This window comes from Arachis stenosperma, chromosome 4 (assembly GCF_014773155.1).
Source record: "Arachis stenosperma cultivar V10309 chromosome 4, arast.V10309.gnm1.PFL2, whole genome shotgun sequence".
Taxonomy (NCBI): Eukaryota; Viridiplantae; Streptophyta; class Magnoliopsida; order Fabales; family Fabaceae; genus Arachis; species Arachis stenosperma.
In genome coordinates, this window is record NC_080380.1 from 135,115,398 (window position 1) to 135,176,400 (window position 61,003).

Below are 61,003 nucleotides of genomic sequence, written 5' to 3' on the forward strand. Positions count from 1 at the left end.
TTGACCATTACATCATCAATATATACTTCCATAAAATTTCCAATAAATTCATGAAAATGGCATTCATTGCCCGTTGATATGTTGCTCCAGTATTTTTCAAACCAAAAGGCATAACCACCCATTCATAGGTACCTAACACTCCATGACAACGGAAGGCAGTTTTAGCCACGTCATCTTCCATAATAAAAATTTGATTATATCCAGAATAACCGTCCATGAAACTAAGGACTTCATTTTCTGCTGCAGAATCGATCAACATATCCGCAATTGGCATGAAATATTCATCTTTTGGTGTGGCGTTATTCAAATCTCGGAAATCAATGCATACCCTTAATTTTCCACTTTTCTTCATCACTGGAACTATATTCGACACCCATTCCATATAACGAGCAGTTCGAATAAATTTAGCTTTGATCAAGCATTCTATCTCTTCCTTGATTTTCACATTAATTTCGGGAGCAAAGCGTCTAGGGGTTTGTTTCACAGGTCGAGCATTGGATTTGGCCAAGAGGTTGATATTGAAATATCGAATCAACTTATTGGCCTTATAATATACCTTAGTATGGAGGACGAGAACAAAGATTTGTATCTGTTTATAAATTCTCCGGGTGGATGGGTAATACCCGGAATAGCAATTTATGATACTATGCAATTTGTACGACCCGCTGTACAGACAGTATGCATGGGATTAGCTGCTTCAATGGGATCTTTTCTTTTGGCAGGAGGAGAAATTACCAAACGTCTAGCATTCCCTCACGCTTGGCGCCAATGAGTCCTTTAAAAAAAAAGAAGACTATGCCTCCGCCAAATAAATATTAAGTAATAATAGCATGGCAATTCGAGTTCGATATTAATTTTTTCTCAAAAACCATTCGATTCTGTATCGAAAGAGTAGTATGAAAAAACCCGTAGTTACCATTTCATATGATCTATCGGAAGCCTATTTCAGTGTCACAAACTATTTAGTTTTCGATTTTTACACTGAAAAGGTTTAAACAATATTTATGTTATGCAAGAATATATATATATATATATATATATTCTAACTAGTTGAAAAAAAAAGACACTTTGGGATTGCTGAAGAACAGACGAAATAATAAAGCAACGGAACCATCATAGTATTTTATAAATACTTCAAACAAAAAAGGAAGGATGGTTATTGGATCATTTACTGATGCTGATCTGGGTCTGATAGACCTAGTATATGTTCTATTTCTTTGATGGAAGGTCTAAATTAATTCCATAGTAGAGCCGTATGCAATCCGCAAAAGATGCTTGTACGATTGTTCGGTTCTATCTTTTTCCTCTCTCTCGCTTTATCGTGCGGCATAGAGAAAACCAGTATTTTGTTATATCATTAGGGTAATGATCCATCAACCCGCTAGTTCTTTTTATGAAGCACAAATGGGAGAATTTATCCTGGAAGTAGAAGAACTACTAAAGATGCGCGAAACTATCACAAGAGTTTATGTACAAAAAACGGGCAAACCTGTATGGCTTGTATCCGAAGACATGGAAAGGGATGCTTTTATGTCAGCAGCAGAAGCTCAAGCCCACAGAATTGTTGATCTTGTCGCGGTTGCGAATTAGCGGCAATGATTCCGCGCAAATGCACGATTTTCTATTTTTTTATTCATCTAATCTTCTTATTATCTTATCGGATTTCTTATAACTTATAATATTTATATAAAAAATTTCTATTAATTAATTTATAACTGATTTTTAAACATCGGGTTAAGATTGATCTAAACCAACTCAGTATGTATACGACTCACCATGCCAACTATGAAATAACTTATTAGAAACACAAGACAGCCAATCCGAAATGTCACAAAATTTTCCGCTCTTCGGGGATGTCCTCGGTGCCGAGGAACCTGTACTAGGGTATATGTGCGACTCGTTCAGATCATAAACTAAGACAAAAAAAAGGAAAAAAGATTTTCCAGTATCGATGTATCGGTTAAGATAGTGAATGGAGCTCTTCCCTTCACTATTTTAACTGAAAAAAATCTATAAAATTTAGAAATGGATAATAAAAAAATGATATCTATATATATTCTTCTATTGTGTATCAAATTTATGGTTTTTTGGTTGGTAGAAATCCAATCACCTCAATTTAGAATTTAAGATGAGACAAATTTCCCCATTGGTAGCAAATGCTTACCTATTAAGTGGGGAAAATCCTTTATTTTCAATAAATAGCGGAAAAATTATGCTCTTATTTTGCTTTTTGAAAGAACGGACTACGAGGGTCAGCTACCCAGTTAATATGCATACTTAAATACCATTACTTTATAGCTAGATTTCGTTGTGAAAGACCTATTTTACTGGATATTTCATAGGTAGAGCCAAAGAGTGTGAACTATACAAGTTAATAATATGAATGAAATCCGGGAAGGGGCTCCAGTGTATAGAGAGGATCTCGCCGTTTAAAAAGTAATCATAGAAACGATGGAACCCACCATTTCTTTATCTAAGTTACTCCAAAGTCGAGCATTGGATTTCAATGCTAATCGATGTTCTACTAATGATCGATCAAGACCAGGCATTTCATGGTAGTCCCATGCAAAATAATCTTTAAACTCATGTAGCAAATTGATAAGATTAGTTCGAAAAGGATCAATAAGATCTTTACAAATATATGTAATTCGAACATCATCATGAGTTCTCAAATTGACTTCTTCTAAAGGATCTTGAGACTCGAACCCCTTATAATGATCGTCTTCGATTGAATATTTTTCAAACCCCAAAGGCTCCAAATCATAAATACAATCGAAGGTAAAATCGATAGAATCATTAAGTCTAGTAGAAACTTGATCTTTTATTAAATCATTACTACTATGATTTTCCACACAATGAGCCTCTGCTATTAAATTGGCAGTTCGACTCACATCATTTATTGCATTACAAATAACAGAAAAGTCATAATTACATTCGACTGGAGTTGTCGAATCATACATACTACAACTAGTAGATTTACTAATATTATCTGATTCAACCTTATCGGAAGAATCATTTTTATTTTCTAAAACTTGGAAATTAATTAAATAATTACGCAAAGTTAACAGGTAATCGGAAACCTCCTCAACCTGGTCCATGGTTTAGTCTTCGAAGTCTTCAAGAAGAATAATCCCAATCTGTCGGCTCGAAGGGCAAATTTGGATAACACAGCTTCACCGAAAGTCCCTCCGAAGTCAAATAACAACCTTCACAATTGTAAGGATTCAAAGATCGATCAACATTTAAAGGCTTCAGCTTACGATTATATATCCTAAATTTGACATGTATTTGTTCGACATATAAATTCGAATATGCTTTAACAATTTCAGGTTTGCCTTCTTTAGTCCACAGAAGCACGCTCTGATGCATTGTAGACGGTACAGCACCTACTCCATGAATCCAATCTCTCCCAAGTAAAGCGTTATAACTAGCCTTCGATGGCACCACCACAAACACTGAGCGTCTCTCCGAAGACCCCACATTCACAGTTAAGGTAACCAACCCTCTCGCTGGTGTGGAATTCCCACTAAAATCAGTTACAGCAATATTTGTAGGGACCAACTCATCAACATGTTTTCCTATTTTTTCCAGTATCCTTTCTGGTAGGAGACTAATTGCGGCCCCACCATCAATCAGTACCTTGTTTATTTTGAACCCGTTCACAATAGCAACAATGTGAAGGGGACGCAGATGAGACATTTGTCTCTCAGTAGGACGAGAGAAGGAACCTGGCTCATCTTCTATGCGAATAAAAGAGAAAGCCTCTTTATCCTCTTGATCATAATCCTCCTCCGGATTACTTTCACTTTCTCCAAGGTACTCGGTAGGAATTATAGAAATTGTTTCTACCATGTCATCATCTCCTTCGTCGAAGTATTCCTCATCGATATCAACATCTTTATATTTATCTATCCCAGAGGACTGAGCAACTGCCTTCCCTTTTTTCATCTTTGCTGGCGATGGAATCTCTTTGGGATAAGTCTCCCCATCAGAAGGAAAGACAATTCAGGAATGAACAGAAGGAGTTTCCCCCTTGCTTGTTTCTTTTCCTGCATCGATCTGAAGTTTCTTATTCTGATTGAAACTTCTTCTTCCACCTCTCCCTCTTGGGTATACTCTAACTCGCCCTCGATAAGAGGCATATTGATTTCGAGCAGTGCTCGATGCCCCCACTGAGGATTGCGTCGATACAAGTGATCACGCCTTTGGAACTCTTGGCAATTCTGGATCCACTGAACACTAATAGCTTGAGATTGGCTCAAAGGTGTAGTCACATCATGTGGAGGAATTTTTGAACCAAAACCTTCTACACGTCGAATTGGTTGCCTCGGACGTGCTTGTTCTTCCCTGTCGGCCAGTTCTTTCTTCATTCTCTCCTTCTCAAAAATTGCTGCTGCTTCAGCGTCAAAAACAGCATTACACCTTGGACACAGATATACATCCCGGTCTTTAATCTTTTGTTGAACCAAGAAGTCTAACAAACCATCCCCTGTTCTAGGGTACAGAGATCTTACTTGTGACTCGAAATCATCGAGAGCCACATCAAAATCATAAGACATCCCAACCATATTCACACCAAAGCAAGGTTCCAGATAACTAGCATCAGTTTCAAAGGGATCCACATCAACCTTCATTTCCTTCTTACCATCATTAAATTTCAAACGTCCTTCCATGATTGCCTCTTGAATCAAATCCCTGAAACGAACACAACTGTTAGTTGAATGACTTGTTGCTTGATAAATTTGCAATAAGATTTTCCTTTCAAATCTTTTAAGGAAAGTAATGTTCTACCCTCAGGTAAAACCAATTGTTTATCTTTAAGCAACACATCAAAAATCTGATAAGATTTCGAGATATCAAAACTACATTTCTTTTCACTTTTAATTTTTGAATCATTCGACTTTTCACTAACAGGGAGTTTTTTCAATAAAGAACAAACATATAGAGGGGCTTTCTTAAGTTCAGCTAAATCGACTTCTGTTTCAAAATCGATTTCTTCCTCTGAGGATTCCATCGTTACATAAGCAACATTCTCTTTTTAAGTAAATGGTTTACTTTTCGACCTCTGCTTAGTTCTATGTTTTTCTTTCTCCTTTTTCATAAGTTCAGTCTGCCGAACCTTTTCAGCCAGATGAGCCAAATCGGGAATATGCACATTAAGTAATTTCCTACACATAGAATCCCAAACCCATGGTTGCTATTATCACTATCTCATTTCAGGTAATGTCATATAGCACCTACTTCTAGCATTTTTGAAACGTATTAAATAATCATCAATAGTTTCACCATCTTCACGTTTCAAATCTACTAAATCGGTAACTGCTACGTTCATTTTCCCTCGATAAAACTGAGCATGAAAAGCATTTTCTAACTGATTCCATGTTGTAATTGAATTTGGTCTAAGATTCGAGAACCATGTAAATGCATTCTTCATCAATGACGAAGGAAAAATTTTTTTTTTCAAATTTTCATCATTGGCTAGGTTCCCAATCTCGACCAAATAACGAGCAACATGTTTAGTTGTCGATCCATCAACTTCCCCAGCAAACTTTGTGGTTATTTTTAGAATTTTTACCCCTCTTGGCACTTCAGCCATTTGAACTACTTGAGAAAAAGCAGACACAAAATGTGGCTGATTCATAAAGCCAACATTCAATCCAACCCGATTTAAAACCTCCTCTACAATTCGAGTGACCTGATAACGATCACCACGTAATCCATGTAAAACGTTATCAGCATTTTCATTTCGATGAACCAGGTGATGATTTTCTCGATTTGGAATATGATTTTCATTTTGGAAAATATTTTCCATCCCCTCATTATTCCCTCGAGCATTATGCCTCTCACCTTCATCATAATCGACGATTCGAGCAATCCTTTCAACTTGTCTGGCCAGATGCTCGAATCTCGATTCATGATCAGCCATCATGGGATTCAGAATTGTAGTCATTTGTTGGGTCAATAAATTGACCAAGTCATGATGACTTTCCTCCACTTGTTGTCAATACACTGCCATTGAATTGGTAGCATTCGAAGTAGAGCCCACATGATATTCACGAGAATACTCAGAGTATTGCTGTGGATTTAGCATATTATTCACTCCATTAGTACTCCCAAAGCGGATAGGCGGCATAAATCCACCTACCGGTGGGGTATAACCAGCAGGAAGACTATAAGGTGGTCAACCAGCGGTTAATGGAGGTTGATACAGTGGCGTAGGGCCACGTGAACGAGTATTGCGTCCAATATTTCCAGTTTGAATAGTCATGACGGCTATACTTTTAGTTCCGATTGCGCCTTCCGAACGTGAAGACACGTCGGCTTGTTGCATGGATACTGTATGCTATTATTGGTGGACGAACCACCATTCACATTTGATAATTCATCAGCCATGTGAATGATCTTCCCACTTCGTAATCGTATACACTAAGAAATTACTGGAAAGTAATTATTTGACACACTTCGACTTAAAACTGTCCCACCGGACTTGCCAATCAGCCATGTGAATGATCTTCGCACTTCGTATTCGCATACACTAAGAAATTACTGGAAATTAATTATTTGACACACTTCGACTTAAAACTGTCCCACCGGGCGTGCCAATTTGTTTTGTCGATTTTTAGCAAATCGATGGTGGTTCGATTTTAATAGTCTGGGAGCGAAACCAACTCCTTTGTGTGAGTACCAGTTTTCTAGAAGTGTATCAAAGTGTCTTTGATTAGACAAGTTTCGACAATGACAAAATAAAATAAATTTGTAAAGATTGATAAGTATAATTCAGAAATTAAAGTTTTTAAAACAGAATAACCAAATAAATGATGAAAAGGAAAAATTGCTTGAAAAATTAAAGGAAAAGTAATAACAATAATTCAAATTAGGTACAAAGAGATAAAATGAACAAGAAAAAATAAAGAACACTTAAGAATAAACTTAATTTGAAATGTTAAATTTTACAGAAGAGAAAATGAATTGAAGAAGAAAGTGGAAGGAACCCTACAGAAAATCTAACTCGATCGCAAACTCAGGAAATCGCTGATATGTGAGAATGTTTAGAGTGTTTTTTTGAATGAAAGTTTCAACCCCTATTAACTAAGATTTTCTAGTATTTATAGGCTAACCTTACATAACTGATCACTAATTCATAATTATAATTTAATTTTGGTATTTTCAAATTTGAGGCACCTTCTCTCTTAGTAACCGTTCTCGCCGCATAATTGTTGGCATTTCCCATAATTTTCTCGTGCAATAAAAGCTATTAACTTTCCACTTCTGCAACTAATTCATCAGCGCTTTTTGAAGGCCTTACTCAACTCTTCGAATCGAAACCTTCCATTCGATTTAGCTCACTCGATAACAACACTATTGAAATCCACATCAGCACCAATTATCTCCAACTTCGGACTTATAAACTTATCTTTTCGAGAACCCATACTCACTTTATTTCGATTCAACTTACTATTATCGAAAAATATTTTTCCGATCAACACCATGGAAGAAAAAAAAATAATGGTAGAAATTTTTTTTTTGTAAGTTGAGAGAAGTTGATTGTTTCTAAGAAGACTGGTGAATTGGATATTAGAGATGCTGGTTTGGTGAATTTATCTCTTTTTGGCAAATTAGTTTGGTAGTTTTTTAAATATCCAGATAAAGTTTGGGTTCAAATAATTCTTGTTAAATATTTTAAGATTTGTCATGGCTTTCAGATGCATCATCATCGTGGCGAATCCTATTTCTAGAAAGGTATTGTTGAGACTCAATCATATTAAAAATGACTTTTCTTGGTGCATGAAAAATATGGATCAATCTATCTTATATGATTCTTGGATTGCCTTATATCCATATCTCTGATAAAGAATTAACTATTAATCAAATTTGGGAAAATGGAAGATAGCTTTTTGAGAGATTGGTGACTCCTCTCTCTCATGCTCTTTTAAATTTGTTGAATAATCTCAACTCTCAGCTTCAAGCTGGACAGTATTTAGGTTGGAAAACAAAATTAATTGGAATCCACGGACAAATTAAAATTGGTTTTGGAGAAGCAAACTTTCTGAAAAAATAAATTTTTTTTATCTAGTTGAGTTATCTTGATATCCTTCTCCCTGCTTCCATGAGATTCAAAAGGAGTTTAGCTTTCTTGGGGAGTTGCTCCCGCTGTAAAAAGCATGCTAAATCATTGATCCACTGTTCATGAGATTGCATTAGGTCGAGAGAGGTATGGACGCTTGTTGATCCATCTCTTTTTCATTATGTTCGGAGTTCGACATCTTCTTTTTAGATCCAAGTTGCAGTTCGCAAAGGAGAATTATGTTTTGTGCATTGCTTGGTGGATATGGCATCATAAAAACTATTCAACCTTCTTGATTCATGGTCCCTAATGAAGATTGCTCTTAATATTTAGAACACTGTTCGCGAGTTTCATCTTTGTCTTTCGCACAAAATATTTTTGTGAGGATCAAATTAACAAAACTCGTTGGGAGCCTCCTCTGTTAGATATGGCAAAGGTTACCAGTGATGCAAGCATTTTCGCTGATCTAAGGCGAGCTAGATTTGGTTGTGTTGTGCGAGACTCTGCTGGAGTTTAGATAAAGGATTGCTCTGGTTCTTTATCAGTGTGAAAAATTCAGAGGTCCATTGCTTGCTTAATTGTGAATGTGGGATCAAGTCGATTATCTGTGAGCTTAATTTTCTAGATGTTTTTTTGGACGTTAAAAATTGTTTCTCTGCTCATGTCGGCAATGATGGTGATTTAATCTTAAAGACCCGAGATATGCTTCTTCTTAATTGGGAGGTAGATTTTAGTTTTATTTTGTGAGAAGATAATGAAGTTATAGATAATTTTGATGAAATTAAGTGGCGTGAGATGCCATGATTACATGACATTCTTATCTTTAATGTTTGAGATTGTATATGTTTTTCAACAGGATCTGTAAAAAAAAAGGAACAACAATAATGTTTAAAGAGACATTAGTATTATTTTATATGAACATCATAATTATCTCTCCTTTTTGGTATCCTGTTGTCATATTTTATCCTTTTTTTATTCCTATAACATATTAAATAAGTAAATTATTAAATTAGTCTCTAAAAGATTACTTATTCTTTAAATTAATTTCTGAAATTTTTTTTATCAAATTCATTTTTTAAAGATTTTAAACTACTCATGTTAGTCTTTCCGTCATTTTGTTTATTCATGGTGTCAAAATTTGTTAATATAACACGTTAAGTGACACTCCAACACACACGTAAAAGTCTTAGTTGACTATTAACATGATTAGTTTATAAAATTATATCAAATCAACTCCAAAGTAAGGGATTCTAATATCTCAAGTTCTCCTCACAATTAGATTTTGGTTTGATCTAATTTTATAAATTTATTATGTTGATAGTCAATTAAGACTCTTGTGTGTATTAAGTTGTCACTTAACGTATTACATTAACAAATTTTGACACCACGAACAAATAAAATGACGAAAGGACTAATATGACTAATGTAAAATCAGGACGAATTTAATTAAAAAATTCTTTCGAAAACCAATTTAGAGAACAAATAATCTTTAAGAGACTAATTTGACCATTTACTCCACATTAAATACACTATATTTTCTTTCGAAATCAAAGATACCACTAATTAAATTTGGTCAAGATTTTGATCCAATTAAAAAAAATAAATTGAATTAAATCATATATATATTTTTACATTCAAATTTGATCTAAAAATTTTTAGATCAACTCAGGTATGAAAATATAAAATATTTTAAAATTAAAAAATAACAAAAAATTATACTTATAGATATTTTTATAAAAATGCTATTTATTTCTTTGTTTATTTGTTTTATTTTATAAATATTATTTAATATCTTTTTTTAAATAATAGAAATAAGATGACAAATAAAAAAAGATAACTTAGCAAATAATATATTTTTTAATTGTTTAAAATAAGTAATAATAAAAATAAAAAATCAATTAATTATATGAATATATTTTTTTTTACCAAAAATAGAAAAACTCGAATTTGTGATCTTTTAGATGAATATGAGGAAATTATATGCCATTTAAGCTATAATTTATTGGCAAATTGTATCAATATTTGTATGGTACTAATATATTGAATGATGCATTAAAATGGTGAATAATGCCCTATATAATCAAAGTTTAATTATTCTGTGAATCTTTATGGTTTTATTAAATTTTTAATTAAGTTCTTATATTTTTTTAATTGAATTCATTCATTATTTTTAATTTTATAATTAAATCTTTTGTAGTATAAAAAATATTAAAATTAATTGAATATTTTTTTATAAATTGAAGATTAAATATCTATAATTAAGATTAGATCTTTGATCACAAGTTGTTTAGGAGAAATATTATATTAATTTTAATATTTTTGATATAAAAATAACCAAATTACAAAATTAAAAATAGTTTAAAGATTCAATTAAAAAGAATATATATAAAGACCTAATTGTAAAATATTATTTTTTAAAATAATAAAAATAACATGACCAATAAAAAAATAAGCTAAGATAACTTAGCAAATAATATATTTTTTAGTTGTTTAAAATAAATAATAATAAAAATAAAAAATCAATGAATTGTATCAATATTTATATGATACTAATATTGAATGATGCATTAAAGCGGTGAATAATACACTATATAATTAATATTTAATTATTCTGTTAATTTTTGTTAATTTATTAAAATTTTAATTAAATTTTTATTTTTTTAACTTGAATTTTACACTACTTTTAATTTTATAATTAAATCTTTTATAATATAACAAAATTAGAACTAACTGAATATTTATTCGTAAATTGAAGATCATATATCTATAATTAAGATTAGATCTTTGATTACAAAGTTTTTAGGAGAAATATTCTATTAATTTTAATATTATTGATATAAAAATGACATAATTATAAAATTTAAAATAGTTTAAGAATCCAAATGAAAAAATATATATATAGAAACCTAATTATAAATTTGATAAAATTATAAAGACCAACAAAATAATTAAACTTATAATTAACCGGTGTAAATTCACTTTTGTTTAGCAAAAAAAAATGAAAATAAAGGGAATATTTTAAACTAAAAATATTATTTATACACTACAAATAAATTATTAAATTAATTATTATATATTTATATATAAATATATATTTTTTATTCTATTTTAATATATAATATTTAAAGTTATTTTATAAAAGTGACTAATTTAATGATAAATTTTTTGTATATAAATATCATAGTAACTTCAAATGATAACTACTAATTGATTGTAATTAAATTCTCAAGGCCTTCTTAATTCTTAATCGAGCTAAAGAAAATTAAGGTTCATTTGTTTCTATATTATAAATAAACTTGTGATATGCATTGATATTTTTATAACATTGTGTATTATTCTGCTATTGGATTTGATCTATTCTTTTTGAAAAGAACAAAATGTGGATGACGTTTTGGCACTTAATAATAATTTTTAATTAAATAATAACAAAACGGCATTGACGTTTTGTGTTTGTGTTAAAAGAATTTTATAAATTTTTTATATATAAAACGGTAACGACGTTTTGTATATTTTTTATTTTTTTAATTGATGAAAAAAAAACGTCAGTGACATTTTGTGCAAAACGTCAATAACGTTTTGTTGAAGATAATAGTAACGGAAATGAAAAAACGGTGATGACGTTTTATTATAACCATTAAAAATGTTCACAACTACGTCAAACACAATTTTTGAGACATTTTGGTAGATTACACCAATATAAACCCAATATTAAAAATAAAAATCTCGAAAATTGATTGTGCTGAACTCTGATAAAGTAATAATCTCCGTCAAATATGGCGGTGCAATCACAATCACGTAGCTGAACAAGTTTGACCTGCAATTTGTAAATTGCTCCTTTTTGAGTGGATAATGCTGAACGAAGTACTCTAATAATAAGGGGAAGCTAGCAAACTCTCTCTCCTTGAAACTTGTATATTCCAATCTAAAAGATTTTTTATAAGCAACAATGGCATCAAAAACAACAGAAAGTGCAACAAGGTTGCATCTCTATTCAATTCTCATAATCTATTCATGATTCACGTGTGTATAACTACCATATTATTGAACTGATCTGCTTTATGTTCATGTTTATAGGTATGCAGTGGTGACAGGAGCAAACAAAGGAATAGGATTTGGGATATGTAAGCAATTGGCTTCTAATGGGATCACAGTGATCTTAACAGCAAGAGATGAAAAAAGCGGTCATGAAGCTCTTCAGAATCTCAAAGATTTAGGTTTATCTGGCCATATTCTTTTTCATCAGCTTGATGTCACTGATGCTAACAGCATAGCATCCCTTGTAAATTTCATCAAAATCCACTTCGGAAAACTTGATATCCTGGTATGTTTAAAAATTTTAGGATCTGTTTTTTTTTTTTTAACTTTTCTTATTTTAAAATTTTGCCAAAATAATAAAATAATAAATCTTATTTTTTTATTCTGCTGTATATTTTTATTTTTTCATAAAATTCTAAAACATAAATTTTTAAAAATAAAATGACAAATAAGTCTTGGAAAATTTTGATTTTTAATAATTAATTTTTGAAAAGAAAAATACTAATTAAAATTTTTATAACAATAAACAGTAAATATCTGGTGTCCTTTTATCAATAGATATTCGAGTATGTTTAAATTTTTTAAGTTCTGGTTTATTTTTTAAATTTGCTTATTTTAAGATTTGAACAAAAATAGAGAATACTAAGAACTTTTTATTCCACTTTATTTTTTTATTATTTTTCTCACAAAAATTTAAAAATAAAAAAAATTAAAAAGTAAAAAGTAAACACCACAACCGAAACAGACCTTCAACTTCTTGCTATATATGAACGATTTTAGAATAGCTGTTTTATATATATATATATATATATATATATTACAAGGTATATAATAATGTATTATATTAAGTGTCACGTGACATACTGACGTGGTAGGTTAATGCTACGTCATCATCTAATTAACCTACCACGTCATCATCTAATTAACGAAATGATTAATTTGATTTACGTTTTATTTTTTAAAAACTAATATGATTAAAATTTTTTTTTGAGAATTAATTTAAAAAATAGGTGATTTTATCATAAACAAATTTAATATTAATCTTTTTTTATTAGACGGAACAATAGTCCAAGCGAAAGCTTAATTTGATAATTTTTTTGAAATGGTCATAAGCATTTCATTTTACATTTAGTACTACAAAAAGATTATTTGCTTATATTTTTATAATTTTGAAAAATTAAAGTGCTTTTACTAATTTTGGTGGTTTTTAAAGTTAATTTTTTCATAAAAATTTTAAAAAATAATACTACATATATTAATAATTATTCAAAATTTATTCGCAATTAAATTATTTTTTGTCAAAATTAATTCACAATCAAAATTTTTTATCTATCTATGTCTATTACAGTTATTTTAAAATTTTAAAACTATTTTATGAAATAACATTGCCGTTGATTGTACTTATTTAAATTTGTTTTTAGTTTAAGTTATCAAATATAAATACTAGGGTATTTTAAAAAAAATTATTTTTTAAAAACTAATTTTAATAGGCTTTTTACGAAATAAAATAACATAATTTCTTTATATTCATTTAAGAGGTTGTGAATTTTAGTCATTTTATTTTTGATAAAAAAAAAACTTCTTGCGAAGTAAAAATTTTACTGAAATTAAAGTAAAAAAAAAATTCAAAACAAGTTGGTCGCTCAATTGGGGCCAGCTCAATTTTACATAATTTTTTCCTTTTTTGTTGTTTTTCAGGTGAATAATGCAGGAATTTTCGGTGCCGATGTTGACTACAGTGCTTTCGAAGTCTTACTTAGTGGTGTGGTATGTGTTATTTCATTATCATTATTATTATTATTATTATTATTTTCACTTTTATAAGCATGGTTTGAAGTAATTTTACTTGGTTGAAAGTCAAAGAACATGAGTACAGTACTTGATATAGTTGGTTAGTTTTCTAGCTAGCTATATATATATATATATATTGTACTTTTATGTATATGTATAAAATTTAATTCAATCCTCGCTATTGTGAGAAAAGAATATTGGAGTGTTTCTTTTGTTATATATATATATACTCATTTAAAAATTCGTGCCCTTATTTATAGAATTATATTATTAAAAAGTTTAACTTTGTTTCATCTTTGAGTGCAGGAGACTCATGATACTATTGATTGGAGAAAATATGAAACTCAAAATTATGAATTAGTAGAAGCAGCCATTAGAACAAACTACTATGGAGTCAAAGGAATGTGTGAAGCACTTATTCCCCTTCTAGAGTTGTCAGACTCGCCAAGAATCGTTGGTGTTTCCTCCTCCTTAGGGAAGTTGAAGGTATGTCAATCTGAGTTATAAATTATAATTGTTAGCTGTTAAGGATTTATACTAATTGAAAAGAACTTTCCGATAAAGCAGAAGAATATTATTTCATAATAAATTAGTCTGATTTGGCCCATGAAAAAGTAATATTTTGGTTAACATTTGAATTAAATTTGATTAATTTAAAACAACATTATATATAAAGCATAGATATTAGGGTAGGTCTTTGGTGGTCAAAGTTATAATGGTTAAGAGTGGCTAAATTTTGACTGATCAATAATTATATGATATATGAAGAATTGGGTGGAAGTTGTTAGTTAGAGTGATAGATTTTTATTGTTAGTGATTACTGCAGGACAAAATTGTAAATAAACTAACCAAAATGATGTGTATATATGAACTTTTTTTTAAGGAAAAATTTTTTTTAGTGCTTTTTAAGTGGATAAATCCAAAATTTTAATGGTTGGACTTTAGCGTGAAAATCAATTATAATGTTGGATCAATAAAAGGTCATGAACTATTAATGATGAGAATAATCTAAAAAAAATAAGAACTAAATCATGTAATATTTATGTGAGCTCTTACTATTAATATATTTGTGGCATAATTATATGAGAGTATAAATTTACAGGTCTGCTACACATCCATATAACCATATAATCAAGTTGACCCAAGCCTAAATAGATTCAGGCGCATTAAATGAAGAGTGAGAAACACGCGTTAGACACAAAAAAAACTCTTGTTTTCCATTCGCACTTCATTATGAAAGAACGTTACATCTTCAACACGAAACCAATACACCAAAACACTCATTCTCTTCGAATCTCTCTGAACATCACTCAAACTTCAATCACATTCTTTGTGAAAACCACTACTGCAAAGGAATCAGAAGAATATTTCGCAAGCAACAACTAGAAACAAACGAAAATAGCAACAAAGACTACAAAAGGTATGAGAAAACTACTGTTCACTTAAAATCTTGCAATGTCGCGTTTCGCCTAGTTTTATTTTAATTTTACTGCTTTGATTTGCTTCGTTTAGTAGATTGAACTATTATCAATGATTTTCATAATATAACTAGGGCTTTAAGATATAGGAGCTTGTTCTTATTGGTGTGGATAGTTTAAATAGAGCTCTGTTACTATCTTCAGTACTTCTTTTACATTGGAGAACACTATTCATGTTGATTGAAAATTGATAATAATTTATTAATCACATGAACATTTTTCAGTTCGGTGGCCTTTGTGATTTTGGTTCTGTACATGAAGAATTTTCGGTTCGGTGGATTGTGGCATATTGATTAACTTGATTAAGATATACATGCTTATGGTTGTTGATGTAGTCAATGGATTTTGTGTAAGATATGACTTATCAAAGTGAAAGAGTTGTCTCTAGTGTCAATTGTCCTAGAACAAGCATGTATACTAATCAAGTTAATCAATATGCCACAACCCACCGAACCGAAAATTCTTCATGCACATAAACAAAATTACAAAGGCCACTGAACCGAAAAACGTTCATGTGGTTAATAAATCATTATCAATTTTCAATCAATAAGAATAGTGTTCTCCAATGCAAAAGAAGTATTGAAAATAGTAACAGAACTCTAGTTAAACTATCCACACCAATAAGAACAAGCCTGTATCTTAAAATCCTAGTTATACTGTAAAAATTATTGACAATAGTTCAATCTACTAAATGAAGCAAATCAAAGCAGTAAAACTAAAATGAAACTAGGCAAAACACGACATTGCAAGATTTTAAATGAACAGTAGTTTTCTCATACCTTTTGTAGTCTTTGTTGCTGTTTTTGTTTGTTTCTGGTTGTTGCTTGTGAAATCTTCTTTCAGTTCCTTTGTAATAGTGGTTTCCGCAAAGAATGTGATTGAAGTTTGAGTGATGTTCAGAGAGATTTGAAGAGAATGAGTGTTTTGGTGTATTGGTTTCGTGTTAAAGATCGAACGTTCTTTCATAATGAAGCGCGAATGGAAAACGAGAGGTTTTTTTTGTGTCTGACGCGTGTTTCTCACTCTTCATTTAATGCGCTTGAATTAATTTGGGTTTGGGCCAACTTAGTTATATGGTTATATGGATGTGTAGTAGGCCTGATTTATAAAATGTTAAAATTTCATAAAAAAATATTTTTATTTTAAATAAAAATAACCATTAAACAGTATTGTTGATATTATCATTATTACTATTATTTTTGTTCTTAGTTATTATTTATATTATTATTATTATTATTAAAAGAAATAATAATTTTACTAATGCTATGTCCAAATATTTTTAGAATCACACTGTATAAATCTGGTTAGACTTTTATAAATTTGTTTATTATAATTATTTGTTATTTTAAAATTTAAAATGTAAAAAATTTATACTGAAATGTCACATTAGAAGGTTTTATATAGGTTATTTTTTTTAAACAAAATTCATGGTTTAAATTTATATGTTTGTAGATATGCAATTTTATTTGAGTTTCAGTCAAATAAAAAATGTGAATTTCGGTTTTTATTAATTTTTATTTTGTTTTTATCTTTTATTATAATATGTAAGAAACACTAGTAGCCTCGGCCATCCAAAAATTTTAAAGAACTATATTTACATATGGGATATATGTCTAAGAAAATAAAAAATATTATATAATTTAGTAACTTTATATGTATTAATTTTTTATTATGTAATGGATTTATATATTATTTATTTAGCTCACTAATAATTTTTACTTACCCAATTTATTATCATACACTCAAGTTTTTGTACTTATGAAATTAATTTTTATATATTTATTTCTATATCTATTTTTAAGAAAAATTGTTTGTTCTTTTAATAATAACATATTTAACATTTATATTATTATATAAAATATTAGTAATGACTTATAGAATTATGTTCTGGTAATTATATTGTGTATCTTAGATGTTATTTTCTTGTAAAAAATATTCAGTTTTTGTTTAATTTTACATTTTCAACAAAAAATTTACCTAATCTTTTTTTTATGTTAACTTATTTAATTTCAGCTATTATTTTATTTTGATATTCGTATCTTATATTTGATAACAGTATTATACTTTTTAAGTAATTAATAATTTATAATTTTTTTCAAGTAATTTTAATTAATAACTTTTGTAATTAAATATACTATAAATTTTTGGTCCATTATAATTTTATAATATATTATTGATATTAATGTCCCTTTTATGTAATTGTCATATCAAAAATGATATTACAAAAAATAATTTATAAGATTTTTTTTTATATTTGGATAAAACCAATTCAATAACTATATATTATTCCTAAATTGCTTTTATGTAATGAAAAAATCTAAAAACGAAGTTAGAAAATTTGTCTATAATTCGACCACTTCATATTAAAAATCCTAGATCCGTCCCTAAATACAAAAATATTTTATACACTATTATGATTAAAATATTTTTTACTGTAATTTTACATGAGTATCCTAAAAAAATACAAGTGACTCTTTTTGTTTTATATTTTTATATTTCGTGCTTATCAATGCGTATTTCTTCTTTTGTTTTAAAACTTATATCATGGAATTAACAAATAATATGTATAATCATGGATATACAAATTAAAAAACAAAAAATTTTTAGTTAAATAAAAATTAACAAATTAATATCTTAAAAAAGTATAAACATTGATAAAAACTAATAAATTTACTTCACAAATCGTGGTGGTTTTACAAATTTTATATTTGTTTCTTTAAAATTTATACAAGGACCATGCTCTATATAAATATTTAGAGAAAAAAAATTAACAGTGAATTTAGTTTTAAGACAATTTAGTATGATTAATTTTCAACTAGTTTATTTAAGTAAATTATAGAAGGTATGACATTATGAATTCAAAATTTACGAAAGTTTTAGTGAATTCATAAAGTAAAAAAATAAATCTTATTAATAAAACTATTATGATGATTTTTAACAAGAACAATGCTATATGACTAACAATAAACATATAGTTTACACAATAAATATAATTTACATCTATATTTATTAAAGTTTTGTACACATGAATCATTACTATTTGCATTCAAAATTTTTTGAATTTGAACACATAAATTAATAAAATTTATCTGTTAAAAATAATTTAGTATTTATATTCACCAAAAGATAAACAAAACTACTAAAAATTACTAATTTCAAAAATTTCTCTTTTAATAATAATAATAATAATAATAATAATAATAATAATAATATCAATAATAACAAGAACAAAAATAATAATTATGATAATATCAACAATACTGTTTAATAGTTATTTTTATTCAAAATAAAAATATTTTCTTATAAAATTTTAACACTTTATAAATTTATAGTCTCATATAATTCATGCCACAAATATATTAATAGTAAGAGCTCACATAAATATTACATGATTTAATTTTTATTTTTTTTTGAATTTCTCTCATTATTAATAGTTCATGACCGTTTATTGATCTAGCATTATAATAAATTTTTACACTAAAGCCCAACTATTAAAATTTTGGAATTATCCACTCAAAAAATACTAATAGATTTTTTTCCTTCAAAACAAAGGTCCACATAATATACACATAATTTTTGTCAGTTTATTTACTCTTTTGTCCTACTACTCATTAACAATAAAGCATATCACTCTAACTAACAACTTTCACCCAACTCTCCATATGTCATGTGTTCATTGGTAAGTCAAAACTTAGCCATTCTTAATCACTATAACGTTAGCCACCAAAGACCTACCTAAATATTATTCTGATAAAATATTATTTCTTTTTTTGTATAAATTTATATAATTATGTATAAAATAATATTATTAAAAATAAAATAACAATATCATTCACTTTAGATGTATATTTTTTTTTTACTATGCTACATGTACACCAAGTTTGTTTGGACGTTATTTTTAAAAAAAATCAATGATTTTTTTTAAAAAAAAATAAAAGTGATTTTATATTTGGGATATCTCATGTAAAATTGATTTTTTTATCTATTAATTATATGTTTGAGTAAAATAAGATAAAAATATTTTTTTGTTTATTTATTATGTGAAAAATGCATTTTTTTAAGAAAAAAAGATCTTCTAAAAAAATATAAATTATAATTTCTCAAAAATTTTTTTTTTAGTTTTTCTAGTATTTTTACTTTTACTATTAGAAATTTGCCAAACACATTGAAAAATAAAAATAGATCTTTTTCATTGAACCTTATGGTTTAAACGTGATAGAAAAATGAGTAAATACCCTTTCCGGCCCCTATCCTTTTTGAAAATAGACTAGCCGCACCCTAACATTTAAAAATTGACGAATCGGCCCCTGTCTATTCGCTCCGTTAGGCAAATCGACCCTTCCGTGGCCTCATCGGTTAAAACTCGACGGAAAACGTTGACGTGTAACGGTGAGCATGTGATCTGGCATGTACACGTCACGTTAATGTGTGTTAAGACAATTAGGCCCTTGCCTAATCATCAAAACAGCGTCGTTTGAAGGAAGGAGAGACGCGCGTTTTAGTGACCCTCTCCCCCTTCGTTCCCCTCTTCGAACCCTAATTCAAGTAGCAACCATGAGTGACGCAGAGCTATCCTCAGCCACTCAGGTTGGAGCCTATTAGTTTCTTCCCAGAACTCCTCAGAATTAACTGGTTTGATTGAATCCCCATAAGTAGCTCTAATGGCATCCATTGTTAGCCACTTATGTGCAAAATCCTCTGGCCTTAGTTTCTGTCTCCTCAGTTTTGCTATGGCGGCAACAGCATGTTTACAAGGTAACCCTGATAGTTATGCAGTGAACAGCATGTGATATTGCATTAGATTCCAACTTAAATAAATTATAAACTGAATTACAAGTTTAGTTACCTGTTAATTGCCAAACATTGCAGGCACAAGTTTGTCTCTGCAAGTTGACAGCAACTCTAGTTTGGTGTCTTTGCACTTCAAACAACACTCTAGCATCATCTCCAGCCCATTCTGCAGTCCATTTGTTGCTCTCTGGTATAATATACTCATCCAACCTTAATTGTTGAACTGGAGCCAGCTTCCCAGTGCACCTGCTTAATCTTTGTTTATGCCCTGCCATCTTGCGCATAATGTAGCTCCTAAGCTCTTCACACATACTTAAAATAGGTTTGCCCCTGTACTCGACAATTTTTGCGTTCCAAACTTCGCACATGTTGTTCGTGATGTTGTCGGCCTTAGGTCCATGACTAAAATATGCCTTGCTCCATGCACTTGCATCAAACTTGTTTAGATACTCATAGGCTGCATTGTTCACCTTCTTGATAAGCTCCATTGACCTTCTGAAGTCATTCATTGTTGTGCTCCGAGCAGCCTTCCAGACCAGCCCCTTAGTATGCTTGTCTTTAAAATGCTTAATGAAATTTTTCCATATATGGAGCACGCAATTTCTGTGGTGTGCTTGCGGCATAGCTTCATGCAATGCATTAGCTAGTCCCTTTAAGAAGACACACAGCAAAGGAAACATTTGATAAGAGAAAACCAGCCAATCTAACATAACGAAACATTTGATAAGAGAAAACTTAATACCTTTTGTTGATCGGACATAAAGTTCCATCCATGCTCACTGACTGGCCCGATATCATCTTGCAATATGTTCAAAAATCATCTCCAAGAGTCAGTGTTTTCCGATTCAACCACAGCAAAGGATATTACAAAAAAGTGGTTGTTCGCGTCCTGTGCAACAGCAGATAGTAGGTGTCCACCAAAGTAGCCTTTTAAGAAACAACCGTCCAACCCAATCAGAGGCCGACAACCATTCTTAAATCCCTTCTTACAAGCATCAAGAGATATGTATAACCTATTAAAAAGTGGACGCCCTTCTGGTTGTGGGATTACATCAACCATTCCTGTTGACCCCGGATTGCTTCTATGAATTTCGTTCAGATAATCATGAAGCTTGCCATACTGTTCTCGCTCTTTACCAACTGTCTCCTCTCTTGCAGCCTTTAAAGCTCGATAAATCATCTTGTAGTTAACGTGGACATTATAGTCCTGTTTCATATGCTCCAATGCCTCTTTTGGTGTCATAAGTGGTTGGGTTAGCAGCCTCTTAACCAGTTTGCTTGTGACCCAAGCTCTTGTTGCCATATTGCTGCTCAAATTTCTTCCACAGTTGTGCTCTCCATACAGTGTCTTAATCTGATAGCAAAGACTCTGGCTGTTATAGGAACACAGCACAAGCCAGGGACAATCCTCCTCAGCACATTTAGCTCTAACTCTCTTCGGCTCATTCTTCAAATATTGCAGCTCCTTACCCTCAAACACAAAAAAGTCTTTCAATGCTTGCTTAAACTGCTCCATAGTAGTGAATTGTTGGCCTATTTGGAACTCAACCTCACCATACTCAGCTTCCTCATTAAAATCAGGATATCTTGGTCTATCCTCATCCTCTTCACTAGAAATGGGAGAGTTAAATGCCTCAGATTCATATTCATATGGCTTGTCAATGTCTGAGTCCACCTCCTCATTACCAGGCTCTGAACTGGGCCTACCACTTGCCTCTGGAATTGGATCCACCCCACCTGGCCCATTACCTGCTTCAGTGTTAGGCCCACTACTTGGTCCATTACCTCCTGCTTCTTGAGACAATATATGTTTTCTGACTCTTCCAACATATCTTTTTGCCTTTTTCTTCTTAGTCCTAGGAGACAATTTCTTGTCATCAATACCACCACGTGGCGCATTACTCTTCTTCTTAGGGGTATGTGGCTTCCCAACATTCCTCTTCTTAGCAGACTTGTGTTCCACACTCTTTCCACCCTTTTTACTCTTCTTGGCCTTACCTTCTTCACTGCTACTGCTACTACTAGATTCAAAATCAGGTGGAGGGGATTTGTACGGCTCATCTTCAGTGGTCTCATATCCATCGTCAGAAGAGGAAGACTCAACTTCAACAGCTTCATCCACTGTCCTGCCTACAGCAACATAATCTGGCTTGCTAACATTGTGTTCAAAATATATCACAAGCAAATTAGACTCCATATCCTCCATCTTTTTGTCACACATCTGGTTAATCTCCTTATCTCCCTTAAGAAAATGCAATCCAGATTCCAAGTCAGGGGCAGTACCATCATACCAATAAACCTCTTTGTAGCTGCTATACCCTAAACTCATAAACATTTCTACCAAATCCTTAAAGTTAACATAGTCTATATCTAACGGAGGAAATGTTTCCACCTTTCCATCAGAGTAGTGCAACACTCCATCAGAATCCCTTTCGAACCAACCCCCATGGTGAAACACAGGAACAATTTCATATGACATCTGCCAGAAGAAAAATGTGCAACACCTTTGATTAACTAGCTACTATATTCATCCACACCAATCATAACCAACGAAAGTGACTAAGGGTATGAAAAAAAGATTACAAAAACCCAACTTTACAAAGTACAACTTAGTCAGAAACTAGCAAACGAATATTACCACACTAACCTTTGTAGCGCCGTCAAGTCTCTGTCAACAAAGCATTTGCCACTTCCTCGCTGGAACTCTTAGTCAGCTTGTTGAAGGAGGAAAACGTCTCACTCTGCTAGGGTTTGTATGTAATTTTGTGTTTGAAGTGTGGGTGTTTTTCCCACTGAAGCTACATGTAAGGAACGAAGGGGGAGAGGGTCACAAACGCGCGTCTCTCCTTCCTTCAAACGACGCTGTTTTGATGATTAGGCAAGGGCCTAATTGTCTTAACACATTAACGTGACGTGTACATGCCAGATCACATGCTCACCGTTACACGTCAACGTTTTCCGTCGAGTTTTAACCGATGAGGCCACGGAAGGGTCGATTTGCCTAACGGAGCGAATAGACAGGGGCCGATTCGTCAATTTTTAAATGTTAGGGTGCGGCTAGTCAATTTTCAAAAAGGATAGGGGCCGGAAAGGGTATTATTTATTATGAAAAAAGTTATTTTTTTAAATTTTTTCATAAATATTTTAATAACTTCTTCAAATACTTTTTGTAAGTAAAAAAAAAAAACTTTTAAAATTTTCCAAACGAAGCTTAAATTCTAAAATTTGACCATTTTTTGTCAAACTCAATTTGCAATTATACTAAACTATTATTAGATTATATATATCAAAAACAGGCATTAAATTATGCATATGTATTTGCGTATATTTATATATATTAATTTACATATTTTCTGCTTACATAATCAAATTACTAAAATAATCAAATTTAATAAACAAATAATTAAATTTATTTATAATAATATAATAATTTTTTATAAAATACTAAATACATATTTTTATACTTATAGATAATACTTAAACTTTTATTTTTTGACTCAATAATCATGTTAATTTATTTGCTATCATTATTTATTTATGCCTTGGTAATATTAAAAAGATAAAAAAATAGTTAAAATTTATTTTATTTAATATTTATTAATTATTATAATAATTAATAAATTCTGATTTTTTTTATTAATATATGAAAAAGTTTAGAGGCCAACAACTTTATTAAATTCTGGCCAGCATGTAACCAGCAAAAAAAAGTGAGTCATTGGATGAAATCTCACACCAATCTCACACTATTGAAATCATCATTGATGACTATTTGATTACTACAAATCACAAAAGTTGCTGTCTCCTAGCACTTCTCTTAATTTATTTTGGCACATTTCTGTGTATGCCTTATACTAAGACAGAACCTACCAAATGGATGGGCTAAAGAAATTCTAAGTGATGCTGAAAGCTTAACAGAAGAAAAAGTAGATGAAGTTATGAATGAATATCTAAAGGATTTTGAAGAGGGTTTATTAGAAAGCAAAGGATGTTGGCCTCTTACACATTCTGCATACATAGTCTCAAAAGCTGGTGTGAATGCATACACAAGGATTCTTGCAAAGAAGCATCCATGTTTTTGCATCAATGCTGTTTGTCCTGGCTATGTCAAAACTGATATCAACTACAATACTGGTCGCCTTAGTGTTGATGAAGGTGCTCAAAGTGCTGTTAGGTTGGCTCTCCTACCCAATGGGGGTCCTTCTGGTCTTTTCTTCTTTAGAAGTGAAGTTGATCCATTTTGATCAACTCAATATTTGTATAAATTTAAGGTGTTTACTATGGTACGATAATAAATTTATACGTATCGGTACGATAAAAATGTGGACAAATAAAAATTTGACACGTAACTTATATTATCCACGTCAATATTTAAATTTCTTTTTTTAAAATATATATCATATCACTAATTTTATTAAAATATCCTTATAATTTATATGAAATTGACAAAAACAACCTTTTATTTATTTTTAATAAAAAACTGAAATATCCTTATTTTTATTTCAAAAAACACTAGCCTTCTAAACCTAACAAATATAAAAATTCAATAAACTTTAACTTTTAAATTTCAAAATTCAAATAATTTAAAACAAAAGGATCGAGAGAAACAAGATCTGAAAAATACAAAATTACTCTTCAATCTTCATCTTCTTCCCCTTCCCAACCGTGAGACGCAATCACGACGGCTGCGGCGGCTAAAGGCGGTGAGCGGCGGTGAGAAGACAACAAATGAAAGAGGACCACCACTTTTCAGATTTGCAGTTCATCACTTTTTTTCTCTTTGGTTCAACATCTGCATTTTGTTATCGTCAATTTATGCTTTAATGGTGTTTCGTACCGTTCTACAGCAAGGTTTTGATCATGTCAATTTTTTTTGTTGTTCTCCTATTATTGAGTTGTTATGAAAAACAATCCTAATATCTAGGTATTGAACTTATTAATCCATCGAAAAATAGAATATCAATTTTGTTCCTTTGTTCTTGTCAGGTTTGCAATTCGTCACTTTTTTTACTCTTTGGTTCAATCTTTGCATTTTGTTCCTTTGTTCTTATTAATTTGATTCCTCAATGCCTCTGTTATACTATTAAGAATAGCAATTAGCAAAATATTTGATGATGATCGAAAATCTTGTCAAAGTGCATGTTTTTTATTATCTATCCTAGCATATCTGCAACATCTTGTTTGTTACTAGTTGTAACATCCTTTCTTTTTAGTCTTACACTAATAATTGTTATTTACTTCAAAGTTAATGGAATAGATCAGATGATCCATATCTCAATTGGCCTCACTAGGAGTTTAGAAATTGAATCCTTCCAAGTATAGCATTGACTAGCTATAAGGTCCAAGAACTCTATCTCTCTCTCTATATATACTAGTGAGCTAAGTTACTCTTTTCTTCTCTTTATTTCTCAATTACTTGTGTTTACCATCAATCCTTTTGTAGATATCTATTACATGTCATGAATGTGGCAATTTCAAGCAAGGACTACCTGGAGCTTGTGAGAGAGTTGCTTGAACCCCTTAATAAAGGCTAGAAGTCAGAGGAGTTTGACCTGGCAGGAGGTAAATGTTTATGCAAAATATTATGTAAAAATTCTGACAAGTTTCAACAATTAACAAGCACTTAGATGATTTAAGTTGATCCAATTTACTGTAATTCATTAGAACTGCTTGAAATTGCATACGTAGTTGAAATATACTTTTATGCAAACTATTATATAAAATAATTATTATAATTGCACAGAGAGAAAATGTGCAAGTAAGTTAGGGAAGAATTACATATCCTCCTAGACAAAAATTCTTTATGACCAAGTTAACTTCTATTGTTGATTGGTCACTCACTATGTAAAAAATGTGCCACATTCAATAATGCTTGTTTTACTAGTTTGAATTATTCTTTTCATGGTTGCATCCTAAACCAGGCACTATAGTAATTAAATGAATCAATAATGCTAAGTGTACTTAAGTGGGGTGCTTAGTAGGTGCAGTTCAGAAAAGAAAATTAGGGCCTTATTTGACCACCCTAACTTGTCTTAAAAATTCTGATTTTATTTTAGATTAAAGAGACCACTCCAAGTGAAGCAACATTAGAAGAAAAGACCTAAATAAAGAAAATCTAAATAGTAGATTGTTCTAGAAGAGGTATAAAAGATATTCAGGAAACAAATTGTAAATGCGCCTGAGTTTGACATTAATTTGCTTTTAAAATAATAAAAATAATTTCTGGTTATATAGAGCAGACAAAAAAAAAATGCTTAATATATTAATCTAATTCCTTTGAACAAATAGGGTCCTGTGTTTGGAAACTTTTCATTTGATGTTAACCGACTTAAATTTAATTAATGAAGTCTCATTCTCTGTTTGTGCATGTGCTTTCTTTCTTTTTACTCATGTATATATTGTGAGGTTTAACACTGTCTGATAGGACCATAGTTTTTTGTGAAGAGTATATAATAGAGAGAGGTCGATTGCATATAAAGAAGAAATTAAAGAAGAAAGTGTCATATATATGACTCTCTTGTATATGAACAATGTCTTTGATAATAATATTAAAGATTTTTTAACTGGCACTCTTGTAAATTGCAAATATTCTAACTAATATAAAAGTTTATGTAGGCATTTGACGGGAAAAAGTGGGAGAAGCTTAATAACAAAAAGGTTGCCTAACTGGCATTTGCAAGGATGCAAGGAAAGAACAAAAAAATTTTCGTACAAAGGTGAAGAAGCAGCACAGTTATCTGCTGCTGGGGACTCTGAACATATCAATATTTCATGTGAATGTGTATATATGAGAATGTATAGTAGGTACTGTTAATTAGTTTTGTCAATGTTGTAATAAAGCCTAAAAAAATGTGAATGTATATGTGAATCAGTTTCTTTGACTTGCTCTTATGATAGATCAACTATCTAGAATATTTTTACGAGATCAGCTATCAAAGCTTCTTTGTATTTGTCCTCTGAATTAGTGTTTTACTGTTTTAAATTTAATTCAGAAACTCAAGTATTGAAGCATGGTAAAATATATATAATAGTATAATATGCTGTTCACAAGATAAATCATTAAAGAAAAATAAAGTATTTGATAAGATAAAACATCATAATTAAAACAAAAAAGTCCATGATTTAAGATCTAAGCTATAAAAAATTGTAAAAAATTTAAAATATAATAGAAAAACTAATTAAAAAATTTAAAATATAATGAAAAGACCAATTAATGTGAAATAATAATTAACTTAAAATTATTAAATTAATCAAAGATGGTAAGTTCTTTAATTTTACAACCAATTGTCTTAAGTTTATAATTTTTTTTAAGAAAAAAACTTTTAAATAATAGAAAGACCAAACAAAAAATTAGTAAAATAAAGATCCGAACTTTTAAGGATATCTATTGTAGCCTATATAAATAAGAATTCCGAATCTTTAATTCTGTAAAGTCATTCATATAATGTCAACAAAAGGATCCATATAAAATATAATGCATAAGAAATTTTTAAGTAAAAGGAATGAAACTAACCAACTCTAAACATAAATCAAACATGATTATATGATAATTACGAATTTTTAATTTGTATTTGAATATTTTTGTTTATACTTATTGTAATTTCTGGTAGCTGAGCCAATAACATTGTATAACATCAAATTGTAGGACTTTAGAATCAAGTTATGGTGGTTAAATCGATCACTGATCCTAATTTTCTCATTATAATAATAATTCAACAAAATATATAAATGAATAAAGATGGATCCGTTTTTCATATAAATACCAAATAGCATTCATGATATCTACATAACTATAAAGAAGAGTAATGTTTAATTTAAATAATCACTTAACATGTGGTTAACACTTCACAAAATAAAAAACAGATGTGACATTCAAATAATAACACTACAACTATTAAACCAAGAAATCAAAAGAATTCAATGAAACAATGGTCATTCTTCTTTAACTTTAGCAAAATAATAACACACTACAACCTCTTCCAACCTCTTTCCACTCTCACATTCATCAACTTCACATAACTTTTTTTGCGTTATTCTCCAATCTTTCTTACATACCATTCGTCATCATCTAGGCTTTTTGCAACAAACAGTAGTAATGATGGTGGTGCTGTTTTCAGCATATCTACATAAATCAAAACCCAAAGTTAACATGAAGGCACAAATTGATAGACACTGATAGATGAAGAATGGAATTCATGGTTTGGTATAGAATGATAGGTAAAATATTTTTTTTCTTTCATAGTTTGCATAAATATTTACCTCTTGCCTGGTCAAACTCTTATGACTTCTGACCTTTATTAAGAGTTCAAGCAACTCTCTCACAAGCTCCAGGAAGTCCTTGCTTGGAGTTGTCACATTCATGACATGTAATAGATATCTACAGAAGAAGTGGTGGTAAACATAAGTGATTTGAGAAATAAAGAGAAGAAAAGAGTAACTTAGCTCACTGGTATATATAAAGAGAGAGAGATAGAGTTCTTGAACCTTATAGCTAGTCAAGGCTATACTTGGAAGGATTCAATTTCTAAGCTTCTAGTGAGGCCAATTGAGATATGGATCATTTGATCTATCCCATTAACTTTGAAGTAAATAACAATTACTAGTGTAAGACTAAAAAAAAAGGATGTTACAACTAGTAACAAACAAGATGTTGCAGATATGCTAGGATTGATAATAAGAAACATGCATTTTGACAAGATTTTCGATCATCATCAAATATTTTGCTAATTGCTATTCTTAATAGTATAACAGAGGCATTGAGGAATCAAATTTACAAGAACAAAGGAACAAAATACAGAGGTTGAATCAAAGAGTAAAAAAAGTGATGAATTGCAAACCTAACAAGAACAAAGGAACAAAATTGATATTCTATTTTTCGGTGGATTAATAAGTTCAATACCTAGATATTAGGATTGTTTTCCATAACAACTCAATAATAGGAGAACAACAAAAAAAATTCACATGATCAAAACCTTGCTGTAAAACGGTACGAAACACCATTAAAGCATAAATTGACGATAATAAAATGCAGATGTTGAACCAAAGAGAAAAAAAAGTGATGACCTGCAAATCTGAAAAGTGGTGGTCCTCTTTCATTTGTTGTCTTCTCACCGCCGCTCACCGCCGCAGCCGTCGGGATTGCGTCTCACGGTTGGAAAGGGGAAGAAGATGAAGATTGAAGAGCAATTTTGTATTTTTCAGATCTTGTTTCTCTCGATACATTTGTTTTAAATTATTTGAATTTTTAAATTTAAAAATTAAAGTTTATTTAATTTTGATATTTGTTAGGTTTATAAGGATAGTATTTTTCTGAAATAAAAATAAGGATGTTTCAGTTTTTTATTAGAAATAAATAAAAGGTTGTTTTTGTCAATTTTATATAAATTATAAGGATATTTTAGTAAAATTAATGATATGATATATATTTTAAAAAAAATTTAAATGTTGATGTAAATAATATAAATTACGCGTCAAATTTTTATTTGTCCACGTTTTTATCGTATCGATACATATAAATTTATCACCGTACCGTAGCAAACACCTAAATTTAATTAGTTGGATCAGAAATTTACATTCCATGATAGTAATTTATGGAGAAATGTAATAAATGTAAGGATACTTTAGGTTAGGTCCTATATTTTGTCTTTTAGACAATATTAGAACTTTTTTTTTCAAATTATTATTATTACTAATATATGTTCTAAATAAAATTATATAAATTTTTTATTAAAATTTAAATAAAAAATATCTATAGTAATCATTATTATAAATATTTTGCAACTTAAAAATATTAAAAATAATTAATATTTATTTTAGGAAGAAGGGACAAAAGTACACCTAAAAGTTTATACGCTGGACAGTAATACACTTGAATCGTTTAATGAGTCACGCGTGCACAATAATTATACTCTCCGGCGGACAAAATCACCATTCCAGCCATCAACGTGTGGTGTGGTTAGTTTGAGCGGACAGGTGGCTCTATTTTATCCTTGCTGGCACGTTCACAGTGAGTGACCTGGGCATTTAGTGCCAACTCAAAAAAATTAATTTATTTTAATGATTAATTAGGCAAAATTAAGGGTGAAACCCTAACATCTTCTTTCTCTTCCACCCCTTCATTGATTCACACCAAAAGCTTGAAACTTTGATTGATGGTGTACCTCAATTTCTCTTACAGGGCTGAATCCGCAGTTTCAACCTCCAATTCTCTCACATCATCACCTTCTTTTTCTTCTTCTTCCACTGCCACCACTTCAAAAAAATAGAACAACAAAGAAAAAGAAAAACCCATCAAGATCCAACACTTCCATTACAGTGACCTTGAAGCTGCCACCAATGGCTTCTCAGAGCGCAAGCTCCTCGGCAAAGGAAGCCATGGTTATGTCTGTAAAGCTGTAATGGTTTCTTCTTCTTCCTTTGCATCTGCACCAGAATTCATCATCAGCAACAACGAGGTTGATAACGAGATTGATATCTTGTCCAAAATCCAGAGCAATAACAGCAAGCTTCCAAATTGGGGAAGAAGGGTTCGTTTGGCATTGCAAACTGCAAAGGAAATTGATACCCTTCATTCATCAACACCACTTGTGATCCACAGAGATATTAAATCAACAAATATTCTGATTGATAGAAACTTCAATGCAAGGTTAGGTGATCAATAATGCTCAAAAACTCAACCCTAAACAAATGCCTACAACCATATTTTTAATACACTTTATTTCACCCTTAATCATATTAACTGTCTTTTGTAACTATTGCACATCTTCTTTCAATTCGATGGCACACTCTGTAAGCTCATTCATCTTCTAGTATGATTGTTTCAATGACCTTTCTTCAGATACAACCTCTGTCCCCACATTTCTTGTTTTCCTTCTACTTCGTCCAGCCAAACAAAATACTCACAAGGATCTGTTTGGATTTCACTCTATTCCAGACTTGAGTACCACAGCTTCAATTCTGTGCAAATACTTGCCATTGTTGTACTCAAACTTCTTCTTCTTCTTCTTATTCTTCAACAATGAAGATCCGCCACCAACAGCGCTGCCATAATTTAGGGATAAAGAACTCAATTTTTTCTAGAGTGAGCCCATATTCTTAATTACTGGTTAAGGTGTTAGGATTTCAACACATAGCATCTTCTTTCTGGAGATAAAAGAGAAGGAAGGGTTTATTTTAATTAATCATTAAAATAAATTGTAATTTATGAGTTGGCACTAAATGCCCAGGTCACTCACTGTGAACGTGCCAGCAAGGATAAAATAGAGCCACCTGTCCACTTAAACTAACCACGCCACACGCTGATGGCCGGAATGGTGATTTTGTCCGCCGGAGTATATAATTACTGTGCACGCGTGACTCATTAAACGATTCAAGTGGATTACTGTCCAGCGTATGAACTTTCAGGTGTACTTTTGTCCCTTCTTCCTTTATTTTAATCAATTTGAATTGGTTGAATGATCATCTCATTTGTCTGCTTAAACAAGTATTTAGAGTTCGAATCTCGCATTGTGTGTATAACAATCCATTAGTTAACGACAGACTCTTAATAAATAGAGTATCAATATGTGGTAGATTAATCCTCAATTTGCCGAGTTAGGAAATCCATAGAAACAAATTGTATTTGTCATTAAAATAGATTAACTTTTCTTTAATAGCAATACTTATGGACTTTTGTCTTTTGTTGAAATTTACTTGGGACAACTTTATTTGTTGGTATCATATTCATTCTTGAAATCAAAACAATATGATCAACATTGTTTACTTGTTAAAACTTCACATTTTATGGAATAATTTTTAAATTTTCAAATTCATAAACTTATATCATTACAAAAGTTATTAGATCAATTAATATTTCTTGATAACATGGTGTACCAAAACACCATCGTTGAGTATTAGTTAGTGTGAAGAGAAACCAATAACAACTTTTGTTATTCAATATATAATTTATTCTATTAAAAAATAAATTAATATTTTCTAAACTTGTAAATATATTTTTTTTTAATTTCCTACACCATTTTATTTCATTTTATTTGACAATATTTACTATTAAAAAATAACAAATAACCATACTATCCTATAATATATATAATGTACAAAGTAATTTCTTATCTTGAAATTAACTATGGTTAGTGAGATAAAATCTAAAATATTTTTTTATTTTCTTACTCAAATTTAGATTTAAATTTAAAATTGATTAACAACTCATCCTTTTTTTAATTTCAATAGAATAAATAAATTAGTTAGATGCAAAATATTCAGCATTTAATAATTTCAATCATTTAAATTTTAATTACAAAAAATTGGGTTAACAATTAATTATAAACTTAATAATCGATAATACATATTATATTAGTACGTAAATAATAATATCCAATGTATTGATCATTTATTTTTGACATAATTAATGTATAATCTATATCGAGGATTGATTTATTGTCCAACATTTTTTTATAAACTTTGTAATATGTGAAAATAGTGATCTTATTTTTATTATTATTTAAGAAATTCTTCATAATTTTTTAATTATGTAATTAACTTAATCAATAACCTTTATTATTACTTTTATACTAAAAAATATCAATTTATACTATTTATATATTTTTTCATTAATAATAACTAAAGAAGTACTTGTACTATTATATTTATTGTCTTAGATGATGACTTAGGTTACTTATTTTGTATGTTAAATAATATTTTGTATGTTAAATTTATTAAATATTAAGATAAAAAATTGTTCAATAAATTATATAAATAGTCATTACAAAAAAAGAAAAAAATTATATATCATATATAATAATCCTTGATATATATAGTGTCATGTATATATCAAGATTATCTATTTTAATTATGTGAGTGATTATTGTTATTTTTACTTTTTCGTTACATTAAAAAATAATATTTAAAACAAAAAAAGAGATAATTAATTTTTTTAATTTGAGTAAAAAATATCTTGTAAATATATCTAACTTTTACATATACTAAGTGTTATACTATTAAATAGTATAGTATTTGCTATAACAATGACTCAAAATATTAATCCAAGATATATTTAGGCTTAGTAAGACTTCAATGGCTCAATGCAAGAAAGATCAACTAAAATTCATTGTCAAGGTTCCAAATCAGACTTAGCAGTTCATTACCTTAAAGGCCCAATACAGATGAAGTTCACGCATCCCCTCTTATTAAATCGGTTTAGATTGGATCTCCGTTGCTCGTTGGATATAGTAATGAGTACTCAGGAGAGCGTGAAAAGTCCCCTTCTTTATCCTATCCCTGACTCCTATTAAAAAAAAGCCCATATTCTTTCTTCATCATTGCAAGTTCATGTTTAATTACCCCCTTAGGGAATAAAGATCTTCTCGAGTATCTATGAATATTCTTTGAAAACTTTTGACATAATATAATAATCATAAAATAATCAATTCAATATAATTCAACACAATATATTAGTTATGAAAAATAACATTTCAAAATAATAAAACATAAAAATATATTCCAACATAATAACATAACATAATTTTTTAGGACGATACTAAGCAACGTAGTGACGAACTTGAGAGACAGAGAAAGTGAGCTAGAGAGAGGATTGAGGATGAGAATGAATCTGGAAGAAAAAGGAAGAATTCAAATTGGAGGCACAAATTAGGGTTACTAAATTCAACAAATAAATTTATGTATATATAAAATAAAATAAATTAATAATTTTATATTCGCGTATATTTAATAGGTTCCATGAGGCGGGTACTTATGTCCATGTCCTCATTAGGGTGGCAAACGAGAGAGTCCACCTTGTCTCGCCAAAAGCCCGCCATGCCCCGCCTAGTAAGGCGTGATAAACCACTATTTTATGGTTTATCTTGTACAAAATTGAGTGAATTTTATCAATTATTCCTACACTTATTCATATAAACTACATGGTTTTACAAATCCTTCCTAATTTTGTTCCATGATTGAAAACTTGCTTCCTAAGGGTTTAAATTGTTAATTTTTAATTCTTCTTTATCACCATGCGATGCCAAGATGTGTTTCTGAAGTGTTTTCAAGTTTACAGGGCATGAATGACTTAAAGGATGAAGAGGAGGCATGTCAAAATAGAAGGAACACAAGAAACTAAGGAGATTGGAAGCGAGCAGCGACGCACACGCATGGCTGACGCGTGCGCATGCGTCGATGCGTACGCGTGACTGACGCGTACACGTGACAAGCGCAAACGACCAGTGACACGTACGCGTAGACGACACGTACGCGTGATAAAGCATCATGCTGCACTATCAGAACTCGCTGGGGGTGATTTCTGGGATGATTTGGACCCAGTTTCAAGCCCAAAAACGCAGACTAGAGGCAAGGGTTAGCTGAGACTGAGGACACACTTCCTTTTTACTTTTCACTTGATTTTTTTTAGTTTTAGTTTTGAATTCTAGGGAGAGAAATACTATTTCTCCTAGGGTTCTAGCATTTTTTTTAGTTTTGTTTTTGGATTGGATCTTGAGAGAGTTGCTACTACCTTCGATTGAAGTCTTCATCGTTATAGTTTGCCTTTCTATCACTCTACTCTTTTATTTTCCATTTAGTTGTTCCAATTCATGTTTGAATTTTGTTAAGTTGAAATTATTAATACAGTAAACTATTTTTTTATATTTAATTCCATTGCTTGGTAATTTCTTTTAATTAATTATTAGTCCCAATTTTGCTTTTGTTAATTTAATTTTAATTATCATGTCTCCTATCTACTCCCTTTACATGTTTGTGAAAATGACATTCATGTTAATGGAGTAGAGCTTCTAACTTGGCTTTAGAGTTGATTAATTGGAAACCCTTGAGTTGGAAAACTCAAGTATACCATGTCTCATATCTACTCTCTTTACATGTTTGTGAAAATGACATTCATATTAATGGAGTAGAGCTCCCAACTTGGCTTTGGAGTTGATTAATTAGAAATTCTTGAGTTGAAAAACTCAAGTATTAATCTGTAATTGAAAATTGCTGGCTAACTCACTTTTCACTAACTCTAATCCTTCCCTATGAAGTGATTAGGACTTGTGAATCAGAGTTAGTACTACTCACAAGAGAGGAATACAATCTATGGGTTCTTTTTCCACCACAAAAATAAACGGCATCCATGAAATGTAAAATCAGAAGTTGAAAAACAAAAGAGGAATACAATCTATATGCTATAATGATTTTTTTCATTTCGTTTTGAAAAAACCTACTACAACTGAAAAAAGAACTTACCTTTCTGTTGAGGATGCCTGGTTGAAGATGTGCTTCACCTGTCACAACGATAATGAAACTGCTGTAGCAACGTGGATGCGAATGGGAAGCTATGCTGGCAGTGCTAAAGAAGAAAGTCAAACAGATTAAGACAACGATAGGTGTTTTCTTCTTCCGGAAAGATTGAAATTAGGGATTGTAATTTCTGTAATTGAAAGGGTAATTGTGTTTTTTTACTAATATTCTCTCTCCTGTCTCAGTTTTCTGCCCAACTATGAGGTGAAAACTTTTAAATGGGCCCAGGCATACTTTTTTATTTTCCGTTCATTTTCCTTCCTGATCCAAACGAAGGAAAATCAAATTTTCCGTCCCTTTTCTTCTCCCCCATTTTCTTTCTTTCCAAAATCATCTCATCCAAACAAAGTGTAAGTGGGAGCAACAATCTTTACCATTATACTTGAAAAAACCAACAAGGATAGAAACTCCAATTAATCTTCTCCTAGCTAAGGCTTTTTATTTCAAAATATACAACCTCTCTTATTAATTGCTCATTGCTTATCTGCTAGTTATTTATTTTTCCATTTTCAAACTTCTCAATTATTCTCAGAAAATTCCTGACCAATAAATTGCACCTTGTGTCAACTCTTTGGGAAACGACCTAGGAATTCTATCTCCAGTAATTGAATTTTAATTGTGACACAGTTTTAAATTGATAGTTAAATTTTCATCGGTTAAAAACTGTACTTGCAACGTTATTTTTATTAAAAAAATTCTTAACCGACATTTTTCCACCCGTTAAGACGATCATGAATTTCTCCCCTACTCCGCCTAATGGTAGGTTGGCAGGTTGGCGGGCTCTCCTTTTTTATAAATCATTAAATATTAAACAATATATATAATTTCACAAAATTTTCAATAAATTTATAGTTTTTAAAAACATAAAAAATTATAATTTTTAAATTCACACACATTAAAGTTTTTATAATTATGATTTAATTATGATTTAATTAATAAGAATGATGACATTAATATTTTTTTTACAAGTCTTGTTATTATTTATAATTAGAAAATAGCCATAAATAAATTTATTTCCTTAATGAATGTTAATTTTGTCGTCAAATTCTATATTACCTTTAAAGTTTTAGCGTAATTGAGTCTAATTTCTATATTTTGAAATGAATTTATTCGAAAAAATTAATATATAAATCACATTATTATTACAAAATTACTTTTTTAATATAATTAGTGGTGCTTATTAAATCATTAAATTTAACTTCTAATGATATTAAAGTCAACCTATTTTATATTTTGTACCTTCAAAAAATTTATACGACTGATATAAAAATAAAATAATTTAAAAAAATCATTACAATGGGTATATTCATTTTAACAAATATTCTTCTATTTAATACTATAAAAAAATACATTGGCCACTTTGAATTGTTATAGGTCAACTTCCATCCATAGTAGTAGAAGGCCTAAATTGAGATATATTTATCAAATAAATAATCAATAAAACACTTATCTGTACTTTTTTATTTTGGGTACATTTATACATAAAAGAAATTATACATAAAGACAAAAAAAGAAAAGAAAAGAAGAGTTGAAATAACAAGAGCGATAAAAATCACGATTCTTATCATTTTGTGTGGCCATCTATATATAGTAGACCAGATAACTATGATTATCTAACAAAATTAATTTGTATTTATTCACTCAACTTGAATAAGTAAGAAATTATATTATTTTAATTTAGTCCTTAATGCACATGATTTGAATTTAGCTCAATATATATGATTTGATTTGATTTGATTTGATTTAATTATTAGTTGAAATATCTCAGTTGCCTATTTTATTTATAGATTTATTATTTTAATGACTAATAAATTAATCAATTTAATTAATTAGTACACACAATAAATTTGGTTTAATAAATTAAAAAAATAAATTAAAAAATACTAATAGAATATTAAATAAATAAATTAAAAAATACTACTAAATCAAATTGATATAAATTATAATAAATTATATAATATTTAAATATTTAATCAAATCAATTAGTTGATATAGTTAGTTTATCGTAATAATTTATATTTAATGATTTAAAAGAAATAAATCGGAAAACACTCTTAGAAGCATGCCATGTCAGCTCCATAATTAAATGTAGATAAATGGATAAATACTAAACTATGGTTTGGATATAAGATAGAAAATAAGAGGAAAGAAAATGAAAAGAAAGAAAATCAGAGGAAAGAAAATAGAAAGAAAATGAAGTATATTTTTTTGTGTGTTGTTTAGATGAAGAAAAAATGAATGGAAAGAAATTAGAGAAAAAATTTTCTTTTATTTGGACGAAAGAAAAAGTAAGAAGAGAAAAAATTATAATAGAGTAATTATTGTTTTTATATATTATATATAAATTATAATTCAAATGATAACTCTATATTTTTACCTATGTTTGCACTTCTGCATCAATTTTTTTCGCAACTTTGAAGAGAAAAAATTTACATGAACTTCACATATATTTTTATGTTTTCCATTCAATTTCTTTGTTGATCCAAATAATGAAAAATTAATTTTTCATCTATTTTCTTCTCCAACATTTTATTTTCCTACAAATTCTTCTAGTCCAAACAATGCATAAATAAGTCAAATTTTTCATATATATAACAATAACTAATATCACATATTAGGTTAATTTACATTGATAAACCAAAGCCACCCCAAAATTATCTGAATCCCCCAAATCTAAAATCGTTACCTAGTTGTCTCTATTTACGTTTCTATATAAATCGAATTTAATGAATTTGAATTACTTGACATTATGATTCGAAAGTAAATTGAATTCAAAGAATTCGAATTATACCATCCCCTACTAAATCGAATCTATAAATTTTGATTTATATGGTCTATGCTAAATCGAAGTAATAAGGTTTGATTTATACTCACTTAGTAGCAATCCAGCTAATTGTAAATCAAATCTCCTTCATTCGATTTAGTAGCATAGATAGCATCCAAGTAATTCGAATCTTATAGATTCGATTTACTACGAAATAAATTTGATTACATAGATATATAAATTGAGACATGCATATAGCCTTTTTTACTTTGAGGGATATAAGCAAAATTAGTATGCAAATGGTTTATAAAGGTGATTTATCCCACATATTATAACTTGTGAAATTATAATATTCTGAAAAGTGATGTATAGACAACTTAAATGTTGATAAGTCTAAAAAATTTAAAAAAAATAATAAAAATATTAAAAAATTACATGTTGATCCATATGATTTTTTGTTTTAAAAAATTTGTCCGTAGTTTATGATGAACAACTTTAAAATTATATATATCTTATTTATTTTATATATATTTTTTTTGTAGAGACTTATAATTTTATTATTGGTGATGTTAGTGGTTAAAGAGAGATTTTTATCTTTAAATAAATTATAGAGAAATCAAAAACAAAATTGGTTGCTATTTTTCTGACAATTCATTTAGTTTTTAGTTTAAATTATATATTCAATTTATAGTTTTTGTTCATCCTAATGATTGTACATAATAGATAATATATTTAAGCATGTTTTAAAGAAACTATTGAATTTTATATAATTGAAAGTTAACTATGAAATAAAAACTAACATGAAGTGAAATACAATAAATACATGAGTGAGAGTAAAATAAATAATTAAAAATAAGATAATAAAATAATTAAAAAAAAGAAAAAAAGACAGAAAAACAATGCATGATAAAAATATATTGTAAAAAAATTAGTATAATTATTAAATATAAAAGATGAAAGACAAAAATTAAGATATATTTTTGTTAAAAAAATTCAAGAGAAATATTGTGAAAAAGAACCTATTAATCAAGTTTTATGAAAATATTATAAAAAATTTAAATTGTTAGTAAATAAAATAGTAACTTCTTTAAAAACTATTAATCAAAATATATAAAAGTACATTCTGATTCTTAGATATAGAAAATAATAAGAGAATAATTTAAATTAAATTTATTTATTTTATTTTTTATTTATTATTTATTAAATAATTTAATATTTATTTAATTTTAGTCAAATCAAATAATATAATTGATTAATCATAATTAATGTTATTCACCCTAATGGTATAATTGAAAATATTAAAACTCTAAAATTAAAATTAAACTAAATGTTAAGGATAAAATTAAAATAAAATTACATTTCTATCTTATAATTTTTTTTAATGAAAATCTCATTTATACATATTTAAAAGGCATCACTTTAATATAATGATATTTTTATTAAAAATAAAAATTATAATAAATATCTCATATATTTATTAATAAATTATATACAAATATTTTTTGAAACATATCACTTTTATTATATGAAAATTACTTAAATATCTTAAATGTGATTATGATAATTCATTAAGTATTATATTTTTTCTACAAATTTATATTTAATAAATTATTTCTAACTTTTAATTATAGTAAAAATGTAAGATATGATGCCAAAAAAAAGTTAAAGCGACATAAATTTTTTACTAACAAAAAAAATATTTTTTTATTTTTTAGACACGTATCTATTTTTTTAAGTTATACATTTTAATTTATATAAATTAATGACAATTAAATGTATAAAAAATTACTAATTAATAAAGAAATAAAATTTAAGATAAACATGTCCTGAACAAATTGAAATAAAATAAAGACTTTTAAAAACATAAACATAATTAAATGATCTTAAAATTATGTAATAATTTTCAAAATAACAAAAAAAATACAATTATCTAAAATATAATATTTGTATAGTAACTGAAATTTAATTGCCAATATGAAAGTAACATATAATATTATTTTGTAATCAAATAAGTGTTTAATCAAAGAATTTAATATTTATATAATAATATGACAAAATAAATTAAAGTTTAAATTTAACCATAGCAAGAACTCAAGTTTAAATTTTCATAAATTAATTTATTTTTATTAAAGTGAATTGCATAATAAAAAAATTCATAAAAAATTTCATATATTAAAGTAGAAAATAATTTATTTATAAATACAAAATTAAAAAAATTGTTCTTAAAAATTGAATATGAAAATAAAAAATTAAATTATAACTTAAAAAAATTATCTCTAAAATTTATTACAATAAATAATAAACTGTAAAAATTATATATCTATATAAATTAAATTATATTGAATTATAAGATATTTAGATATTTAATCAACCTAATTAATTAGTTTGTAACTTATTTGATTTAATAATTTTAACAAAAATTAAATAACCCTTTTTAGAAATATGACAATCTAAATAATATAGATAGAATATAAGAAAAATATAACTAAATTATATAATACAACATAATATTCCTAAAAATTTATTTTATAGTAGATCTAATGTCAAGATATTTATCATCATTTGTGGTATAATCTAATTTCACATTTATTTAAACGTTGTTTTTATGAAAAAATTGCATTATTTATTTTGAAAAAGAATATTTACTCAATATTATAATTTAAATAGAATATAAAATAGATATTAAATCAATTTCTTTTTTATAATTACTTAGTCACAAATATCGATCAAGGACATGAGATTTAAGAGCTTACAAAATAAATATAATACCGACAACTTTTACACTACCACGATAAGATGATGATCATAAGTCTTTTTAGCATAAATTAAACAGAATAACATATAATAATAAAGAAACAATCAAATCCAAAAAATTATAGAACACCTATCATACATTACAAACAAGTCAAGGATTAATCCATCGCGGAGCTCTGCACAAGGCGGGATTAGAACCACCAACACTTACTTAAGCAGACGAGTGAGCTGAGAGTTGGTTATTAATAATTATAGTGTTTTGTTTTTTACATGTGAAACTAAAAATTTCTAATGAGTTGCAACAATTTCTAATAATTTATTTTTAAATTAAAAAATACTACCAAATTAAATTGATATAAATTATAATAAATTATGTGATATTTAAATATCTAATCAAATCAATTAGTTGATATAGTTAATTTATCATAATAAATTGTATTTAATGAGTTAAAGAAAATAATTCGCTAAACACTCTCATATGTATGTCATGTCAACTCTATCATTAAGTGTAGAAAACTGATTTTTATATAATAGAATAGATAATAAATAGAATATATGAGAATTTGATATGTGATATATTTTAATTATGAAATTGGTATTATATAATAGATTTTTTTAATCCTTATTGGTTGTTCGTTGCTAATTTTTACATAATTACTTAAGAATTTACGCCTAGAAACTATCAACTACCTAATATTATGATTTAATTAATAAGAATGATGAAATTAATATTTTTTATAAGTCTTGTTATTATTTATAATTAGGAAATAGCCATAAATAAATTTAATTTTTTAATGAATGTTAATTTTGTTGTCAAATTCTATATTTATATTTAAAATTTTAGCATAATTGAGTCTAATTTCTACATTTTGAAATGAATTTATTCGAAAAAATTAATATGTAAATCACATTATTATTACAAAATTACTTTTTTAGCATAATTAGTGGTGCTTATTTGAACTATTAAATTTAGCTTCTAATGATATTAAAGTCAACCTATTTTATTATTTTGTGCCTTCAAAAAATTTACAGAACTGACATAAAAATATAACAATTTAAAAAAAATCATTACAATGAGTATATTCATTTTAACAAATATTCTTTTATATAATACTATAAAAAAATACATTGGCCACTTTGAATTGTTACAGGTCAACTTCCATCTACAGTAGTAGAAGGCCTAAATTGAGATATATTTATCAAACAAACAATCAATAAAATACTCATTTGTATTTTTTCATTTTGGGTACATTTATATATAAAAGAAATTATACATTAAAATAAAAAAAAGTTGAAATAGCAAGAGCGATAAAAATCATTATTCTTATAATTTTGTGTGACCATCTATATATAAGAGACCAGACAACTATGATTATGTAACAAAATAATTTGTATTTATTCACTCAACTTGAATAAGTAAGAAATTATCTTATTTTAATTTAGTTATTAATGCACATGATTTGAATTTAGCTCAATATATATGATTTGATTTGATTTAATTATTAATTGAAATATCTCAATTGCCTATTTTATTCATAGATTTATTATTTTAATGACTAATAAATTAATCAAATTAATTAATTAGTACACACAATAAATTTGGTTTAATAAATTAAAAGAAATAAATTAAAAAATACTAACAGAATATTAAAATAAATAAATTAGGAAATACTACTAAATCAAATTGATATAAATTATAATAAATTATATGATATTTAAATATCTAATCAAATCAATTAGTTGATATAGTTAGTTTATCATAATAACTTGTATATAGTAATTTAAAAGAAATAAATGGAGCTCTCAAAAGCATGTCACGTCAGCTCTATCATTAATATATATACTAGTGGTTGATTTTAATGATTGATCTTGATATATATGTAATATAATTGTAAATTTGATAGTTTTTCTTGTTTTGGAATAATTAAAATAAATGATTTGAATTTATTTAAAATTTTTAATTCCTATTTTTTTCTTTGACATTCCAAATTAACGTTATGCCCCTGAATTTTTGAGACATTGACCATTATACCCTTGTGATCCCAAAATATCATTTTACCCCCTTTATTTATATTTGTGAATTGTGAGTGGACTAACCAATAGCAAAGAAAAAGTGAAAAACACAAAAAAATCTGGGTAGGAAATAGGAAGCAACCGAATAGTTTGAGAGTAACATGCTCAACGCAGATCTCTATGTAGGAAGAAATTATCGTTAACTTCGTTTAGTTAATATTTAATATAATTAAGGATTCAGTTACATTGTAAACAACTATGTCAACGTCAAGACAGATTTTCTATCGGAAGTTCCTAGATAAACTTGTTATATAACACTATGTAACAGCAAAGAAAATCTAGTAAACTCATTATCTTAAACGTGTGTCTGAAAATTTACCTATTGATAGATACAATGGCAGAAGAAAGTTCAAAGAGGTAACACCAGTTTCTTCAATTATCATCATGTACTTATGATTCTCTCCATCTGTAAGAAATTTTAATTGGCAACAAAAACAGAAGCGTGATTAGTTTCATAATTTTTCCCCAGTTTTCAATTGTTTTTTACATAATCGTGAAAACAGAAAACGCTGAATAAGAAAATAGAGACTAGTAGTTGTAAAAAGTTTGAATCCCGAATTCTTGATAATTGGTTTTCATGTTATAGGTATGCAGTAGTGACAGGAGCAAACAAAGGGATAGGATTTGGAATATGTAAGCAATTGGCTTCTAATGGGATCACAGTGATCTTAACAGCAAGAGATGAGAAAAGGGGTCTTGAAGCTCTTCAGAATCTCAAAGATTTAGGTCTATCTGGCCATGTTGTTTATCATCAGCTTGATGTCACTGATGCTAACAGCATAGCATCCCTTGCAAATTTCATCAAAACCCAATTTGGAAAACTTGATATCTTGGTATGCTTAAAAACTTTAGGTTCTTGAAATATAGCATTTTATTTTGTGGTGTAATGTTAAGTTGGGTACTGCATATTGATGTGTGAGCTTTATGCTTTAATTTCCTAATTTATTATGTTTCTATGTATTGCTTATGTAAAGTCTCGTGTCACTTGAAAAGGAAACGAAGCATGTCTTATAAGAGTGTGAATATTTTTCTTACTTGTGGACGCGTTTTTGATGGGTTAATTGGTTTTCGTCTCTCCATCACTAACAAAAGTACAAAACCATGAGAAATGCCTTAAGGGGGGAATGCCTTTCGATTTTTTACTTTGCTTCTCTTTGCATGTTCTTTTTTCATAATCTAAATGTTTGTATTCTGTTTAGGTGAATAATGCAGGAATCCTTGGGACAGTCGTTGATGGCGATGCATTCAAAGCTTTACTTGCTTCTGGGGTATGGCTTTTTCAATACCAATCCATATTAGATTATTTCATTCTGAGTAATGATTACATAAACATTTCTTTGGTTATTTATAAAGAACATTGGCCTTTGTTCTAAAGATTATTCTAGAGCATTGATTCTTGAATCTTTGAATGTAGGAAAGGGCTGATGCTATTGATTGGAGAAAAATTGTACGTCAAGATTATGAATCTGCAGAAGCAGGAGTTAGAATTAACTATTATGGTGTCAAAGGAATGTGTGAAGCACTTATTCCCCTTCTACAATTGTCAGACTCACCAAAGATTGTCAATGTTTCCGCCTCCATGGGAAAGTTGAAGGTTTTTGATAATTTGTTTATATTTTAATACAGATATTATCATGTTTTATTTTCTCTAAATCATATAGTTTTTATTTTCTCTTGAATACTACTAATGTATTTGCTGCTATATGGTTTCTTATGCTGATACAGAACCTACCAAATGAATGGGCTAAAGGAATTCTAAGTGATGATGAAAGCTTAACAGAAGAAAAAATTGATGAGGTTTTGAATCAATTTCAAAGTGATTTCAAAGAGGGTTCATTTGAAACCAAAGGATGGCCTCCTGCTTTTTCTGCATACATAGTTTAAAAAATTGCTTTGAATGCATACACAAGAATTCTTGCAAAGAAGTATCCATCTTTCTGTATCAATTCTGTTTGTCCTGGTTTTGTCAAAACGGATATAAACTTCAACACTGGTAACCTTAGTGTTGACGAAGGTGCCGAGAGCGCTGTAAGGTTGGCTCTGCTATCTAATGGGGGTCAGTCCGGTCTCTTCTTTGTCCGAAGTGAAGTTTCGCCATTTTGATCAGAAGATACCAATTAGTATCAGCATTCAAGAGAGTTGATAATAAGCCAGGTTCATTAAAGGAAAATTTGTTATGGTTGAAAGGAACCAAGTTAAATGAAGAACCTATTCATGAGAAATCTTATTTTCAGCATGTAACATGAGATTTCAATTGCTTTTAACAATTTATAAAGATGATTAGGTTAGAGTGTTGTGCCAAGTAAATTTATTGTTCTTTGGGAACAAGTGTTGAATGAGATTTTGTAAGTGGTATAATTTTTTCTTTACTTACCAAATAAATTATATTCTCACACTCCTAGCTCTTAGATCCAATAGAAATTAGGGTCTAGACCCTTTTAAAGATTTGTTAGTGCATTTTAAGTTTTAACACTGTTTTCTTTTTAAGTGAAAATTCAAAATTTAGAGGAACCACATCCTATTCCATGATGCCAACTTCCATTTCTTTCAATTGGTGACCCATCTAGGCCTCCTCTTTAACATGAATCAAGTGCCACCATTTTGGTTCAAAGTGATTAGCAATTCAGAAAAATTTCAAACCCCTTTTCTTTTTGGCTTCTAGTAAGGAAAGTTGAAAGTTACTCATTGTTGTAATGGAAATAGGCCAAAATTTAAAGAGACATGTAGTGTGAAGCAAGAAAGTGCAATGAAGGTGCTAAGAAGTTTCCTTCCAAGATTTTAAGTAATGATTATATTGCTTGCTAAGGTGCAAATGTAACTTCTCATCACTCTCATGCATTGGAATTACTCCACCAATTACTAAATTTTAGGTATCCAACTCGCTTCCATTCAATCGGAATAAGTTAGTAACTCGACCTGCAGCAGATAGTAACTCGACCTGCAGCAGATAGGATCCGATTCGTCTAACTCGCAGTCTCAATAAAATAATGTGAAGAATAATAATTCACTCAATACAATATTTTATTTTTAAAGGGAAAAAGACAAATAGGTCCCTGACTTTTCAAACTTTTGACAAATACATTCCTGACAAAATTTAAATACAAAAAAGTCCCTGACTTTAACAAACGGAGGACAATTTAGTCCTTCCGTCTATTTGCTTCTCATACACCTAACGGAACTGGCTGACGTGACTGAAACGGTGTCCAGGTGTCCGTTACGGTGCCACGTTGGAAGGGAAAAAAAGTTCGAAGGACAAATAAGTCCTTGACGTCATTTTACAAATAAAGTTCGAAGGACAAATAGGTCCTTGAGAATTTTTTTTTTCAAAATTAATAAACTCATTTCCTAAATTCTCTCATCTACCTCTCTCCATTTTTATATTTCTCTCTACTATTTTTACTCTATATATAATTATATTTTATATTAGTAATTTGACAAATCAAAATATGTCATTTGATATTTTTTTACAATTAAAATATTTTAAATGTAAAATTATACACATTAAATTATTTTAAATTTTAGATAACGAATGTTAAAATTAATTACTAATAAAAAATTAGACTTTTTCATATAAAAATAATAACTAAAAATCTTATTATTTAATTTTTTATCTGCAGATATCTTGGCCTTCTTAGTCAAAAACTTTTGTCAACTTACGACTTTTTTGTAAAAGTAGTTTGATTTTATAAATCTTTTGTGTCATGCATAATTTATACTGTTAGAACAAAGTGAACTATAATTTAAAAAAAAAAATATTCTCGTAATGTTATTATGCATAAAAATACTAGTTCTAATATAATACACAAATGCACTAATGCTAACTTAATACATGAATGATGCACAAATGAACTAATGCTAACTTGATGCATAAATGAATTGATACTAACTAATGCCACTGGTATGATGAAAACTGAACTAATGCAATTTAACAAATTCTAATATAATACACAAATGCACTAATGCTAACTTAATACATGAATGATGCATAAATGAATTGATGCTAACTAATGCCACTGGTATGATGAAAACTGAACTAATGCAATTTAACAAATTCTAATATAATACACAAATGCACTAAAACTAAACTAATGCAATTTAAGAAAAAGAGTAGAAACATAACAAGCCCAATTTCTACAATTTTAATACAAATAATTTAAATTGTAGAATAAAACAAGTTAACTAGATTTCAAAATACAAGCATAATTTTATCAGAAATTATTTTTAATATGGAAAGAAAATTGGTGTTTTGGTTGAATATTGACATTTGAAGTGTATTACAGTATTGTGGAAATTATTCAACACGCCCCACGTGTTGGCTAAGATGCTGCCACGTGTTCAACACGTCCCCCACGTGTTGGCCAGAATGATGCCACGTGTTCACCACGCCCCCCACGTGTTGACATCCCACAAAAAAAATCCACCAATCTATAATTACACCACATTCTCCCATTTTCAACAAAAACACCAATATTTTTTTCATACAAAAAAAATTAGCCTAATTTTATAAACTAAATTCTCATAATAGAAGCATAATAGAAGTATAATGAAAAAAAAAAATTTTCAATGACCTATTTGTCCTTTGAACTTTATTTGTAAAATGACGTCAAGGACTTATTTGTCCTTCGAACTTTTTTCCCCTTCCAACGTGGCACCGTAACGGACACCTGTACACCGTTTCAGCCACGTTAGCAAGTTCCGTTATGTGTATGAGAGGCAAATAGACGGAAGGACTAAATTGTCCTCCATTTGTTAAAGTCAGAAACTTTTTTGTATTTAAATTTTGTCAGGAATGTATTTGTCAAAAGTTTAAAAAGTTAGGGACCTATCTGTCTTTTTCTCTATTTTAAAATATCAAAAATACAAATCAAAAGATACTCAAAATATGCGCTATATTTTGGGAGATCCAGTTTTCATGTATAACTAGATTGTACGGTACTAGACTACTATGCACATGTTTTTCAGCTTTTGTGCGTGCCTTGGTTGATGGTAGGGCCCACTGAAAGCAGTTTCCTGTGTCCAATTCCCTCTCAATCACAGATCTCAAATCGTTTTATATCAACCCCTTTGCTTCCACCATTGTAACACGCTCCCAGCTTCTCTGCGGCGATCTGCATTCTCCTCCAGACCTCCACTCCTGCTGCTGCGTTGCGTGCAAGGTAGCGTTTTAATTTCTTTTCTTTTATTATTTATTTTAAAAATTTTATGGAATTCTGAATTTCTGAGCTGGCTGTTTCTCTTTTTCTTCCAAAATTCCTTACTTGATGAAGAAGCATTTGCAAAACTTTTTTTTTTCAAATTATTATTATTTTGATAGTCTTTTATTTTATTCAATTTCAAGTTTCAAGTTATTATAATTTATAACCTTCACTGTGATCACTATAATTACTATTTTTGCATTTACCTATAAGAAAATCATAATGCAAAAAAAGAATATTTTTAAAATAAAAAATTCTAATGTTAACAAAAGGACTAAATTATAAAAAAAAAGACATTTTAAAATAAAAATAAAATATTTCAGATATTAAAAATAAAATTAAGAGTTAACTTCAAGATTAGAGATTATAACAATATTTTATGTTATAGTGGGACATTATTTTTATGTTGACTATGTACCAAAAACAAAATTGTCAATTTTTGTCTTTATATATTATTTTAGTAAAGCTTTTTTTTTTTCTCAAACACTTTGTTAAGATTTTATTTTGTCATAAGTTTTATTTGAATTTAATTTTGATGTATTAATAGTATAAAATATTTTATATAATTATTGAAAGGTATTTATAAATTTAATTAATTAATATTATTATTAATATTAATAAATAGTTATTAACAGTTTAGTATCATTTGGTTAAAAAGACACAACTTTTTAAAAATTGTGTATGTTTAAAGTATTATATTTATTGGCTAAAGGGACACTAGTTTTTAAAAAGAGAAAGTCTAGAAAATTAGCACTTTTATTGAAATATGATGGCCAGCACTTAACTGTCAAAAGAAAAATGAGTAATCTTACACCATTAGATGTCATCTCACGCCATTAAAAATATTGATGATACATCACAAATTCTGCTGGCTCCTCATTTAAAATTTGTGTATATTCAAAATATTGTATGGCAATAGAAAAGACACAACCATTTATGTACGTAACAAATTATTGCTACGTGCAATATGTATAAATAAGTTATTGTTCACTATTTCAAATATACAAGTACTAAGTGTACATTTTACTTAACTATTAAAAGATTTTTTTAGTTTAAAATAGTTAAGAATTTCTTACTATTGCTAATTTAGAAATTCTTAGATTTTATTGTATCTTGTGAGTGTATTATCATCAACCCTATAGCAATTAAGTGTGGAGACATGCCTTGAAATCATCTTCATATACCCAATAATTTTAGAGAGATATTTCTTGAAGATGGCACAAGATCAAAACAACACGTTTAAGGTCATGAATCAAGAGTTTGTCAAGTTACATCGCTTTGATGAAACGAACTTCAACCGTTGGCTAACAAGATGATGTTTCTTCTTTCAGTTCTCAATCTTGCATATGTGATTGACCTAAAGACTATACCAATTGCCGATGCCGCTGAAAATTCTACACCAAAAGAAAAAGAAAAGATTGTTCAATTGAAGAAGAAACATGATGAAGATATTTTTGCATGTCGAGGTCGTATTCTCAATATTTTATCCGATCGACTCTGTGATCTCTATATGTCAATTCAATCACCATTGGAGATTTGAAAATCTTTGAAAAAAAGTAGAATATTAAATGACAAAAAACATATAAGTTTATTATGATGAAATATTTCGAATTTATTATGAATGATACTATGTTTGTTATGGATCAAATTCATGAATTACAAATCCTTGTAAGTAGACTTCATGATCTACAAGTAGTGATTCCTGAATTATTACAAGTTGGAGCAATTATTTTAAAATTGCCTTCATCATGGAATAGTTATAGAAAGAAACTTTTACATTTTGGTGAAAACTTTACAATTGAGAAATTACTAAGGCCAGTGACGGACCCAGAAAATTTATGTTGGGGAGGCAAAAATAATACACGTTACTATTAAAAGATATATTAATTTAAATTTAAAATATAAAAATACACATTAATTATTCAAATAAAAAAATAAAAAATTACATTAGTCGCTAACTTTCTTCGCTTCAAATCTTGAAAGTACTTCTCTTCTTGTTTTCATATTTTGAAAATGTTGAATAATTGTTTCATTATCAACTTGATTGAATGTCTCTCTTTCTATAACCAAACAATCATTCAACCACTCATCTCCCATTCGATTACGAAGTCGACTCTTTATGATATTCATAGCAGAAAATGTTCTCTCAACTGATGCCGTTGCCACAGGTAGAATCAAAGCTAATTTCAATAGAAGAAACACCAATGGATAAACAACATGCTTTTTTGTCTCAACTAATTTTTAAGATAGTCCACCGATTCCATTTATATTTGAGAATTGATCATCAAGACGCATATCCAATATAAAATTCTCAAGTTGGCTATCAAGTGCCAAAAGTTGAGTAGAAGAGAATTCATGTGGATAAAATTCAGCTAAACGAAGCAACTTCTCCTTATCAAATGCAAAAAATGAGTCACTTGGATTCAAACAAGCTATACAAAGAAGTAGCTCGGTATTTACCTCTGTAAAACGATTGTTGAGCTCTTGAAGTTGTCTATCACCCATTTGATAAAATAATTCAACTTGAAAATGATGCAAGTTTAAGACTTTTTAGATTTTGTGCCTTGATCTTTCTTGTGTTACAAACATGTCATTCATATTTGGAACAAGAATATTGTGACTATCACAAAATAGTGAAACTTCATTGAGCAAAGAGGACCAACTATCGTCTCTTATACTTTGCAATCGTTGCTTGGACACTTTAACCAATGTCATAGCATTTATAATGTCTTGATCACTTCTTTGTAGAGCTTGAGACAACTCATTAGTAACTCCTAATATACTTTTCATCAAATGTAAATTGAATACAAATTCAAAAGATTGAATATGATTCAATAATTGACATGCTTTAGCTCTTTGTTCAGGATTATTTCCATCTTCCTCAATCACTTCAAGAACTTCTACCACGGAAGAAAAAATAGAAATCAAGCTAAGTATTGTACCATAATGTGAGCCCCATCGAGTATCACCTGCCCTTTTTAATGTTGTTTCCTGATTTAAGCCACGCCCACTAGAAACATCTCCGTTTTGTAATGCAACAATTGTCTTTTGCATTTGACTTTCACGAAGCATGTCTTTACGTTTACAAGAAGCTCCAACAATATTGCACAAACTAGCAAGCAAATTAAAAAGTAGTGGAATTTCAACCTGTTTCTTTGCAACAACCACAAGTGCTAATTGAAGTTGGTGAGCAAAACAATGAACATAAAAAGCACAAGTATTTTCTTTCAAGATCAAACTTTTTAAGCCATTAAATTCTTCCTGCATATTACTAGCTCCATCATAACCTTGTCCACGTATTCTTGCTAAGCTTAAACTATGCTTTGCTAATAAAGATTCCAAAGCTACTTTTAACGACAACGCATTTGTGCTAGAAACATGGACAAGGCAAAGAAATCGCTCCATTACAATCCCTTCTTTATTCACATACCGCAAACAAACAGCCATTTTCTCTTTAACAGAAATGTCTCGAGTTTCATCAACTAAAACAGCAAATAAATCATCTCCAAGATCATCAATAATAACTTTAGTAGTTTCACTTGCAGCAGCTCTAACAATATCTTTTTGAATTTTAGATGCTACTAGTTTAAGGTTTCCATGAGCATTTTTGAAAACACGATCAATCTCTGTATTATGTTGAGCAAGAAAGTCAAGAAGCTCCAAAAAATTACCTTGGTTGTTTGAATTGTGCGATTCATCATCACCACGAAAAGCCATTCCTTGTCGCAATAAGAATCTAATGCACTCAATTGTTGCTGTTAAGTGAGTTCAGTAATCTCTTTTAGCTTGATCTGAATGCTTTTGAAAAACAACTTCAATATGTTGCTTTTGCTTCATGAGTGCTTCGCATTTTCTTCGAGCTTGATTATGAGCACTATCATGATTTCCAACATGTGTTTGTAATCGCTCCTTCTTTTTTCAATTTGAAAAGCCCTCTTTTACAAAAGCATCACCACTCGCACCATCAGGTTTCATAAGATAGCAACAGAGACAAAAGACAGCATCTTTTGAAATACTATATTCCAACCAATTATCAAATTCATCAAACCAATCAGCATTAAATCTACGGAGAGAAGTTCCAAAATATGTTTGTGGAAAATTATGTTCTCTTGGTTGACAAGGACCTTTTTGCAAATAAGCTCGTCTAACTTCATCCCTGTCATTTGGATCATAATTTGAAATTTTGGGTCGTTGTCCAGGATCAGCTACCAGACTTTCCACATTGAATTCTAAGAACTACTTTTTATTAGAGGAGACTAATGGTTCAGATTCTAGTGGTAGCTTTCTTTTGAAATATTTTTCTATTACTATTTCTATATATATATATATATATATATATATATATATATATATATATATATATTCTAAATTAATAAATTGATCAATTCACTTTAAAAATTTATATGCAATATAATTACATATAATAGAGTAGAACGAAAGATAAATAAATAAATAATAAGAATCACTAAATTGAGAATAAAATAAAATATATAAATTCATGAAGAGAATAAAAAATAGATTAATACCTAAATTATAATTATTTGAATTAAAATTTGCAATTGAAAATATAAAAAAGATAAATAATGAAATTGAAAGATACATAGAGTCATAGAGAGCTATATAAAACAAAATAGAGAATTTAAAATTTACCTTTTGATGAAACGAAGATGACCACTAGATAAAGAGTAGAAAAAGAAGATTAAAAATATGAAACTAAGAAAAGGGTTTAAGAGAATAAATGAGTGACGGCTAGAATTTGAGAATAGAAAAAGACTAAATATAATTAGATTAATTAATAGTCAAAATAATAGAAAGATAAAATGGATTTGGGACTTTTAATAATTGGGCTTAGTTTATTTGTAGTAGAGTCATTTAAAATTTAAAATGTGGGCATATTATATTATATATATACATACATATATATATAAAATTTTGTTTAAAATTATCAAATCAGAGTAGGGGCAAGTGCCCCCCCACCATGATGCTTAGGTCCGTGCCTGACTAAGGCATATATATATAGAGGAAGAAACTCGAAAACGTGATGTTGTGTATCTCTCTCAAAGTTCTAAAATGAATTATATTGGCGAAGACAAAACTAATAAGAAGAAAAGAAAATTTTCAAAAGATTTAAAGTAAGACAAAAACAGACAAAGAGATCACAAGAAAGAACTCTTATAACATTATCATCCATTCACAAGCTTCATATACATCAAATGAATCTTAAAACGACTTTTCTAAATAGAGATCTTAATGAAGAAATTTATATGGAGCAATCGAAAGAATATGTGGTACCCAAAAATAAAATAAAAAAAAGTTTGTAAATTAATTAAGTCTTTGTATGGCCTAAAACAAGCGCCTAAACAATGACATGTGAAATTTGATTCAGTAATGTTATCAAATAACTTCTCACATAATAGTACGAATAAATGTATTTACTCAAAATTTACTAAAGATCATGAAGTAATCATTTGTCTATATGTTGATGATATGTTAATCATTGGAACAAACTTTTAGAAGGAATTTATGTAATGAATAAGTATCTAACTTTTAAATTCAAGATGAAGGATTTGAATGAAGTTGATACAATATTAAGTATAAAGGTGCATAAGAATGAAGTTGGCTTTACTTTAAGTCAATCTCATTATATCAAAAAGGTATTGAAAAAATTTGATCATCTCACAATTAAAGAATCCAATACACCCTATGATCCTAATTTTAAAATTAGAAGAAAATATGGGAAGACTTATAACACAATTAGAGTATGTTAGTGTTATAGAAAGTTTAATGTATGCAATGTATTGTATTAGACCTGATATAGCATTTGCTGTGTGTAAATTATTAAGGTTTATAGGAAAGCCTAACAATCAATATTGGAACCTATAAAACCAAGAACTCTTGAGATTACATTATAGTGATTATCCCACAGTTTTAGAAAGTTATTTCGACGCAAGTTGAATTACAAATTTTAGTGATAACAAATCCACTTCAGGATGAATTTTTACTATAAGTGGTGGAGCAATAAGTTAGGCCTTAAAGAAACAAACATGTATTACACATTCTACTATGGAGGCTGAGTTTGTAACTTTATCCGTAAAGAAACAAAATGGTTAAAAAAATTGTTGTATAATATAAAGCTGTGACCATAGCAGACGACAACCATTTCAATCTTCTGTGACAGTGAATCAATTATGTCTCGAGCATATAATAAGATTTATAATGGAAAGTCTAAACACATAAGTTTGAGACAAGAGTTTGTGAAGCAACTAATAGATGATGGTGTAATTAGAATCACTTATGTAAGATCTCAAGGAAATTTAGCAAACCCTTTGACTAAAGGTTTGTCAAGGGATAAAATTAAAGAGACTACTGTTAAAATGGGATTAAAACCTATTATTGTTAAATGATGGAAACCCAACCTTATTCTAGTAGACCACTAGTTTCAAGGTTTAATGGGTAATAATAAGTTATTTAGCAATTGGAGCACTAAGGTATAGGATTTAATGCTATTTACAATAAATTAGGAGGGTGAGTTTAAACTCTTAATGGAATGATAATTTTTTTTATCAAAAAATTCTACCTATATAAATATAGAAGTGATGTCGCTCTAATCGATAATTTTAGAGGTTTTATTCTCATAAATATTCATGAAATCAGGATGAGCACAATGTCATATAAATGCTTAAAATTATGAACTTTTGAACTTAGGGGTATAAATAATGTGTCTGATTTTTGGTACAGCATATAGAGTATATGTTTAGTCGATTAGATACTTATAACTTCGTTAGAACTTTAAAATTTATACTAAAAGAATGTTTAATTTTAATGACACATTCTTTATACATATACTTATATGACATTTAAATTTTGTAAATAGTGGGACATTAAAAGGTATTTTCAAATTTGATTAATTAATATTATTATTAATATTAATAAACGGTTACTAACCGTTTAGTACCATTTGGTTAAAGAGACACAACTTTTTTAAAATTGTGTATGTTTAAAATATTGTATCTATTTGCTAAAGGAACACAATTCTTTAAGAACTGTGTATGTTCAAAATATTGTATCTATTGACAATAGAAAAGATACAGCCATTTGTGTACGTAACAAATTATAATTGCTACATCCAATATGTATAAATAAGTCTTTGTCAACTATTTTAAACACACAAGTACTAAGTGTACATTTTACTTAATTATTAAAAAAAAATTGTTCAAAAGAATTGATAATTTCTTTCTATTATTAATTAAAAAATTCTTAAATTTTATTGTATTTTTTGAGAGTATTATCATCAACCTTATAACAATTAAGTATAGAGACAAATGTCTCTCTAAAAAATAATCTAATTGTGTCTTAAAACCATCTTCATATACCCAACAATTATTTAATCGTATTCATTTTTTAAATGAACATTAGCATAATTATCTTTACAAGTATAAAATCACTTTATATTCATAACTAAAACCCCAAACTGGTCCCTGAGATTGAGCGAGTTACCCATAGTTGTCCCTGACTCTCAAAATTACCTAAAAATGTCCCTCACATTAAGCTCCGGGACCCATAGTTGCCCTGCAACCCTTTCTGGCGCACAGTCAGCAAACGGAGGGATGAGCTGGCACCTCCGTTGCCATGCTAGAGCCAGCAACGGCTAGCTGATGTGGCAAATCGTAATTTTGTACCCAATCTGGTCCCTGATGCCATTAAAACCCTAAAAGCTAAGAATCGTTATTATACTTAGTATCTCTTCTTCCTCTCTCCTTCGTCCCATAGTTCTGCTCCACCATTGTCATGTAACGGAGATTCTACTGAAGCTCTGAAGCAATGTTTGGAGGTGAAGGGCAAGCTAGTAGGAGCTCGATACGGTCAACAAGCAATGGATATAGGGCGAAGACCCAAAATTGTAGCAGGCCTACGCGTGTACCAGAATGGTGTGGTTGTGGCTGCCGACCTGTGCTCCGGTGGTCTGGGACAAATTTCAACCCAAATAAGCCATTTTTTGGGTGCCCAAATTATAATGTTAGTTGTAGTTGTTGATTTTTCCTAATTTTTCATTCGTTTCGCAACTTCTAATTTGGTTATTGAAACATTCTTTGATTGCAGACAAATGGTAAAAGATGGTGTGGTTTGTTTGTTTGGGCAGATGTTGGTCAAGAGGCTGTGCCTGCAAAATCAGAAAGTGTTAACTATAATGATGAACAGAAGATGACAGAAGATTGGAGGCTGGAAAAATTAGAATCGAATGTTAGGAGTCAAAAGTTTATGATCAAATTATTGTTTCTGATTGTTTCTGTAATGATGTTGTTGTTAGTAGTGGTATTTTGGAAAATTTGTTCTCAATGTTGAGTGAGGATGTGATTGAGTTCATATGTGTACTATTTGCATGAATGAAAAAAAGTTGCTGAACATGTAACTGTGTTAGTCAACCTGTTGGAGATATTAACTACTTTTTGTACCAGTAAACGTAATCTGGATGTTTAGCAATAGCAAAATATAGCAATAGAAAAAATATATTCATCATTTTAAATCAACAAAGTCATGAGTCATAAGTTTTGACTGCCTTACAAAGCCATAAGCAAGGTGCAGCTAACAAAAAAATATAACCATATGTCTGGTAACAAAATACTCATGAAACACAAGGTGAACCTAACCGAACAGCATGTTAAACCAAATTACTTTCACATTGTCTTATACAAAATAACTCCCAATACAAGAAGCATGTTATAGAAAAGTCTTCAATCTTTCTTCCTAGGTGCTTTGAATCCCGGAGTTGGAATGAACTTGAGGATACTGCCAAGTCTTGTTGCTGTTCCTGAGCTAGCACCTTGCATGGGATTAATTGGTGCATTGGCAGAAGTTGGTGAAATAGATGATTTTCTCTTTGGTGGCAGCTTATCCGGTCTTGAGTTAGTGATAGTACATACTTCAGCAGCCTACAAGAATTGTAGTATATGAGAGGATGCCTTATAATTACATGAGACTAAATGGGGAGATAAATTGATTACCTGCTGAGACTCCTCTAGTTCAGAGTAAATTGGTTGAGAAAGCTCAACTTCAACTGGTTGGACATTAGTGTTTATAGAGTCAGCTGGAGCATCTTTACCAACATTGGCGTCATCAGCAGCATTCCGATCAGGTTGAGGAGCGGGGTCAGGATCAGCAGCATTCGAACCATCTTCAACAACACTGACTTCAGCTCCACCTGTTTTCTTAGCAGCAGCTTTTGCTTTTGCAGCAGCAGCAGCTTCAGCAGCAGCAACATCTGCTATCTTCTTCTTTTTACAACCCCTTTTGGTGTGGCCTTTCTCCCCACAGTAGCTGCATGTGAATGGTGCAAGCTGCCTCTTTAGGTTTGTGCTGTCCTTGGTGGAAGTGGGTTTGGATTTCTTGTGGCCACCTTTAGCTTCATCTGTGTCCATCCGCCTTTTTTGTTGTAACTTACTTGGCCCCCTCTTAACCTTTGGAGGTTGGGGCTTAAGAGATTCTGAAACCTCCCAGAAGGTCTGCCCAGGAATGGGATTGATATGATGCTGATATGTCTCCCTATATGATTCCATAGTAACCAATTTGTGGCAAAAATCCTCTGGATTTTTGTTTACCCTAGCTAGTGCAGCACAGGCATGCACACAGGGTATTCCTACATTCAAAACATTAAGGAATCAAGTTACTGGATATAGTATGGTAGTAATGTATGAGTAAATGTTACTTGCCAAATAATAAAATCTACCTGTCAGCATCCAAAATTGACATGTGCAAAGGTACTTTCCTAGATCAACAACATGGTTGGCTGGGTAACCATGCACCTCAAATTTCTCATAACCCTCATCACCTGTCCATATTGGGTGCCAATGTCTTGATTCTTTTCTCACTTTCTCCAAATGACTGTGAATTACTGGCGGCAACTTACCCACATGGTTAGCTAATTTAACATTGTTCTTCGCTATTGTTCTCATTACAAACATTCTCACACCTTCAAGTAAAGCAATAATTGGCTTGGCCCTGGCCTCTTTAATTTTTGAGTTGAATACCTCACACGCATTATTACATATGCCATCTAATTTAGGCCTGTGACTGAATTGACTCCTGGTCCAGTGTTCCCCTCCCCACTGCGATAGATATGCCCATGCATCTTGGTTGATGCGCTTGATCTTGTCCATGTTGTCTCTAAACTCTTGATACGTGGTGGCTCGTGCACACTCCCACAGCAAGGATCTTAGTTGTAAATCCTTCCATTGCTTGTTAAAATTCTGCCATAGGTGACAAACACAAAAGCAGTGATGAACTCGTGGCATCACCTCTTCCATTGCCGGCAACAAACCCTGAGTACCAAATCAGCTACCATATCAGCATAATAGACCCTGACTATAATTCACACTCACTATAAAAGTCCCTGACTTTTTAAAAATTACACATAAAAGTTCATGTCTTTTATCAAATTACACATAACAGTCCATGATTTCAGCATAAACACCAATAAGAATGCATACAATTCCGTTCTGAATAAACAGCATACAACTTCAACAACAATTTTCATCTCTACTCATTAATAACAATGAAACTTTTTCTAACATACTAATGAATTAGAAAATACCTTCTGCATGTCAGAGATAAAGCACCATCCATGTTGCCTATAGTCTCCAAGGTCCTGGTGTAACAACTCAAGAAACCACTTCCAATTCTCCTTGTTTTCTACGCTAACAATTGCCCACGCTATGATGTAGATATGGTGATTGGCATCTGGCCCACTGCCGAAAGAATTTGGCCACCAAATTGAGTTTTCAAGAAAGCACCGTCCAGTCCAATCAACGGTCGGCATCCGGCTTTGAAACCATTCTTGCATCCATTCAAGCACACATACATTTTATCAAATACTGGATCAGATTCTGGTTGGGGAGTGCAACAAATTTGAACTGTTGATCCAGGATTAGTCTTGAGAAGTGTAAGACCATAATCCCTCAGCATTTTGTATTGTTCCTTTTCATCCCCAAACACAGCATTTCTTGCATCAAACAGGGCCCTAATTGAGTTCTTGTTCAAGGTCAAGTCAAACCTTGACTTGAAGTAAGTGGCAGCATCACAATGCTTAAAATTTGGGTACTTCCTAACCTTCTTCACTAGTTTACTGGCCACCCAATTTTTGTTAGCTGCCCTGTTCTTGTCTTCCCTTGGGCATGTATGATCATTAACAAATGTCTTTATTTGCCAACAAGTATCTTCATGATCTCTGGATGCATACACCACCCATGGACATCCTTTCACCTGACATGTAGCCCTCATCCTCACATTGTCATTCTTCCTGAACCTAATCCTTCTGCCCTCTTGGATTGTGAACTCCCTAACAGCCTCCTTAAAGTCCCATTTTGTGTTGAATTTCATGCCAACTTCCAGTTGCAGTTCTCCAAACCTTATACCTTCTCTAAACACAGGACAAACATCAGAGGACTCCTCATCTATCCACTCATCCTCTGAATTTGGGGGAGTCTTCATTTCTTCAGAATGTCATGAGTTTGCGCCGTCCGAGTCAGCCCCTGGATCATATGCATTATATGCATCATCCCCCGTTCCTCCTACAAAGCATAGGTCCACATCCCTATCTGAGACCTCCTCAACATATGCATCATCCTCAATAGTAACTTGGTCTTTATGCTTAGTAAACGCAGCAGCAGGAGCATGTTTAAATTTGATATCTTTTTTAAGAGTCTTAGCCTTACAAACATCATTATCATAATAACCATCATCATCAGAAGAATTTTCTTCGTCCCTTGGCTTATACAAACTATCTTCGTCACTATCATATGAATCAGAGGATAGTGCATCACCTCCCTCTTGTCGTGCTTGCAACATTGCCTTACCCTTAGCAACACTCCTCGTACAAGGCCTTGAATTAGTAGGAGGTTTTGGATTTTGATTAGTAGGAGCCTTCGGCTGTGGATTAGTGGGAGGTTTTACCTTTTGATTAGTGGGAGGCTTCGGTTGTGGATTAGTGGGGGGTTTTCCTTTTGATTAGTGCGAGGCTTCGGCTGTGGATTAGTGGAAGATTTTGGCAGATTCTGGCATAGTTGGAGGTGTTGGATTAATGGGAGGAGTTGGATGAATCGGAGGGTTTGGAATGTCAACTGTGTTGACAGGTATTGGCTTGTTTTGGGGGGATTCAGTGCTGAGGTTACTCTTTTTGTCATTATGCACAGCACCTTCTTCTTCTGCAAGAACCACTCCTGTATTGTCCATGCCCACCTTTTTCTGCTGATCTTCTAAATAATCTGGAGATGACACCCCATGTTCAAAATACACATCCACCAGACCATTATTCTTCTGAGCAAGGAAACACATCTCCCTAAGCTCATCGTCACTCTGTAGATTCCTTAATCCAGTTTCTAACTTCCTCCCGGGGACTAGCCACCAACACTGAAGGATCTTGTCATAGCCTAACTCCTTGTAATAATTCCTTATGAAGAAAACGTCCAATGTATCCTCATCCAGATCACCTAGGCAAGTTACGTTATCAGGGGTATACCTCACATTTCCTTCATCATCTTTCTCAAAGTTTCCTCCATGATGAAACATGATATCCAATAACACATCCATCTGCACCAACAAATCAATACCATTGAATCACCACCATGCATTAACCAAATATTAAAAAATCTCTGTTTTATTGCCAAAAAACAGAGCATACACACACCAAACCCTTTGCCCTAACAAAAATCCTTCAATACAATTGGTGCACGAAATTGTGATCACTACTTTTCACAACTCAAATAATCCCCGGTAATAAATC

At 29.9% G+C, this 61,003-nt stretch overlaps 4 protein-coding genes, 1 long non-coding RNA gene and 1 pseudogene across 5 annotated transcripts; 3 read left to right on the plus strand and 3 right to left on the minus strand.

Moving 5' to 3' along the window:
- Positions 1-5,206: 5,206 nt before the first annotated feature.
- Positions 5,207-5,926, minus strand: LOC130975599 (uncharacterized). Its single transcript, XM_057900369.1, has one exon. The coding sequence runs from the start codon at positions 5,924-5,926 to the stop codon at positions 5,207-5,209; it is 720 nt and encodes a 239-aa protein (XP_057756352.1).
- A 5,916-nt stretch (positions 5,927-11,842) lies between these two features.
- LOC130974132 ((+)-neomenthol dehydrogenase-like) lies at positions 11,843-24,515 on the plus strand. The gene is made up of 5 exons (XM_057898885.1): positions 11,843-12,043; positions 12,140-12,386; positions 13,799-13,867; positions 14,198-14,377; positions 24,021-24,515. The coding sequence occupies exons 1-5, from the start codon at positions 12,012-12,014 to the stop codon at positions 24,399-24,401; spliced, it is 909 nt and encodes a 302-aa protein (XP_057754868.1). The 5' UTR covers positions 11,843-12,011; the 3' UTR covers positions 24,402-24,515.
- An 18,561-nt stretch (positions 24,516-43,076) lies between these two features.
- Positions 43,077-45,391, plus strand: LOC130974134 ((+)-neomenthol dehydrogenase-like; annotated as a pseudogene).
- Positions 45,392-48,007: 2,616 nt separating this feature from the next.
- On the plus strand, positions 48,008-49,867 carry LOC130974139 (uncharacterized). The gene is made up of 2 exons (XR_009084431.1): positions 48,008-48,189; positions 49,560-49,867. It is a non-coding gene; the product is annotated as an uncharacterized LOC130974139 (long non-coding RNA).
- Positions 49,868-50,469: 602 nt separating this feature from the next.
- On the minus strand, positions 50,470-51,945 carry LOC130975600 (uncharacterized). Its single transcript, XM_057900370.1, has 2 exons — positions 50,816-51,945; positions 50,470-50,722 (listed from the first exon to the last, which is right to left on the minus strand). Exons 1-2 carry the CDS (start codon positions 51,943-51,945, stop codon positions 50,470-50,472), a joined length of 1,383 nt encoding a protein of 460 aa, XP_057756353.1.
- Positions 51,946-58,661: 6,716 nt separating this feature from the next.
- Positions 58,662-59,712, minus strand: LOC130975602 (uncharacterized). Its single transcript, XM_057900371.1, has 3 exons — positions 59,084-59,712; positions 58,817-58,970; positions 58,662-58,721 (listed from the first exon to the last, which is right to left on the minus strand). Exons 1-3 carry the CDS (start codon positions 59,710-59,712, stop codon positions 58,662-58,664), a joined length of 843 nt encoding a protein of 280 aa, XP_057756354.1.
- Between the last annotated feature and the right edge of the window lie 1,291 nt (positions 59,713-61,003).

Bases quoted from the DNA above. Each gene is read 5' to 3' on its own strand.
- LOC130975599 (XM_057900369.1), bottom strand. From the start codon at position 5,926: ATGGCTGATCATGAATCGAGATTCGAGCATCTGGCCAGACAAGTTGAA.
- LOC130974132 (XM_057898885.1), top strand. From the start codon at position 12,012: ATGGCATCAAAAACAACAGAAAGTGCAACAAG. The intron at 12,044-12,139 runs GTTGCATCTCTA...TCATGTTTATAG, and splicing joins ACAACAGAAAGTGCAACAAG to GTATGCAGTGGTGACAGGAG. The intron at 12,387-13,798 runs GTATGTTTAAAA...GTTGTTTTTCAG, and splicing joins TCGGAAAACTTGATATCCTG to GTGAATAATGCAGGAATTTT.
- LOC130975600 (XM_057900370.1), bottom strand. From the start codon at position 51,945: ATGGCTTTTCGTGGTGATGATGAATCGCACAATTCAAACAACCAAGGT. The intron at 50,723-50,815 runs GTTTGTAACACA...AATGGGTGATAG, and splicing joins GTTCCAAATATGAATGACAT to ACAACTTCAAGAGCTCAACA.
- LOC130975602 (XM_057900371.1), bottom strand. From the start codon at position 59,712: ATGAAGACTCCCCCAAATTCAGAGGATGAGTGGATAGATGAGGAGTCC. The intron at 58,971-59,083 runs GTATGTGTGCTT...TTCTTTCGGCAG, and splicing joins GATCCAGTATTTGATAAAAT to TGGGCCAGATGCCAATCACC. The intron at 58,722-58,816 runs GTATTTTCTAAT...CTGTTTATTCAG, and splicing joins TTATCTCTGACATGCAGAAG to AACGGAATTGTATGCATTCT.